The 72,089-nt window shown below is 41.9% G+C and overlaps 1 long non-coding RNA gene and 2 pseudogenes across 4 annotated transcripts in view; all 3 read left to right on the top strand.

The window, feature by feature from the left end:
- The window catches only part of LOC146274052 (uncharacterized), a 7,981-nt gene extending 5,342 nt beyond the window's left edge, over window positions 1–2,639 (top strand). Inside the window, exons 3-4 of one of the 3 annotated variants that reach the window (XR_014766738.1) lie at window positions 1–1,569; window positions 1,736–2,639. The exon at window positions 1–1,569 is cut by the window's left edge and continues 181 nt beyond it. This is a non-coding gene — a long non-coding RNA (uncharacterized LOC146274052). The other 2 variants (XR_014766737.1, XR_014766736.1) reach the window with 2 other exon arrangements.
- A 14,519-nt stretch (window positions 2,640–17,158) lies between these two features.
- Window positions 17,159–23,567, top strand: LOC146274051 (uncharacterized; annotated as a pseudogene). The gene is made up of 10 exons (XR_014766735.1): window positions 17,159–17,324; window positions 17,447–17,506; window positions 17,986–18,046; window positions 18,178–18,245; window positions 18,420–18,515; window positions 18,646–19,847; window positions 20,018–20,389; window positions 20,520–21,197; window positions 21,308–21,386; window positions 21,519–23,567. The product of XR_014766735.1 is annotated as an uncharacterized LOC146274051 (transcript).
- Window positions 23,568–36,826: 13,259 nt separating this feature from the next.
- LOC146274050 (uncharacterized) lies at window positions 36,827–39,944 on the top strand (annotated as a pseudogene).
- Window positions 39,945–72,089: the final 32,145 nt, after the last annotated feature.

Raw genomic sequence — 72,089 nt, 5'->3', positions numbered from 1 at the left:
CCATCTATGCCTCCTCAGAATTACCGCCTACAGCCATCAAGTTGCATGTTTGTCTGTACTGAACCACAACATCTACACCAGTGGTTCTCAACCGGGGGTACGCGTATCCCTGGGGGTACGTGAAGGCAGTCCAGGGGGTACGTGAGATTTTTAAAGATTAGCATCCATTCGAAAATCCTTAAAAAATAGTTATTAGAATGTTCCAAAAAAGTTCTGTTGATTTGTATGGGCCATGTAAGGGATAATGCCCGACGAGGTGTCCAATATCATCTGATAACGGACGATGCGGAGGCGTGAACCGTCCGACGCGCAGCGGAGGAGTCCGTTATCAGATGATATTGGACACCTCGAAGGGCATTATCCCGCTTATACCATGGTCACTTGCCAACAATTTTTTTTTTTACAAACATTAATTTATGTTTTAAGGCGTTTTGCAATAGAAATCTAACGTTTTTCAACGTTAGCCAACTCTGATATTTATAGTCCGCTCAGCTCATAGAACCAACACCGGCTTTCCTTTGGCTGAGCTATTAGCCCAAAAGCTAACGTTATGCTAGCAGGATTCAAAGCCAATAACATTGTGTACGGTTGACAAACGGTAAATATAATTTTACAGTATGTTTGACAATAAGATTTGCTAGCTAACCAGCCATGTCACTGTCCCAAAATCAATATAAAGATTTTCACGAACAAAGTACACAGTCTTGGCCACTGTCGCCGACCGCAGCCTGTAGCCAGATGAATAGCAAATTGATTTGAGATGATCGCGTCAAAGTTGACATTATCATCTAACAGTAAATATATTTTGACAATAAGTTTAACATCCACAGTACAGCCAGCTATCCAGCCGTGTCATTGTTCCCAAATCAATATGAATATTTTCACAAACAGAGTATTGCTGTGACATAAAGTATCAGTAGGGGGCGGTGTAGCCTACACTTGAAGCTTTTTCATTAATTTCTAATGTTTTGTCCGCCAAAAGTTTATGCCAATGCATGACTATACTTGCCAGAGTAGATGTAGGCTTGTAATGCAACAATTTAGCTGTCGGGTCGTTTTCATAAGTAATGTTTTTATTGCAAAGAAACATGTTATAATTAAACAATAATTGCGCTCCAAAGATTTGCGCCAATGGAAATCATCGGTTATAAATAGAAAAAAAGAAAAAGAACGGCCATTTTGCACCAGATCAGCATGGTGCACAGCAGGTAAACCTTTTTGCTAGCAACAGGCCGATTTTTTATTTATTTAAAATTGAATTCGACGTTACCATTTATCGTGTAATTTGATAGTGATATTGGCAATTCAGGTAAAGGGGCCTTGGAAGGAGGCTGTTTAGGGGGCTGGCCATGATAGGCACTGCTCTTCGGCGTATTGGAAGACAAGATGTGGCTCCAATCTCTTCTCTCCTGCACCGACGGAGCCCAGTAAGCCCGCAGGCTGCTCTCGCATCGGTGGCCTGTCACAGACATTATCTGGCGGCTCTCCAGGCCAGCATCCGAGAGCCGACCTACAGCGGTGCTGCGAAGGCTGTGATTGGTGTAGACCCTTGAAAGACCCACCTGAAAGGTAGAGGGATAAGGATATTTAGCCTATCAACCTATATTTTGGGGATGGAGCGAGAAGAAAATGTGGTCACACAATTAGACTGCCATGTCTTTATTAGACGCGACAGACATTAGGCTATAGGCTAGGTTAAGAGTAAGCAAATAACCTCTTCGCTGATCTTTTTCAGCATGTTGCCTAGATAGTGGACACCCATCGGCTCCCGGCTGTACCATATTTGAGGTCATCATGCCACGTTTAGGGTGGAGGTAGAACGATTTGGCATCAGATGGACATTTGGCAATGTATGCTTTAAAACTTTTGACCGGACACAGCGGATCTCCGGGCCTGGCAAACATAAAACCTCTCAGGTTTTCTTTGTCTGGGTCATTCGGGTCTTTGTGGTTTTTTGTTTCAGGATTGTATGCCAGGCTGACATATTCGACCCCATCGTCGTCTCTCTGGACGATGAAAGATGCCACTGACAGCTCCCGGTTTCCCTCCCTGCCACGCCGAGCTAAACATAGTTGCACATCAAACCAGACTTTTCGGACCAAGCCACGGGGTGTATCGGGAGACAGTGCTGGGGAATTTTTCATCTTCTCAAGGTCGGACTCAGAAATGCGGGGATGGTGGAAGCTTGTATCTTTACCTCTTTTCCTGTAACTCTTAACTATAGATTGAAACACGGCATTACTGCTCTTGAATCTTGTATCAGTCATGATATTGAAAGCAGTTATATAACGGTTAATACCTGCCCTTAAACACCTTAGGCTGGCAACGCTGTACTCCCCCCCTCCCTTGGCCTTGGTGGACTGGACAGAGGCGTAAAATCCCCGCAGGGTCTCATTCAGCAAGTCGGCGGTGTAGTTTTCAAAGTTGGTGTTCATTTGTCTTTGTGAAAGGAAGTCCCTTAGTGTATTAATTGCGCATTTCGCTGCTTTTTTTGTGTTAATCTCGTCTTTGTCTTCTTCTATTTGATTTAATTCTCCCGGTGTTATCTCCTTGTGCCGTTTCTTCCGTTTCTCTTCATTTTCTCTTTCTTGGGCTGCGTCCCAGTTCTCAAAGTTTTCATATTTTCCAAATAAATTAAACGAAATGTTGAAGTCACTCATTTTTGTAATGTAGGCCAGAGTTTTAGTCGAGTCGATATGTTAGTAGAGTAGCTAATTGTCAATACATTGTAAACGAAGGCTTGTAAACGGAAATTGTTGCTATGGTTACTTGTTTTAGACACAGGGTCTTGATACTATGTTGCCAGCGGAATAATTTAGAACGGTGAAAAGACAGTTTTTTCTGCAATGACGCAGTAGGTGTCCGTTATCACCCTATAATGTACACCCCTGCAGCCAATCAGAATCGAGTATTCACCCAGACCATGGTATAAATGTAGGTTAAATGTTTGCGTTCACAGGTCTGTAATTTCTTGATATTCATCGCTGCTTAAAGTTTATGACCGCTGTCATTGGCAAGGGGTTTTGTGCTTCTAATTCACATCTTTCATATCATTCTGCAAGAAGTCCGGTCATTTAACGTAACGCAAAGTCATTGAAACTTGAAGTCAGAAGGTGGGTTGCTACGCACAAAGTTTTACCTATTGAAAAACGGCTTTGTATATTTTACACAAAGCTCCAAAAATATGTTGCGCTCAAATAAAGGCAAAAAAAATTGGATTGCGCGCTACGCGTGCTTGCATTAACTATTGATCTTCCGAACTAGCCTCACATCTAACTCAGAATGTGCATGCATTAGCAGGGCAGCTGTGGTGGCGTATACGGGGGCCAGTTCTGGTGGGCAGGTCTGGATCAAAGTCCAGGGCCTATTTATACTCCCATGTATACGTACACCACCTCCGTGGATGCGGGGGTCACGAGTCACTGGCACCATTATTTTAGGGGTTGTCGGCTGAAATGTTTGAGAACCCCTGCTCTAGGTGGCACTGTTATCTCCTCTGGATAAAGTTTTTCGTGACGTTAACATTAATTTGCTAAATGCAGGGATGCAAACAGCGCGCTTTTCGGCGCCTCCCGCTTTTTTCACGTCAGTTTGGGTGACTTGCGTGAATCGTGCAGATCCGAAGAGTTTTTTTTTAAGGGGGGGGTAGTCTGATAATTGCACCAACAGTTCTGGATTGCCTCCATCAAACAATTAAATAGGAAATAAACATTTGCATAAGCAATTGCTGCGTATCTGTTACTGTCTACGGTGGGTAGCCTACTCAATAAACTGACTCTGGACCGCAATACCTCGACGCATTTCATTGGTGCGTGATTTTGTGCTATAGCCTATATCTTTTTCCTACTAGATGTGCTTTATATCTTCCGTGTCCAATCGAAAGCTCCAATCAGGAGCTATAATAACTGTAATCACCATGACAACTCACTCACTCAATGTTGGCCGCAACAACAACCTTTGTGGGTAACGCAGGTTGTGTGTGTCATTCGCAACAACGCAGGCTAATCGATTTGCTAATGGTAGCTAGCCTACCTGTTTCTTCCTTTGCAAAAATCATGGCGTGACAAAACCCAGCGAAAAGTTGATTCCGAAAATTTCAGACAGAATTGACTGACACGTACGCATTTGTGTTGCCGGTGGGGAGCACAAAACCGATGTGTTTAATCTGCATTGAGACGGTTGCCCTTGTCAAAAGTGGTAGAGCTAACGTAAAATGTCACTATGACACAAAGCATAGACACTTTGAACAAAATTACCCCCAGAACTCTGGTCTATGGGAGAAAGATTCCCAGGGCCACGGGCACTGTGCCCTCTCAAACCGAAGTCAATTTTGAATGCGAGTCATTGGGAGAGGTAAGGGTCAGAAAAATAAACCATGGTCCGTTCCGGACCCTGGACTAAATGGAAATTTGGTGAGTGGACCTTTTGAGTTTCTAACTGAGTACCCCTGTTTTAGGGGAAACCGAGCTCCCCTTGCAGTCTTAAAGAAATCTACTGTCATGGATTTTATTAGGAAGGTGACCAAGGCATACACAGCTTGTGGCAAGTAGAACAAACTACCTCTCAAAAGTAAAAGTAAGACCCTACAGGCCTTGTCATCCATTGATCTTTTGGTGAGGGGCCATTCCCAGGCTGTTACTCAGCTGAAGGAGTTGGCCAGGATCTTTTTTTTATTTTTATCATTGGTTCCCAATGGGAGTGATGGCTGCGACCTAGTACATTACATTTAAGCATATAGCAGACGCTTTTATCCAAAGTGACTTCCAAGAGAGAGCTTTACAAAAGTGCATAGGTCACTAATCATAACAATAAGATAGCCCAAACATTGCGAGCAGCCAAAACATGAAGCATACATTGTGAAAACCAAATAAGTGCCAAAGGGAAGGACCATAACAGCATGCAGTTAAACAAGTTACAATTAAACAACATGAAACTCAAAAAGTGCAAGTGTACTTGTAGAAAAACAATCAACAATACAATAATTTAAATCTGTTACAACTAACCAACAAGAGCAACAAGTCTCTCAATAAGAGTCATTGTGATCCTTGAGGAAACCAACATCAAGTCCAGCCAAGCATTCCTAAGTGCCGTTGTACTCCCGGAACAAGTGTGTCTTAAGCCTTTTTTTTAAGGTGGGGAGACAGTCAGTGTCCCTGATGGAGGTGGGGAGTGGATTCCACCATTGGGGGGCCAGACAGGAGAAGAGCTTGGGGGCGTTCTTGAGCGGTGCGACCACCAGACAGTTGTTAGAAGAAGGCCGTAGGTGGCGGGTGGGGGTGTAAGGCTGGAGGAGAGATTTTATGTAGTCGGGTGCAGTCCGGTTCACCGCTCGGGGTTGAGACGAAACAAACGGGAACACATGCGCGAGGACTAACTGCTGTGGTCATTTATTAAATAATACTAATGTAACATACCAAAAGGTGACGTATGTAAGTCAGTAAATCAGTGGTGTACATACAATGAACTTTATTGTCCCGCTCAGGGAAATTTGTTTTGGACTCTGCTGTGCGTCATGAATGCCTTGACAGTCACAATGACAACAAACAATACATCCTCAGCCATAACACAGGGTTCCCGCGGGGTCTTAAAGTCTTAAATTCTGAACTTTAGATGTCACCATCTTCCAGAAATGAGTCACCAGCTCACAGTACCAGTCCATGAATGTTCTCACCAACAGTGCACAGATCACTGTGACGGCGTCCTTCTCCTCAGCCGTTAAGTGGCTACACCTGAGGTCTCTTCCCCTTTAAGTGGACGGCCAGAGAGAGAGAGAAGATCCTTCCTTTTGTCTGCAGCACGCTCTTGTTTTGAGTTGTGGCAACCTTTAGACTTTTGTTAATACACACACGTTAAAATGAGATTTCTTAGCAATGCTGCTTGAAGCTGAAGTCTATGTAATAATTTGTTATAGTGCCTTTATTACGGTGATCTTTTAGCATGTATTATTATGAGGTGTATGTATGTGTGATGTTATGGGATATGTGCATTAATGTAACAGTTGATAATGTTATGCAGGGTTCTTGCAGGTTTCAGTAAGTCAAATTTAAGACCATAAAGATTGATATTTAAGACCTACACAATGCATTACCCCAAAAATATTTAAATCAAAAGACATTCTGAAAAAAACATGTAATTTCAATGAATGGAATTAATTTTTTTAAAAAGCATACATTTAATTTACAGATAAAGCAATCACATTAGTAACCGAACTGAATATTTTTGGGGCAAAGTTTGCAGCGAGCCTCGTACCTGGAGCTGGGTACTGCTTGTAACCAACAGCGGAAATCGCTGTGATCTAGCCATAGGTGCGTTCGACTTCATGCAGTGCCGGTTTCGTCTGCAGCCGGCTGTGGCGCTGCATGAAGTCGGTGCATGTTGAACGTAACTCATGTCTCGTTGAAAGTAAACTTTCCCATTTTCCACAGGTAGGAAACGCAGACGTATTTTGCATGCAGGTATTGCAGTTATTTATGGGATTTGTAGTTTTATCACCGTGTACTTACCAACACCAATAGGCTATCCTCCAGAAAGAAAAACAGAACAGCGTTCTGCAGGTTTTGTTTGTAGCAAAGACTCGCTTTGTAGGCTACGACTCAATACTTTTTTGTTACCATGTAATAACTTTCTGCAGCCTGCCTGCCTCAAAATTAACGAGGGTAAAACTTTTTTATGACCTGACTAAATGAAATTTAAGACCTCGGAGGAAAATATGGACGTTTTTCAGACGTTTTAAGGCCTTACATCAACACTATCAGAATTGTTAGGGAGGGACTTACCTTGCACCCCCACTGCCAGACTGGTAAATATTTTTCATTTTCCAAAATCTGAAATATTTACATTACCTGGGTTGACTGCTGCTAAGAAGATCCTAGCTCAACACTGGTTCCCACCACATACTGACTCGAGTACAATGGCTGAACACATCTGTAGATATAATTTCTGTTGCCAGAATGCATGGCGCCTGCGAATTAACGATAGTAACATGGTCTGGAATATATATAAAACTAAGTTATTTCTTTCTAAGAATATTATTATTACTAGTTTTCTTGTGACTATAATTGTCATGGAAGTTTTTTTTCTGATCAGTTTGTACTTAGCTTAACTTTTATATTTTATTTCACTATATGCAACCTGACATCAAACTATATATGTCTGTATTGTTAGGGACGGGTGAGGGCGGTTGTGTTATGCGTTGTGTGTTTTGTTTTTTGTGTTGAAAACTATAAAAGACCAATAAATATTTGATTTAAAAAAAAGTCAGCATGTAGCATTAGGAAATAAAAGTCCCATGAAATAAATAAAAGTCATCTTTACACGTCATTTTGAAATGAGTAAATGTATTTTAATTGATGAAGGTAAATGGATTCAGCTATATAATTGGGGTGTGCTTGCCTTCGACGAGCACAAACCATTGTTATCTCACATATATATGATTTATTATAGTTTATTTTCGCGCCCCCAAGGCTCAGTCAATATTTGGACTATATAAACAAAGTATGTCAAAAGGTTCGTTATGGTCACGATTGAGTTGGTTCTATTGGGATTTATGTTCCGTTGCACGGTTTAGGTTTTAATTACTTTTTTGTGGCAAAAGCGAAGCTAACGGTGGCTAACTTGCTTCTGGGAGATAGCTAGGCTAAATGCTTTACTGCAAGGGAGCTGAACCGCCACAAGCAAAGAGGCCAGGGTGATGCCTATTTACTCATTTTACTTGCTGATATGAAACACAATTGTGAAGTGTAATGTACAATATTAGCTGATAAGGAAGTAGTTACATCTACTTTCGGAAACACTAGTCTACTATTTCACTGAAGCATTAGCCTCATGACATTTGCCTCTGTTGCCCGGGCAACACATACTACAGCGGTCTATGATCCATCTGTTTTCAATCGTTAAAATAGACATTCCTCACAAACACATTTTCGTTGTAGGATTTATTATGACATTATATTACAATTAAACGATTTGTTGGTGAAATTATCATTACCTGTGGTTTCAAACCAGTGTAGCTCACTGCAACGCTGTACTGAAACCTAGTGTAGTAGCTTAAAAAAAAACATCTCCACGGCTGTTTACAGTACTATAGGAAGTCAAAGGGCGGCACATATTTGGCACTACCCTTACTTAAATATAAAGTATTTCAATAGGTGAAACTATCTGACTAGTGACTACTAACCTTCCATTGCCACAGCCTAAAAGTTGTCAATCTGTTCATGAAAATAATTCATTTTTTTTTATGACCTGACTAAATGAAATTTAAGACCTCGGAGGAAAATATGGACGTTTTTCAGACGTTTTAAGGCCTTACATCAACACTATCAGAATTGTTAGGGAGGGACTTACCTTGCACCCCCACTGCCAGACTGGTAAATATTTTTCATTTTCCAAAATCTGAAATATTTACATTACCTGGGTTGACTGCTGCTAAGAAGATCCTAGCTCAACACTGGTTCCCACCACATACTGACTCGAGTACAATGGCTGAACACATCTGTAGATATAATTTATGTTGCCAGAATGCATGGCGCCTGCGAATTAACGATAGTAACATGGTCTGGAATATATATAAAACTAAGTTATTTCTTTCTAAGAATATTATTATTACTAGTTTTCTTGTGACTATAATTGTCATGGAAGTTTTTTTTCTGATCAGTTTGTACTTAGCTTAACTTTTATATTTTATTTCACTATATGCAACCTGACATCAAACTATATATGTCTGTATTGTTAGGGACGGGTGAGGGCGGTTGTGTTATGCGTTGTGTGTTTTGTTTTTTGTGTTGAAAACTATAAAAGACCAATAAATATTTGATTTTAAAAAAAGTCAAAAAAAAAAATATGTAGCATTAGGAAATAAAAGTCCCATGAAATAAATAAAAGTCATCTTTACACGTCATTTTGAAATGAGTAAATGTATTTTAATTGATGAAGGTAAATGGATTCAGCTATATAATTGGGGTGTGCTTGCCTTCGACGAGCACAAACCATTGTTATCTCACATATATATGATTTATTATAGTTTATTTTCGCGCCCCCAAGGCTCAGTCAATATTTGGACTATATAAACAAAGTATGTCAAAAGGTTCGTTATGGTCACGATTGAGTTGGTTCTATTGGGATTTATGTTCCGTTGCACGGTTTAGGTTTTAATTACTTTTTTGTGGCAAAAGCGAAGCTAACGGTGGCTAACTTGCTTCTGGGAGATAGCTAGGCTAAATGCTTTACTGCAAGGGAGCTGAACCGCCACAAGCAAAGAGGCCAGGGTGATGCCTATTTACTCATTTTACTTGCTGATATGAAACACAATTGTGAAGTGTAATGTACAATATTAGCTGATAAGGAAGTAGTTACATCTACTTTCGGAAACAGTAGTCTACTATTTCACTGAAGCATTAGCCTCATGACATTTGCCTCTGTTGCCCGGGCAACACATACTACAGCGGTCTATGATCCATCTGTTTTCAATCGTTAAAATAGACATTCCTCACAAACACATTTTCGTTGTAGGATTTATTATGACATTATATTACAATTAAACGATTTGTTGGTGAAATTATCATTACCTGTGGTTTCAAACCAGTGTAGCTCACTGCAACGCTGTACTGAAACCTAGTGTAGTAGCTTAAAAAAAAACATCTCCACGGCTGTTTACAGTACTATAGGAAGTCAAAGGGCGGCACATATTTGGCACTACCCTTACTTAAATATAAAGTATTTCAATAGGTGAAACTATCTGACTAGTGACTACTAACCTTCCATTGCCACAGCCTAAAAGTTGTCAATCTGTTCATGAAAATAATTCATTTCAGCCTAGACCGTATAACGGAAGTAACGTTAAATCGAATTCAACTAACGCAATCGCTACCAAGACAGTCTAGTACTTGTAGCCTACAATTTACTAGGTCAGCTTCTCCACACAGCAGGGCGATATCGCATTTTTCCTTGTTACTGACAATGATCGCTACCACTGACATGTTTATAAATGAGTGATTTTCCCTTAAATAAATGTTACGCTTATTTAAAACCTGAAATCTACAAAACGGATTGTGGGAAGGTGATAGTGGAAGATGAATTGTTGAATTTTATTGTGGTTAAAATGAACACATTAAGCCACGATGAAATTGTTTTACTGACAACAAACAACTTTTCATCTGAGTGGATTGAGGAGTCCAAGCGGCTGTTGTTTGACTTATGCCCGAATACAACGCAACGCTGTGTCGCACACAAAGGCTCACAGAAGGACACGAGTAATATCAAGGCCTGCATGAAGTTACTTAATGAGTGCGGTGAAGATATTCCACGTTTTGTTTCACATTACTTGGATGAACTGCCACCTGTCGGGTTCGGCAATATGGACGTCTCGGCTCTGCTTAGCCGAGTGGAGCAGCTGAGCCAACAAGTCTCTGGCCTGAGAAAGGCATTGGATACTCAGGCTGATGTGAGTGAGAACTTGGGGACAATTGTTACGGCCATGGATCGCCGAGTGGCAGCGGTGGAGACGCACCGTACATTGTACTACGACCCTGGGGCTGCTGGCACCGTGCGGGGGCCGCGCCCTGAGGAGTCAACAACGTCTCCATCTGTTAAGTCGCGTCTCCTGGGACTGAATAGGCCTACCGGCGAGATCGCCAGCACCTCACGGGTAGACTGGAAGGGGCTGGTGGGCTCCACTCAACAGCAGGAGCTACTGGATGTGGAAGTCACATCGCCACGATCACAGCCACAGTCCCCACAGTGGAGCGCTGCTGTGAAAAAAGGTCGCAAAAAGTTGGGGTCCCTTAAAGCAAATGTGCCACCGAAACCCCGCAACAAGCCAGCTCACTTTAAACGTGAGCAAAGGAATGATGGAATAATTGGAACTGGCACTGAGAGCAGCATTGAACATGAACATCTGTGTCGTATCTTACAATGCGCGTGGACTGCGTGTTGGCCACAGTGAAACTGATAAATCACGCCGTGTTGTTGTGGACAAACTGATGGAGAGATGTGACATTTTGTGTGTTCAGGAGACGTTCCTGGCTAAACAAGACCTGGGAGGACTAAATTCTATACATAGGGATTTTCATGGGGCAGGTGAATCAACAACTGACTTGAGCGCTAAAGTCGTCCGGGGGAGGATCCCAGGGGGCGTGGCCACCATGTGGAATAAAAAATATGACCAGTTGGTTAATGTTGTACGACTGGGAGTTGACTGGGCTATTGGAATTGAGCTGTGTTGTAATGATAAGAAAATAATGATTTTAAATGTCTATACGCCATATGAGTGCATGAAAAATGAGGATGAGTACCTCAGTAGATTGGCATTTATCATGTCTTTTATTCAGGACAATCCTTCTACCTGTATATATGTTATTGGTGACATGAATGCTGATGTAACTGATGCCAACTCTTTATTTGGTAAACATTTGGCTCAGTTTAGTTCAGACAGTGGATTGATTTTATCAAGTAAATTACTATTGCCAAGTGATAGTTATACCTATATCAGCGAGGCCTGGCACTCTACTTCGTGGCTAGATCACTGCCTTTGTACAGTGGATGCCCATGACTCCATTGACATTATGAAGATTGACTATGATTTGGCTACTACGGACCATATACCCTTTCACATGGTCTTGAACACTGGCAATTTACCTGTGTTGTTGCCTGTGGATAAAGGCATTGATGTAAGAAAAATAGATTGGACGAAACTGTCTAGCACAGATCTCAATAAATATGTTAGTGATACTGATGCTTTGCTGTGTAATATTCATGTACCAAGAGATGCCTTATGGTGTCGGGATATGAACTGTAAAGATGATCAACATTGTAAAGAGTTATGTTCTTTGTATGAAGCAATTGTGGAGTCTCTTAAAATTTCGAGCAGGCCACTATATAAACATAGGACGAAAGTGTTCAATGCTAAGCCAGGTTGGAAGGACCATGTAGAAGAGCTCCATGCAGAGGCCCGAAATGCTTTTAAAGAATGGGCTGAGTCAGGTAAAAGCAGGCATGGCCCTTTATTTGAAAATAAAAAATGCACTAATGCTAGATTTAAAAATGCACTTCGCTATATAAAAAGAAATGAAAACACTATGAGGTCAGATTCACTGGCAAGGAAGCTGCAAAAAAATAATGTTAATGACTTCTGGAAAGAAATAAAAACTATTAATAATTGCAAAAAATCTCTTCCATCTAATATAGATGGTGTGAGTGGTCCTGATGAAATTTCACAGTTATGGCGGAAACAATACTATGAACTGTTAAACTGTGTAAAAGGTAATATGTTTGTAGTGGATAGTGTAGATTTTAATGATGATGTTATTGTCACTGCTGCTGAAGTCCATGAAGCAATATTGAAGTTAAGAGATAACAAGGCCTGTGGTCAGGATGATATTACAGCTGAACATGTTAAACTTGCCAGTAAGAAACTATACCCTCTGGTGGCTCTATGTTACACAGGCCTTTTTGTTCATGGAGTGTTACCAGATTCTATGCTCTCTGTTGTGCTAGTACCAGTGATAAAAGATAAAGTGGGGAAGCTAAACAGCTCTGATAATTACAGGCCAATAGCTTTGGCCAGTGTCATGTCCAAAGTGCTGGAGACAGTTCTACTGAGTAGACTTGAGAGGTATGTCCTGTCTACTGACCACCAATTTGGTTTTAAAAGAAAGCATGGTACTGATTTATGTATTTTTGCACTAAAGGAAATTCTAGATAAATATAATAGGCAAAATTCCACAATGTTCATGTGTTTTATTGATGCTTCTAGAGCTTTTGATCGTGTTAATCATGGGAAATTGTTTTTAAAATTGTCTAAAAGTGGGGTTCCTGGTTTTTTAATTAGAATCTTGGTCTATTGGTACTCGCATCAGGCAATGAGGGTGAGATGGGGGAGTGTAACATCTGATCCCTTCCATGTTACCAATGGTGTTCGCCAGGGCGGAATTTTGTCTCCTTTTCTTTTTAATATGTATATGAATGACTTGTCTTTGATTTTAAATGCATCTGGTACAGGCAGTAGGATTGGGGACTCACTCATTAACCACCTTATGTACGCAGATGATCTGGTCATCTTTAGCCCATATAGTGCTGGTCTACAACAGCTTCTGAGAGTATGCACACAGTATGGTGATGATTTTGACATAAAATACAACGCAAAAAAGAGTAAGATCATGATTGTCAGAAGCAGAGGAGACAGACAGTCAACCTTCCCTGACTTCTATCTGTCTGGCACTGCACTTAGTGTGTGCAGTGAAATTACATACTTGGGCCATATTATGTCTAATGACCTGTTGGATGACAAAGATATCTATAGGCAGCGTCGGAAGCTGTATGCACAAGCGAACATGCTCTGCCGTAAGTTTAGTATGTGCTCTGTACCTGTGAAAATCTCACTCTTTAGAGCGTATTGTACGCCGCTGTATACTGCCCACCTGTGGTGTCGTTATAAACAAGGCAGCATTAGAAAGCTTACAGTGGCCTATAATGATAGCATGAGGCTACTGCTGAGAGCTCCAAGAAGCTCCAGTGCAAGCCAAATGTTTGTAAGTGTTGGGGTCCCTACCTGCTCTGCTGTGTTACGTGGCCTGATGTATGGATTTATGTGTAGGGCATCTGAGTCTGAAAATAACCTAATTGCAGTTTTGGCCAACCCTCTATGCAGTTCGGTCAGATTTTCTTCCAGACTGTGGAACCATTGGCGATCATGTCTGTATGCTTGGCACTGAATATTGTGAAAGGCTGTGTATTTTTTACTCTGTGTTTGTGTATTTGTTTATGTTGTTTGTATTGATATGGATCCCCCTGGGTCTGAAATAAAGAATTATATATTACGTTTTTGGGGGCATATTTTCAGTTAGCCTATGGTACTATTTGAATCGCAATTCCATCTGAGATAGCTACTGCTGGTAACGTTGTTGTTAATAAAAAATATTCAAGAGGGGGTCCTTTGTTAATGAATGAATACAACAAGAGTAGGCTAAATGCCTGAAAAAATCACGAGAAGGGAAAAACTTACAATGACGTTAAACCCTTTCCTGCTGGACCGATTTTATTTCTGAAAACTGCCAGATACTCATGACAACTTAAGCTCAAAGTACATATCATTGGTTAAGGGGTTACTGGGAGGGGAAAATAAATGGATCGTCAGCAACGGCAGCCATTGTTTTCCGAGGCGGAGCCAGAGCGGAGACCATGGGAGATTGCCTGCAGTGTTAGAATTACAGCTTCGAATTGAAATCGGAGACGATATGAGTAAAGACAAGTTTCTTAATATGTGTTGTCAATATTGTAAATTAAAAGGCTAAACTTTTTACTTACAAAGAAATTGTTTTTGGGAGTGACGTACGTTTTTTCAGGAAAGAATTACGTGTCCGGCTTGGCCGTTCGTGACAGGCAGCTCTGACGGTAGTAACACTGTTTAGCCTCGATTTGAGCAGATTTCTAAAAAACTTGGAAAAACAACATCAACTAGCCATATTATGTACACTGTAAGATAAATGTACGTGCCTTGTTTGGCCAATTGGTCGATTGTGGAAGAAACTCTAAAGTTTTTTAGTTATCGAGAGGAGTATCCAGCCATAGCGCTAGCTACTTTTGGGGAGGATCATTCCGGTTTCCCATATGTCTCCACTAGTCACTAGAATGGTCATAACCTTTAATCAAAATATTATATTTCTAATCTGTCTTCTGTTCTACATTTCCCACAGATTTGTGGATATTCCACCTACTTAAATGGGTTAAAAATTAAGTTGTCTGATGAGGTATGGTGGATGGAGAAGTTTTTGTAAAAAAAAATGGCTGCCTGAAATCACCTTGATAAAATATGATTTGCCTTAAGTAATCATATATTTATTCACATCATAAAAATCCCCTGGGTCTCCTCTTCAATATGGTATAGACAGTTAAGGTGTATTATATAATATGAAAATTCGATCAAAATATTAATATGAATATCATATTGTGGAACGTTCATGGAATGTTTAGAATTTTGGCTCAGGCAGTACAGGGTTAAGTCATAGAGATTAGGCACATTTTTTACACCGGTCTGCCATATGTATTAGTTTTGATTCAACTATGGTTGCTGATCACCATTCCTTCTTGCAGGGGAAATGAAGACAACTATTTCTTCAGTCAAAGTATTTTGAGTTGTAAATGAGCAGAAAAAAACATGCTTTTAAATATATGTAATCTCTATAAATAAGTAGGCTATACATTTTTATATAAAATATACAGAAATATCAGCTGTAAAATGTAATTTAAATACGGACCCCTGCAACCAACGCAAGCAAGCACACCCTACCCTTACCTACGTTAGACCTTGGCAGAAAATAGGTGCTGACTTGTTAACCTTTGACCAACATGAGTATCTACTCTTAGAGGATTACCACTCCAAATTCATTGAAGCTGAGATCAGATACAAGAAGTACCACAGTTATTACCCATCTGAAGTCACAATTCGCCAGACATGGAATTCCTGAAACAGTAATTTCAGACAATGGGCCACAGTTTGGCTCATGTAAATTTCAAGCTTTCGTGAACCTAACCCAGTACAGCAGCTGTTATAAGCTAGACAGAAGAAGCAGAAGGAATGTTTAGGCCAAAGATCCAGACCCCAGTCCCACTGAGCTCTCAAGTCTACCTGTGAAAACTGCAAGTGGACAAGTAGTCTCAAAACCAAGAAGGCTTATTGAGGAGTAGTTCAATAATTTTCCTTAAGTTTAAACAATGTCACAGCTCAAAGGACAAGGTTATGAAAGCCTGACAGAGAGTCTGATAACTCTCCGTTGGGCTGTGAGTATGGGGCGTGTTTCAACCGAACTCGTAAAATAAATGCCTCTTCGCTCAATTGGATAGTTCAATCAGGAGAGACCAGGTATGAGAAGAGTGATGTTTATTGCAGAATGGTAAATGTACAATAATGTTTTGGAGCTTAGACCCCGTGGGGAATCATAGCTCAGAGGGTGCCTGCCCGACATCCCCCACGGAGACAGGAACTGGGTGGCGACGGGGAGGGAGAGACTGGAGCCTTAATCCAGCCCCTTGGACCACTCGGCCACATTACTCGATTGTCAGCACTTGGCCACCCGAGCTCCTCCCGAAGCTGATCGATCGTCCAGGCGCTCATGAGACTTTTCTAATGCTCGCAAGCGGTTGAATGTCACAAGATAAAACACATCTTTCTCGAGGCTCTGCATTGGCCAGGAATCGAACCCGGGTCAACCCACCGCGCGGCAGTCTGCTATGAAGTCTTAACTTTCTTAACTTTTCCCATTCCTTCTCTATGGCTATCCTTAACCATATCGAATACTACCATGTGTGGCCACTATGGGTATTTGGGGGGCGCCGTTTTGCGGTTTTCTTACGCGATAGAGAGAAGCGTCTCAGATCAGAATATTTTTTGAGAGAACAGTACACGCCGATCTGCACTGAGGTAAGATATCCATCTGGATAGATCTAAAGATAGCTAGCTAAATCATGAATGAACATGTTATTTTACTAATCTCTGCTTTGTGAAAACTCAACATTGAGCACGCTATGACTCTGTCTAACAGTATGAATGAATGAAACTATGTACAGTAGCCACTAATGCAATGTTACGTTGGTACTACTATAACTTCCCAAAGTTATTCAGTAACGTTAGTTACTAACAATATACCGACAATGGTTTGCCAGCATGTTATGTAAAATTAACAGTGAACCGTGAATAAAAGTCATGTTAGAAGAGAGCTGTTCGCAGCTAATGCACATTTCAAGACAAAGGACATTGAGGGGGATGGGTGGGGGATGGGGAGGATGGGGGAGTTGAGATGAGGCACATTCACCTCAAGTAAGCACACTCACCGAATAGATACAGATCTACTGTAGGGCAGTGTTGTTTGAAAATACTCTGGCTACCACCCCCTCTTGAAATGTAATCTGCTGTAATTATTGAATGTGTTATTTCTTTTAAATACAGATGTCTAAGCAAGTTTTTAGTTTTTATCCTGGGAGAGTGGTGGTGGTCTTTCGGAAGGGGTCACATGGTTACCTTCTACAAGATGCAACTGAGGAAGCCAAGCGTTGGAAGGACCCCTCTGTCTCTCTGAAGGACAAGTCAGCACCCATAAAGGAGGAACAGATGAAGGCATGGGCGTGCTCTTTCGTGCTCTTTCGTCCAATGCTCGTGATTATGGTTAACTTTCATTTGAAGCATGTAACAGATAGGATATAAATGTAACTATTGTACAGTGAAAGGAATACATTCTTCTGTTTCTTTCCTGTTTGCACCACAGTCATGGATGAAGATGAAGACCTGGAGCAAGCCATGCTGAACATCTCCCCCTCCAAGATGGTCAAGCAGGGCTGTAAGTGAATGTTCTTTTGTGGGCCTTGTTGTGTGTGACTGAGGACACATTTAAAGCAATATGCTTTTGAACTGCTACTTGACAGCATGTTGTACATCTTTTCATCTCTGCTTTGTCACTAGCTGCTGCCCTGTCTTCAGGTGCATCTTCATCTCCCAGGAATAAGAGAACAGCAGGCCGAGGTCTCTTTGCATATCAGTTGTTGGGACCAATACATGACTCTTGGTCAATGTTCATGCCATGTTCCTGGCCTTGTTCAGTGTTCATGCCACGTTCCTGGCCTTGTTCAATGTTTATGGTGTTCTGCCTTTCAAAACTCCAATCATGAATTTATATCCTCTCCATCGTTGATGGTAAGTGTTTTTTTTCTTATACTCTGCATGATTCCCATTATGAATTTACAGGCTCTTTGTTGAGGGTAAGCGTTATTTGTCTTATACTCTGCATGATGACTGCATGAATGTGCATGCCACTGTTTGCATTGTTTGCTTAACAGATTTTTGAACAAAATTATTTATTTAGGATCAAAGCTGTTTGATAGTTGCTGACAGATTGAATTGAGAGAAGTTCTTACATGCAAACAAAGCACACATGCAATTTGCCTCTATCAGTCAGAAATATAACTTTTACACGGTGACTAACTTTGTGTCTTATTTTTCAGGAACCATCCGCTGCTCAGTCTAAACCGCCTGGTAACAGACTGGACCCCAGCACTGCTCAAGGTAAAATGATCATGTTCCTAGGACTACATCTGAATCTCTTGCAATTTAAAAACATACTACAAACAATATGTTGTGTTTTGCATGAGCTACTATGTTAGATGTTGAGAATAACATTGTGTTTTCTGTAATAGAAAAGAGTAAACCAGCAGCACACTCTCCAGACCAGACCAGGGTGATGGACTCACCTCTTTGTTGCCAGGTTAATATTGATGTCCACATGTGCCTAACTAGATACAAGATTTAATTAAACATAACTTACTTACCTCATTTAACTCTTAGCCTGTGTTTGAAAGTCATCTCTCACTGCAGTCCCGGCAGGAGTCCCGGTAGCAAAAAGACAGGTTGTGAGCTGTATACATATTTTTGTCATTAGATCCCCCAGTTCCAGTGAAGGCTCCAGTGCCAGTTCCGCCCGAGTTGCTTGCCCTGGGCCTGTGTACAGAGTCAGCAAACACTGCTATCTCAAAAGGTATGAGTCACTATTATTTAATAACATAATTACTTGTATTTAATAATATTTTATATGTTTAAAAATCTATTTATTTAGTCTGTTGTTTACAGAATGTAGTTGCTCATCATTATCATCTGTCATCCTGCAGCCTCTCCCCGACTGGCTCCTGTGCTGTCTGCAGCCACCATGCCACCGCGCTCTGCTCCATCTCCTGCCACGTCTGCTGCTGTCGCTCTACCCTGTCCTGTTCCAGCCGCAGCTGGTGTTCTACCTACCCCAGCTCCGTCTACCATCCCACCACCACTCCATAGGAAGGACCAAGACGTCAGCCAGTGGAACTGCTCCCAAAACCAGAAGATGTGGATGAAAACGGAGATGGAATCTTTGGGACTTTGGCCAGGATCTCGACCTGTACGACATCTGATGGGTATGATCTCCTTGTGGCGTTATCCACCCCAACCAGAACTCATAGATCCAGTCTATGATATGCCATCTCCCAAGTACTTCCAGCTACATCCATTTTTCATTTGGAAACCGGAGCATGCAATTATGGAGAGAGTGAGGAACAATTACATTTTACCCTGCCTCTACGGCTGCTCCACTTCCCATGTGGTTTCGGCAGGAGTTGGGCGACCCCGGGGTCATCATTGGGACCAGCGGCCAGTACTACATCTTGGCCTCTCGGCTGAACTGCAAAACATGCAAGAGGTACTGGTTTGCTGACAAACCCCAGTGGATGGAAATGCTGCCACAACTCTTCTGAAACATCCTGCCAGCATTTCCCACCCACAAAAAAGCCATCTGCAAAACAGTAATGGATGAGCTACGTCGCACAGGGAGGTCGGCCACAGACATGGCAAATCAGCTGAATGAGGCTCTGCACCTACGGTACGAGAGGGCACACCTTGCCTATCTGTTGACTGTGCAGAATGTGCAAGATGGTGACTCCGGCCTGTATGGGCAGAAGACCATCACAGGCACCATGCGGAAGGACAACACCCCTGATCCCTTTGGTGCCTACGACTCGACCGATGGCTGGTGTGGGGTAGCCACCAGTCCCCGCTACCTCGTAGACTGCCTCGTGCATGAGTACCACCGTAAGGAAAAGACCCTCACTCTTGTCCTGCAAGGCACTTTTGGGCAGGTCATTCGAGCTGACCACACTCGGAAGGTGGTGCTCTCATCCGGAACCATGTCCTCGTACTCCGTGATGAACGAGAACTGGATGATCCTGTCCTGGGCGATGCTTCAGTCAGAGAGTGACCGGTCGCTGGAACCCATGTACGAGGGGCTGTCTCATCGCTACGACTCAGCTGGACTGCCGAAGGCAAAGTACCAGTGGGTGGACAGGTAAAAGCCAGATCACAGCTTTTGTATTCAATTCTACACAGGACAAAAACATTTAGCAAAATATAATATACTATATAGTTACAGGAGATTAACTGTATGCAAGTGACATAGAAACTCAAAGCCTATCATTAATTAAATTGTTTCTTCTCTCTCTCTCACTGTGTGAGCAGGGACTGCTGTGCTGATTTCCGGATCCCAAAACTTGACCCCCAGGAGCACCTTCACTGGGATTCATGGAAAACCACGGAAGCTGTGGTGACGGAGGCAACATCTGGGATCCTGACCAACTCATGTGCCTCCCGGGGAAAGTACAGCAGCGACATCACTGTCAAACTGGACCTTTTCCATTGCATGCGGCGGTTCTCCAGGGAGTGCGTGTCAGAGCACCATACACTCCACAGCACTTTCTGCCGGTTCCTCAGTGCCGCATTCTGTGTGGTGGACCAGACCGACCTGCAGAGGCTGACGGAGGCATACGCCTTCTGTGGGATCAGGCCTGCCAATCCCACAAAGCAGCATATCCGGAACACTGCCGGACCAAAGTACTTTTGAATGTTCACAACATTAATAATGCTTGTTATGTTATAACATAAATAAGAAAAATACGTAATTTCATTTCTGTATTCCGTTAATGCATATGAAATAATCTGTAATACTTTTTTCAATTGTAAGGTACCACAACCTATAGAGCTGCTGGAGAGAGTGGAGAGCGTCCTCAAGCAGTTCTTCCTAGAGACAGATCCCAATGGTGTCTACCTCTTCAAGCCGTCCATGCTGAAGCTGTGGAGACTCCAGAGGGTGCACATCCTGAGAGGCTGCCTGAGTGATCCAGAGGAGGAGGACGGGATCCTTTACAGACACGGAGGAACAGTGCAGCTCAACCACGTCAAGGGTGAAGGAGCAGCTGTGCCAGTGTGGATCCCTGTGAGAGGCACCTCCCAACAGGAGGGCTTCCATTCGCATCAGGCACGGTGGATCACAGGCAACTGTGTTTCCTCCGAGCTCTTCCAGGCACAAGGCATGATGGGCATGGCACGGTGGAACTTTCAGAGATTGGTGGATCTGAAGTTACCTGACGTGAAGCTACCTGCAGTCTTTGACCCAGTGCTCATCATGCAGCTGAACGTGGCATCGGAGAGGGTGACCGGCCATGCCAAATACCCTGCACTGCAGTTGAGCCACAGAGACACAGGGGAGAGATTTGGCCTGCAGTATGTGGAGCCAGGCTGTCGCCCCGTGCCTCTGGACTGGTTCAAGAACAGGTCCCAGGGGGCTGATGAAGAGGGAGCTGAGGAAGAGGAGGCTGACCAGGTGGTCGCCGACCAGCCCTTCATCACGCCAGAAGACAATGTAAGTTGCATTGATAGCAATTTGTAATGTACCCTTTCAAACTTACACAGGTTATATCTGCAGACGAAGCACACATTTTAATTGAAATGCATGAACTTCCACTGTTGCAGGATGACATCTTTGGTGAGGCTTCTGGAGTCTTGCCCCAGACCACACTCCAGCCAACCCACCAATCAACCTCCACTCAAGGTAATTTTGCAAATATTCCTCATTTTACACATCTGCAAGTCAAATGTGAATGAGATGCAACACTCAAGTTGCACTGATGCTTGATAGAGCAAGATTTTATATTTATTATGTGTTATTTCTACTTGTCTTCAGGTCTGCCAACGACACCTGCACTGCCCATCACAGCAAACCCACGTGCCGCTCGCACAATGTCCATCAAGGCAGGCGGGCTTCTGTACGTCTTGGACCATTCCCGGTGGACAGAGGCCATGAAGGAGGTCATCGACGGCCTCATAGGAATCCACCAAGGGTCGAAGGATTTCCTGCAGAGGGTGGACAGTGACTACGCTGGCTTGGTGCAGGCTGATTCCCGTGATCCCAATAGCCTGTTGCATCCAACAACAAAGCAACACATTTCACAGTATGTGAAGCATTGGGCAAAGCGGACCAACGCCAGCACGTCCCTGAACACCAGCCCAGAGAAACTCCTCGAGACGCAGCAGCTGTGGCAGCACCTGACGGCAGAGAGTGAGACCAAGAGCGTGCCGGTGGTGACCATACCACCCGCTGCGGTCAATCCACTTGGGAGAGATCCCCAGGAGGCCCCTCTGACCAAGGCTGCTATCGAGGATATGGTGAGGGACATCGTCCAGAAGCAGACGGCACTGCAACAACAACAACAGCAGCAGCTGGGCAAAAAGAAGACGAGGAACTGTCTTGCTTGTGGCCAGCCGAAGTCGCGATACCAGGGAGACGGTTCCTCCATCCACCTCTTCTACCAGTCTGGGGAGGTCAAGTAATTTTACTGCTCCACTATGCAGCAGAAGGCCTGAATGACCCCAGAATGCCGTTTGAGGACTTTGCGGACACACCTTTCTTTGCAAAAGAGCTTGAGGCAACCAAGCTCAGGTCAGCAGAGGCACAGAGGTTGGCTGATCTGCGGGGGAAACGGAGGGCAGCAGAACAGCAGCCCACCGGTCGGCTCTGCAAGTTCTGCCGCAAGCCCGTCAAGCAGGGGCCAGAAAGCCCCCATGTGTACCATTCGTTCCGGGGTGTGGCGGGCAGGTACATTTACTGTCCTACCAGGGTGCTGTCCCTGTACAAGGCAGATGGAATGAATGCTGAAATGACCTGGGGGGAGTTTCAACAGTCAGCCTTCTACAAGGTAGAGAAGAAAAGGTGGGCTGAGAAGAAATTGAAAAACAGTGTACAGAAATTGTTGTAAATAGTTAAAATAAATAATATGACCGTTTTGCATTTAATGTGTTTTTTCTGTACAATGTTCCAATAAATGGCCAAAATAAGATTGTGTGTTCATCTCAATTATTTGTATCACAATTACAAATACAAACAGTGACAATAGTGCCTACTCACAATACAAAATCTTCTTAATACACAATATACAAGGGTAAATACAATTATGATGTAATGGTAATGTACAACACTGTATTTGTAGATGTAGATTAGTCATCTCAGTGTGGCATTTACATTGTTTTGATATATAGCAGATAACCAGTGCCACTAAATTGTATTATTTAAAGAAATACAATAAATAATTTGTAATAAACATTGTCGTGACCGAGTTTCGATATGGGGACCCCATTTTTTCCTTTACAGGTACAGGAGTCTGCCCTGTCCACATTTGTTGACTATAAATATCATTACACTCAGGAAATATTGAAAACCACGGACATCTGGGCACTTAAACCACTCTCCCTGGTATTATAAGTAAACACAACAACTATTACTGTAAAACTAAATATTAAGGATTTATAAATTAATTTAACACAATCAATTATCTTTGATAGAACGTGCCTTTTCTTATCCACTTTGTTGTTTCTCCTCAGTTCAATCTGGTGACCTTCATCCAGTTGCATAGCGATTGTCTCTGCCTAGCATGTTTAGCTTGACTGTGTTCTCCATGTGTACCTTTGTGCACTTGTTTTGTTTTCTCAGATAAATGTTTAATGTCCTTAACTCCTGTAACAGTCCATGTTGTATCTGTTACAAATGTTATAAAAAGCAAGCACGGGAAGCCAAATAAGACTGACATGACTGCATTCAGCTAGCCAGGCCTTTCTGTTGTAGCTTACCAATCGTGGGAGAAACCTCTGTGATTTACCTGTACCCTCAGCATTAGTACTGTAGCTAAAAGTCTTGGAAAGTTGAGGCTATTTTTCGCTAGGTTCCTACGAACATGTCTTAATCTGCCAAACCAGTGGGTTTCCCTTCGTTCTTTTGGTGAGCAGTCTCGTGAGCCCTTCTCATGGAGCCGAGCAGCTTAATACTTATTTAGCATTAGCGTTGTTAGCTACTGTATCCCTGCCTGTGTTTGCGCCATGCTGTTATAATCAGCAAGTGTCATGGTGTAGGAGGACTGTTCAAAAAGCGCCTCATCATACATTTAAGTCATTTAGGTTAGACTTACATTGTACAGTACTTAATGTCACATTAAATAATGTATTTAAACTCAAGTTTGTGTGGTGCGTCGCTGTATATCAGTTGTAAAAATGTCAGTAAAAAATAACGGACCCATCTGCAACCGACGCAAGCACACCCCGAAATTTCCTAACCTATTTTCCAATCCTATTTTCTAACCTTAACAATGGTACCCGCTCTACATTAATGATTACATCGCAGGTCAATATAAGGTGTACCCCTAATTTTCTGCTTGCGCTCCCAAAAAATTTAGTCAGGGGCTACTATTATCATGAATTGACAACCATCTGTTCTATTGCTATGGAGGATCAAAAGTGCCACAATGAAATAAATGAATACACCATTAAATAAATACACCATTAAATAATTACTTAAATGTGTCATTAATTTATTAAAATAGACATTAAATACATAAATGTGTTCTTAAATATATCATGAATTAATTAAATACCGATTCATTTAATGTTTTTATATATAATTATTTCCCTATTTAAGTATTTCATGCTACATTTCACAACGAGTTGTGTTGCAGTGCTTCATTGATTTTGTTATCTGTCAAACTCGCCCATCAAAGTCAGTGGGGTGGGGACTCAGTAACCCTTTAACAAATTATATGTGCTTTGAGCTTAAGTGGACGGCACCAGGCACTCTACTTCAGATCAGAGTAATGGATCAGACTGGTGTATTTATTTATTTAATGGTGTATTTATTTAATTAATTGTGGCACTTTTAGTCCTCCATACTATTGCAGGGAACGTGCAACATTCCAGTGTTGAAGCTCTCTCGCTTACTTGCTCCAGACTGCGACCAAATGGTCGCATAGTGCGACCAGTTTGAGACAGTGCGAGCATTTTTTACAAGCACTCGCGCATGACCTACAAATTTGGAATTTATCGGATGTGCACAACGTCAGCACACGTTAGCAATAGATACGACATTCTAGTAAGACAGCGATATCAGCGACCCCTCAGCATTAGTACCGTAGCTAAAAGTCTAGGAAAGTTGAGGCTATTTTCAGCTAGGTACCTATAAACCTATCTAAAAGTCGTGGAAGGTTTAGGCTTTTTTTCGCTAGGTTCCTACGAAACATGTCTAATCTGCCACAAAAGTGGATTCCCCTTCGTTCTTTTGGTGAGCAGTTTAACAAGCCCTTCTTACCCGGCGTCATGTTGCCGAGCAGCTAAATACTTATTTAGCACTAGCGTTCCTACTGTATCCCGTCTGTTCGCGCTGTTATACTCAGCAAGTAGCTATTGTGTCGAGATGTCGGGGGAGGACTGATCGACAAGTGCATCATACATTTAAGTCATTTAGCTAAGACTTGCATGTACAGTGCGTAATGTCACATTAAATGTATTTAAACTCAAGCTTATGTGGTAGGTCGTTGTATATCAGTTGTAAAAGTGTCGGGGCGGGGGGAGAACCGAAGCAAGCACACCCTACAAATTAGCAATTCTAGGATCAGACCTTTCGGGGTGCTCAGCCCCCAAGGAGAATCTGACGTAAATACAATCCCTTCCAAATGTGCTAAACCCCCTGCTAATTTAAATCCCTAAATTCACTGGATAACAATTAATACATTTATATATTATTATGCAAAATATTGAAAGAATGAAAAAACTAAGGATGTTCCTTTCTTCATGAACTACCAGCATCAAATGATGATAAGCAATATTAAAAAATATATATTATTATTTTTAGGGTTGCTGAGATGAAACTTAGAGGTAATTGAGCACCTTTAAAAAGGGTCTAAAATTCGCCACTGACTTGTACCCTCTCTAGTTACATTAATAATTACATTGCAGGTTAATATAAGGTTTTCCCCCTAAATTTTCCTCTTGCGCTCTTAACATTTTCAGTCAGGGGCTACTGTGGTCCTAGTAAAAGTAAAAGTTAGTCTGGAGCCCTGATATCTGTAGTGTCTCACTCACTCTCACATACTTCACTCACTTTCTCACTTCACACACTCACTCGGAGAGGGGGCATACTAAAGTATTCAAACCTTACTTCTGATAAAGCAGCATCACTGGCAGATTTGTCTTGATAAGCATATCAGCATTTTTGGAATCAACCTGTTCCTCTTCTCATCTAAAATATGTGATGAAAAGTCGTTCGCTATGTACGCTTGTACTAGCCTGACGTTGTCATACTCATAATTCTAGTCAGAATATGAGTCTGATAACTCTCCGTTGGGCTGTGAGTATGGGGCAAACAAATACCTCATTGCTCAATTGGATAGACCTACAACCAATCAGAGCTACATAATTTTGTTTGTCGAAAACAAATTCAACCCAAGGGTTCCATGGTGATGTGGTTGATTACGTTACTGTCCATCATCATTTAAAGCCCGCCCTAACAATTTCATTGGTCCGAAAAGCTCCTGTTCGGACGTAGTTTTCCCCCAAATAAGCCACCTCAGACCCAACTTCCCGACCCAATTTTTTTGTGGGCGGGTATAAGTTGGGCTGGCAGTCAGACTACACTTGTACAAGGTGCGGAGAGGAAGACTCGTGCTGCTTGTGCGAGAGCAGGAAAGCGGTCTGTATTGGCCTTCCAAAAAAGCAGTGACAATCCGTGACTGTTTTTGTTCGAATGCGTGTGTTTTCTTTATTGTTGTGTGCTTGTCTTCCCTTCAAGGGGCAATTGACTGCAAAACCGATTTTACCTTGTCATAGTTGAATAACGACAGTTCGGTGGGTAAACTGAACATACCGTGAATATCAAAGTCCATTGACACTAGGGATGGAGATTTGAACTGATTTCACTATTCGAATAGTATCCGAAATTATTTTTGAATATCCGGATAATCTATTTTGTTAATGTGGTTCCGTTATGTAATTAGCCTGACGTGACGCAAAGCATACAGTAAACACATGAACCACCACACATTCTGGCAATAATTGGGACTGTTAAACTATTAGATTAAATAAGGGTTGAATAAAGAAAACAAATGAAAGATCAATTCATTACTAGACGAAAAGACAATGAACTTGAAAAAACGCTGCGTCTTCAGACTTAGGCTCTTAATTTGGCGGAAAAGCGATTAGCCTATTATTATGTGAAATAAAAAGTAGGCTACATTGGACTACATTAAACACATTGGGTAGGCTATCTACCATAAAAACGAAAGACACACAGAGAAATATTGCATATTAACTTGGATATTAACTTGGAAACGGAATCCTATAGGATATGGTGCGCCACCACACAATGCAAACATAAACAGCCGATTACGCTAGCTCTACATGGCTACTGGTAAGAAAATAAATAAGCCACAACTGCATTAGCCATACGCATTTTTATTCAGGAGAATTAACATGTAAACATGCTCAGGGGAGAGGCGATTACGGAGTCGATTTACGAGCAGGCCGGCGTAGAAAAGACTGCAGGAACTGAGGTTGCTGCGAGGTACTGCTTAGCCAGGACACTATGCTTCTTGTAGCGCCAAATGAAATGAAAGGAGTCTCGCAGCAGAACACGGGCGTAGCCTACCTTTTTTGATGGTTTTCATCATTTTCTAACGTCACAACTATTAGAATTCACAACACGACGCGACGGTTTTTCAATAAAACATTATTTTAAATCAAACTACGCTCATAAGTATTCGAAAAAAGTATTCGAATACTAACTTACTTTAGGATATCCGGATATTCGATTAACCACGCCCATCCCTAATCGACACCTCTTTCCTATTCAAATCTCAAAAAGAAAAAAATTGTCTGTAAAACGCTAGGTTTTCAACAAAGCTACCGGTCCTACGTAGGACCGGTGATCGCCCTCTTATTGGCTCTGGTCTGTATCTTTGTCACGCCCCAGAACTTACATCCAGACCAGCCTGAGGTAGCGTCTATCTCCGATTCTAGTTTTGCTGCGCGCTGCTCTGTGTAGGCTACTTATAAGGAATTACAAAGAAGAACGTTTTGAATTATAACAAGGATATTGAAAATGGACCACGGTCGTAAATGCTGTGTTCAGGCTGTACAGGGAAGGCTAACACTCACAGTCTTCCCAAGGAGCCAAACATTCAACAGGCATGGCTGCTGTTGTCTATGAGAAGATCCCCGCGAAGTTCGACACTCAATAATTCATTTGCTCTGAACATTTCACCCAAGACAGTTTTGACAACCTTGGACAATTTCAAGCAGGATTTGCTAGGAAGCTGAACCTGGAAAGAGGTGCTGTTCCTACCGTATGCTCATTGCAACCGCAAGCTATAAGGACAGTATGATGTTGTTCTAACAGTTATTAGCAATGCTAACGTTTCCTGTATATAGCATACCAGGTAGAATGCTAAATACGTTTCTACACACATCAAATGACTCTAGCTAGACTAGCTGTAGTCAGCATTAAAAGGGAAGCTTCCGAAAAATAGATAGAAAACGAACAGCAGTCTGGCATATTGCTAACGCCTGTCTAGATAATCAATTTGAAAGAACTGGAGAAAGGCAGGTTCTAGATACAGGATACGTTAGCATTGCTAGTAACTGTTACTAGTAACACCTCGACTGTAGGCATGTAAACAAGTTTAGCTTGCTAGTTAACGCAATAGCATAGGTAGAATGTGTGATAATTTAGCCTAGTTTATTGGCAATGGGGCTAACGTTGATTCATGTTCCTGACTGTGTTTCATTCAAATAAATAACCTGTGTAATGAAAATCTACAATTCACGATGCATGTTTGTCCAGATCTTTGTCATGTTATTTTACAGCAAGATATCTAGAGCTAGCCTAGCTAGCTAACTGAAGCCGAGTAGAATCACGATATGGTTTGGTTGCTAAGCTGTAGCCTAACGTTCTACCCACCTAAGTCAATCCAGTTAGCTTCAACAACAGAAGTGGAAACAAGTAAGGTTATCATTTCAAATGATATATAGTCAATCTGTTGAAAACATTGTGTGCAATAGATTTATTTGCACGTTTTTATTTCAAGTCTCCAACTTCGGTGTTTCAGCGAGTGCTGCTGTTGGCCGTGTGTGTTTTTGCTCCCAGCTTCACTCGTTGATAACCAACCAATCAGCGCGCAGCTTATCTAAATATTAATGAGCATACCATAAAAGGAGAAAAGTTAGTGTTTTTTCCCGGAAACATTTTAGAGGATCTGTCAGAGGGCATAGAACAGCATCAGGGCAATTTTCAACCCAACCAATGTTACATACCCTATTCAGAGACCTTAAGGAACAGTTTGAAATACCCAAAAAACCCAGTCAATTGCCCCTGTCAGTTTCCCCTCGTTTTCGTTGCCCATCAGTGATTGGCTACCGCCTCCATTTCCCCGTCACCGGTGCACCTCCGCCCATCCATCTCTGTCCAGGATTGGCTGCCGTCACCACTCCCCCGCCGCCAACGCACTACACTCCACCAATCACCTGTCTATCCATCCACATTTACACCTGGTCCTGTGTACTGTTCAGAGAGTCTCTAGCCCTGTGTGTTTTGCTTGTTGGCGTCGTGTTTGTGCATTTGCCGTTGCCGATACTAACGAGACTAGTGTTCAGTGTTATACGTTGTTTTACCACCTGTTTGTTTGTCTAGTTATCGCCGGTACTATATCTGTATCGTGCTTTTCGTTGTATTATTATTGGTTCAGTCGTACAGGGGCTTTGGAACAGATAAGCTGCCCATAGGCATACACCCCATTACGTAGCTAACCCCTGTTCAACACCCTAGGTAAGGAGCGGGTGCCACCCATGTCTGTTTCTTTTCCACCCATGTGTGATTACTTTTCTTTGGCACCGCACATAATTCCACTGTACCCTGTCGTCTGTGTCTTTCCCTTTTTGTGTTATGAATAAATGTTTGTTTGCTTGTACCTCAGTGTGTCCTCGTGTATAGGCTCATTGGGCAGTGTTACGGCCTTCCCCCTAGACAAGATCCGTAACACTTAGGAAGGCTGCCACAATTATATAATGAAAAGTAGAGATAGCAGCCAAATGGTTTAAAATAACATGACACAGTGGGTTGGTTTTTTCGCCCTGTCCTCTACAGTTTTTTGAGTCACCAGCTGCCACTGGTGTGTGTGTGTGTGTGGTTAGCAGTTGAAGGAAGTGTGTTGGTGGAGGGTTAAAGGTTGTATCAATAATGAATCAGTGACTCAAGGCTGAGCTCTCCTGGTAAGTAAAAATCATAATCACGCCCCCACACCCCCGCCAGCGTGATGCTACAAACATACTTTTCCCCCACACCAACGTACAGACGGAGGAAGTACATTCTACCTTTGTAACTGGTGTCTACACACACTAGCAAAAGTTTCACATGAAAACATTAAAATGTATTTTTACACCACAGAGGATGACAGCTTTCATTCACATGTCTTGTGTATATATAATATATATAATACAAGTGGTCTTAGCCATGCCCTGTGTTCCCTGGTGATCCCTGTCGGTCTCCCTGAGTGTGTGTGGGGGGTGCGTGTCTCTTTCCCAGCTCTACTCTGGTTCTCAGCTTCCCCAACCAGACATGAAAATCCCTCACGATTCTGCGAAATTCGCCGTTTTGAAACCAAAACAGGTGACCTACGTGAATCGTGTCAGATTCGATGAGAAATCTTTTTTTTTTTGGGGGGGGGGTATTCATATTCTGTGAACTGCGAACAGGTGCGCGTGTCAGAAGGGAGCGCAAGTGCATGGAAATATTAACGCGAAGGGCCTTGCAACACCAGTGCAAACCACCATCAGAAGCTGAAAGCACCTGGCCTCGGTGAATGATGGTTTCAATCATTTTATATTTTCTGGTATATGTAAGTTAAGTTACCCAGGAGCTCTGTTGACAGACTTAGCTAACGTTAGCTACAGCTTGATGAATTGAGTCATTGAACACAGCAGGAGACAACGCAACGTTAGCCAGCTAGCTAAAGCTCCGGTGGAAAATTCCAAATGAACGTATGTGCCACCTACACACAACAGTGACTCTGACAGATCGAAAGCTAATTTGAGACAATATAAAGATGGAAAACCAGGCTAAGAAACGTAATTACCTTCACTAGACAACGTTTTACAAATTGGACAAACGGCTATGTTTGTTTGTTTCAAGCTCCAAAAACTATTTTTCGCTCAAATCAGCCCAGAAAGTTCGCGCGCTCGCATTAACCATGGAAGTCCCTAACAAGCATCACATCAGGCACAGAATTTGCATGCATTAGCAGGGCGCTCGCTGTGGTGGCGTATACGGGACCGGTTCTGGTGGGCCGGTCTGGATCAAGAAGCCTATTTTTACTCCCAGTCCGTCCCTGCCGTTCTATCAATAAGCAAATCTGCCAACCTGTATGCAATTTGTGTAGCGGATACGCATTTTGACTTCAAAGTACGCTGGTACTTGTATTGGCTGTCAATCATGATGGAAGAGTAGACAAGTTAAGTTACAGCATGTCCACCATCTCTTGTGGGGGTTATACATTAAGCCATTTGTGGTGCCCTTACCACATTGTGCCTCATATACTGTAAATGTTATACCCAGTGACAGGCTGGCATCAAATGGCTTGCATAATACTTAGTAAGGAGGCCATAATAATTTGACTCATGGCTTAAGTTACGTTTCTCCAGCTCTCCCCAGGTTGGCAAAAAAAGTATCTCAAAAAATGCATCAGATTGATTCTTTTAAAATATGGAATATTTAAATTGTTCTTATAGGGGAGCATGCACCCGGACCCCCTTAGAGGGGTAATATCCTTCTCACCTTTTTCACCCCTGACCCATTTTCATGCCTGACGACACACCTGCTCCTCATTGCCATCAGCTCACCTGCCTTCCATACACTCAACAGCTGTCATTCCTAGTCCTCTCCAGAGTTTTCTGTGTAGTAGTAAACAACTCCAGACCACAGTATTGTGTGTACTGCGTGTATTTACAGTGTTCCAGGTAGTTTCCAGTTTCTCTCCTGCCTGTCTATCTCGGTGTTGTCTTCTCTGCCTCATGATCGTCACGCCAAACTGCCTGCCGTCTTCCACCACTACAGGGTGTTTATTCAATGCCACTCTGCTTCACCTCACCTTTCACTTTGCCTGCAACCATCCTTATCTGCTCAACCTACCACCATCCTCATCTCCTCAACCTGCAACCATCCTCATCTCAACCTGCAAACCATCCTGCAATAAATCCTCTTTAATTATTGAATCTCCTGCATTTGGGTCCACCTGAGTGCAAACATATCCACACATTCTCTCTCGCTTGCTCTCTTGGTTGCATGCTGGGAGTGAGTGTGTGTGGCGTCTGGAGAGTGGCTGTGAGCGCAGCTGGATACACAGCTGTTTGGTTGGTGTTGCAGATTTTTCACACTGTATTGCTCAACAAACGCTAGTTTGGTTTCTGGGGGGGGGGGGCTGAATTGTCAGCCAGCATTTTTATGCTCTGTTAAGGAGTGCGTGCTAGCAGTGGCTGATGTAGTGGGGTACATGATCTACCTCTTGCCTAGCAAACAGGCTAGTAGAGCAGGGGATTGTGCTGAATGAAACCCAAATGCAAGTGTTCCCCCATACAAACCTGGCTAAGAGGGTCACTGTTTCCAATGTGCCTCCCTTTCTTAGAGACACTGTTTTTGAACGAAAGCTACCCCGACATGGTCAGCTTATCTCAACAATCAAGAAACTATCCATGGATGGAAAGTCAGCATTAATGAGACACGCTGTATTGCAAAGAAGACAAGTTAACATTATACAAAAAAAGGAATACAAAGAGCTAAACATTGCCTTACGATTTAAGATTGAAGGCTTTGATTGTGATTTTTACTGAAAAGATTAAATGATTTGGCAGTGGGAAATGAAGCCCCGGGACAGAGGCGTTGTCAGACATAAATCTCTACTGGGGCACAGGTCCCTATTTTTTTTCTTCCAAGCGTGCTCTGCACAATACATTACTTGGCTATAGAAACTCCCCTTGCTTAACCCACTATACAACAGTTCAGGGATGCAGGTTTGATACCAGCTTTGGTGGCAGGGAGAGGTTTAGACAATGTTGGAATACTCGGCTGTTCGTTTGAGGTTTTATATTCATAAAAATATTATAAAAGTAATCATTTTTCTAAATTGTATAGGTAGTTTTTACCCGGTCCCTAACGCGACACTGCAAAATAGCGTCTTCCTAAAGTGAGACGAATGTTGAATATAAAACTAACTTCACCAAGGTCTTTGGCAGGGACATCAATAGTTAATGCCAGCGTGCATTCATGTTTGTATTCATTTGAACGCAAATACTGTTTTATGAGCTTCATGTAATATTGTTTTTATGTTTTAGTCAAAATAAGATAATCGGTAGGTCTATCATTTTGAAACTTTCTTTAGTTTTGTAATGTTTTCTTAGCCTACCTTAATTCTTGTGTCTGAGTCCAACACCTGGACTTCTGTGTGTGTGCTGCAGTGGCTATTTGGCAAGCTCAGAAGGTGACATGGAATTCTGCAGGCATCGGTTTGTGTTTTTGGTTAAACTGCTTTGATTTCACAAGCGTTGATACGTTTATTTTTTCCAGGATTATCAATCTAAATGAATGCATTGACTAATAAAGTAAATTGTTAACTCAAACTTTTGATTTTACTGGGGCACACGCTACCTTCCAACCACAAAAAGCTCCAATCATCAAATGGGCGTCCAACGCGAGCACTAGCTCACATGGATAAGCACCAACTCCTGATTGGTTGCATGTAGCATGCTAGCTTGCACATATGGTTGCACATGGTCATACGCAATAACACACGGCAGGCTGTTTCAGATGGCTCTGTGGTGGCTGTCCCCAGAGGATCCATGCCCGTAACAAAAGCTTGTACTTCACTGTAGAAACATGCAGATGCACACAGAGACATGCGATCACTTTGCTAACACACGCATGCACATACATGAATTGGTTTGCGGTGACACAGCACCATCAAGAACTGGTTCTGTTCGTCGAACAGTCTTTAACTTCAATAAGTTAAGACTTACCAAGGAGAGGGATGTGAGGGGACATTAAGTACAATAGAATGTAACATGTTTTACAATATTTTTTACAATGTTCAATATTTTATAATAAATGTCACTGCAGTGATAGGCTTCAATGTACTGTAATAGATGGATGTGGTTTGTATGTGTGTGTTGTGAAGTGTAATTTATAGAGGATCTGGGGCAATCATAACAGCTAGTGACGTGAAACGGAGGTCTTAGCCTGCATGGTGCAGGTCTTGGCATGCAATCCCACACTCTGTGTGTTATAATCCTAGAACCATGTGTATTGGCTCACATACACAATCATCACAGATGTGACTTTGGCCTTGGGTGTGGTAGGGGATATGTGAGTTTGAAGCGTGCACTAAAGATTGTGGATGCCCTGTATTCTAGTGGGCGTGTATGTGTACATGTGTGTACATGTGTGTTTTTTATGTTTCTGGAGTTATGTGCACTGAACAACTAATATTACTCATGATAAAAACAATAGGGACTGTGTTGTAGATTGTGTTGAGGTGTACAGGTCGTCATTCCTCTGGGATGGTCTGTGGACTGTCTCAGCAACACAATGGGAAGTCACGCTAAGCATGACAGAAATACAATGAAACACATTCTCATTAGGATACAACACGCAGTTATCTGGTGGCATGTGAGTGTGCTGGAGCGTTGATAAGTGAGAGGACCCACCACTCCCCCTGCCACACAGACACACACATTAACAGATGCCAATTACCATACAAAGGAGCTAAGTTTTTTGCATTTATTTACTGTGCCAGATGTCCTCCACAACTGTGGTTCAACAAAAGAGATGCATCCACACTACCTAAGTACACTACAGCATGGAGCGTAGGGTAAAGAGTAGAGCATGAGCAGAGAAAAGAGTTAACATTTACATTTAGTCATTTAGCAGACACTTATCCAGAGCGACTTACAGTAAGTATAGGGACATTCCCCTGAGGCAAGTAGGGTGAAGTGCCTTGGCCAAGGACACAATGTCATTTTGCACGACCAGGAATCGAACCAGTAAACTTCCGATTAATAGCCCGATTCCCTAACCGCTCAGCCATCTGGCCCCCAAGTTGAGGTCCACTTATGTTAAATCAGTTACAACTGTTGGTTATGTCTCCCTAAAAGGTCCAAATGTATCCATAAAGTACTAATATGTATATTTTCTAGGGTAGGGGAGAGCGGGGTATGTTGTCACACTTTTCACACTGTCTAGCACAGTTCTCAACCGGGGGTACGCGTACCCCTGGGGCTACGTGAAGGCAGTCCAGGGGGTACGTGAGATTTTTTAAGATTAGCATCCATTCAAAAATCCTTTAAAATAGTTATTATACAGCTCTTCAGAATGTTCCAAAAGGTTCTGTCGATTTGTATGGGCCATATATGTAGGTTAAATGTCTGCGTTCGCAGGTCTGTAATTTCTTGATATTCATCGCTGCGAAAAGTTTATGACCGCTGTCATTGGCAAGGGGTTTTGTGCTTCTAATTCACATCTTTCATATCATTCCGCAAGTAGTCCGGTCATTTAACGTAACGTCATTGAAAGGAACGGAAAGTCATTGAAACTTGAAGTCAAGAGGTGGGTTGCTACGCACAAAGTTTTACCAATTGAAAAACGGCTTTGTTTATTTTACACAAAGCTCAAAAAATATGTTGCACACAAATAAAGGCACAAAAGGCTGTGACTTCACATTCAGAATACAGGTGTGGGGACAATTTGTACCAGTGCAAATCTCAATTTACAAGTTCAGCTCTAATTAGTTAACTGTGTGACTTCAAATTCAGATCACGTGTTTGAATATTTTTTACAAACACAATATTTTTTACACATGCACGTTCTCACATTGTATTCTACAAGCTCTTTCATTTTACAGGGTGTCTACAGGTATAAACAAGTTAAATTTAAGACTTAAGACCTTTGAATACCACTTCTAAATAAAATTTAAGACCAAACTTACAATGGAAATACAAATCAAAAGTGGAAATATACAGTAATCTTTCTAAATAAACACACTGATGTCTGTTCAAAATGAACAGTATAGTAAAATGACAATTGAGTTTAAGAACATTGACTAAATGTGTGTAATTGCTCAGAGGTCAGATGGCTCTGGATTTCCTATCGTAACTAGCGTTGTAGCATTGACATCGTTGCTAGCGGTGGAATGGTGGACCAGAAACTAGCAATTGCAGGCTGCTGGCGTGCTTTTACGTAGTCTCTGTGCTGTTGCTGTGCATGTGCGATTCCATCGCTCTGATCCCCATTGTCCCAAGTTTGAAATTCTTCCGCCACGCAGTTTACTTAATAAGTATTTCCAGCCACCAACCTTTCCCAAGAATACTCGTTCTTTTCAAGCCATTTGTAGTTGAACTTTAATTTCCCATGTTTCTAAGTTGAGTGGCTATCAACCATTGCTGTATTACCTGTATTGCCGATGCTTTACGTCATCAAAATCTGTGCAGTAGGCTACGCTCTGACCTTACCATAGACAGTGCAGCGCATATAGCCTACGAAAAAATATCCGACCTGGCTGAATAGATTGCCTGCATTATCGCAGTGACACGACACAAAAAATTAAGACCCATCCAATCTGAATTTAAGACAATTTAATACTTTTTAAGGCCTTATATTTAGGAAAAATTATTTAAGACTTTTAAAGACTTTAAGGACCCGCGGCCATTCTGTTTTACACTATATTTACCTTCATAGGAATTGGACGGAGAAGAGCCTGGGGAGACGGGGTCCGGGACCGATATGATGGAGCTGAAGCACCACCTTCCTAAAAACTGGGGGCTCAGTCAGTGGCAATCGTAGAAGGAGAGAAATCCATGGCTGTGTACAAGTGAGAGTGGTCTTGGGTGAAGAAAAGACTGGGGTGCAACTTTCGGATGCATGGGTTAATGGGACCGTCAGTAGCCACTACAAAATCAATTACGTAAGAAGATTAACCTGCACCGTGACAGCCTTGCTCATAAAAAAGCAATGGAAATAGCAGAATTCAAACCAAAGTTCTAGAGCTTAGTTTGGCTGCCATCAACATTACATCAAGCTCATTTAGGGTGGCGTACACTGTAGCCAAAGACAGATTGCCATACGCCAAAATTTTGCAGATCATGAACTTAATGGTGCGAAGGTGGGCCCTGCATTCTAAACAAGACTTGCCTCAACTGCAAGGTGTGCATTGCCTGGCACATCAATTAGAATGAGCTGTTAATGACTCTTTGAAGGTTTTGGCAGGGTGCAATCATTTGAAATGTTGATTTCAAAGCTTCATTGTCTGTACCACCAATCCACAAAAAACGCAAGGGAGCTTGAGAAAGCTGCTGTAGAGCTCAACATGCAGATTCAAAAATCTGCAAATTCTTCACCTTAAGGTGTGTGGCAAACAGTTTCCGGACTGTTAAAGCTGTGGTGAAGGATTTTCCTGTGTTGGCACAGCACTTTAAAATAGCCAGCAAAGATAGCTTGCGTAACGGTGTGGAGAGGGCCAAGTATGGTGGCCTACTCCAGCATCTGATATACCCTGGTTTCCTTTCCGACTGGGCAGTAATGAAAAATGTGCTACGTGAACTGCAGGGGTTCTCCTTGAGATTACAGATAAGGGAAACGTCTCTGGTGGATGCCAGCAGACATGTTCACCATACCATCGAGGTACTGTCTGCCATGAAAGAAAATGCAGGTAAAACGGAATCCAAGATTAACGCAGGCATAACAAGTGGTCAATTCAAAGGCGTCGTGCTCAGGAAAACGCACCTAAGATCAACAAGCCCCATTTTATCAGTCCATCCTTGATAATCTTAGAAAATGTCTTCTTGACAGTGAACTTATTGCCATGCTCAAGCCTTTAGATCAGCACTTCTGGCCTGCAGAAAGGTCAGACCTAATGCTATTTGGAGAGCGCAAAGTGGAGAGATTTGCAAAACTCCTCGGTGAATCCTCTACCAAGGTATCGAGGAATTCAGAGATTGGAAGCTTCAAGGTTCTCAGGGGAAGACTCTTAATAAACTTAGCGTCTCATGCCGCACTGTACTCCCGACCTCAGCCGAGTGTGAGAGGGGTTTCTTGGCTTGCAATGACACAGATGATAAAACTGAGCCTCACTGTCCTGTTGTTCATAGACTTGAATGGACCTCCTGTTGAGAAATTGAACCCCGTGCAGTTTCCCACACAGACTAATTTGTGGCAGTGCGCCACAGAATCAACACCGGCCGCCACATATGCGTCCCTCCCTGCGTCTTTCGGTCACTCACGCGTCTATCTCACTTACAGACACAACGTCAGCAGTCAGCACACGTTAGCAACGACGCATAGATACGCAGTTCTAGACAAACAGCGATATCAGCGAGCCCTCAGCATTAATACCATAGCTATAAGTCTAGGAAAGTTTTGGTTACTTTTCGCTAGGTACCTATGAACATGTCTTAATCTGCTAGACAAGTGGGTTCCTCTTTGTTCTTTTGGTGACCAATCTCACGTTCCCTACTTAACAGCCTCATGGAGCCGACCAGCTAAATAGTTATTTAGCACTAGCGTTGCTACCTGATAGCTGGCAGCTCTGTTTTTCTCCTAGATTCAGACCTAGCCCCGGTAAATTGTAGAGCTTGCTAACTACGACACTAGTGCAGCAAGTACTACACCCCGCAATTTCCCCAGAAATATTTTCAGGCTTCAACCAGTGCTGCTCAAGCAGAAAGACAGGGTCAGGGAGAGAAAGAGTAGGAGAGGAGGACAGCATCGAACATGCTGCTGTGAGAGAGCAAGCTGAAGCAACAGGTAAGGTGGACAAACAGATGTAGAAACAGGCAGGTAATAAAGCAGCTCTCTTATTTCTATTCTTCCGTTTCTGGCAGATAGGATGTGGGGAACTGGGGAAACTATTGCTAATCTGCTAGGTCCAAACCAGACTGAGAGGAACAGGTAATATATTTAAAGCATAACAATTTGCCCCTCCGTGGAACCTTTGAGAGCCCTCAGTCGACAAATAATCATAAAGATTTCTCTGCAGGCCTTTTCCTAAAGCTGTTTGAGTACACACACAAAGGATGCAGCATCTGTCAATTATGATTTGCTTTGTCAGAGACTCTGTTCCTCAGGAACATCTAATTGGTTTGATGGACCTGACTTGAATGCTGAGTATATCACAACCCAGATGTTGAAACACCTTTCTGGTTGTGGTTATAGTACTGACCACATAATTAGTCAGTGCTATGACGGTGCCTCTGTAATGAGTGGTGTGAGAGGGGGAGTGCAAGCTGTGTTGCAAAAAAAGATAGCCACGGATGTACCCTACATTCACTGTTACAACCATCAGCTGCACCTGGCTGTGGTTCATGCGATGCAAGCCGAGTCACGTGCTTGAACCTTCTTAGAGTTGTTGGTAACCACTAGCATACCCCAGAATGCAAAATATACCTCTCATAATCTACAAAATGAGATCATTGAAACCTTAGCCAATTTAGTGTTGCTTTAAATCAAAACCCAATATGAACATGCTGACACAAAAGTGTAGTATTTAATAAGGATCTAGGTTTTCCATTAAAAGTAATGGACACAGAACAGGATCACTGCATTCTTTTTTTTCAGCGCCATTACATAGCAAATCATTACAATGCACCCTTTGTAAAGAGAAATCAGGTGACCAGTGACACTGATGTCCTTAAGTGTGTGATCAGCAGTCAATACTGGATGTTCTTTCAGAGGTCTCAGATGACACAGCATCTGGAATGGACATTTGCACCAAAGCATCAGGGCTACTAGTACAGCTGAGGAGACACCATTCTTAGTTTAAGTTATTGGTGCCTTGAAGCCAGCAAATACCATTCTGCAGTCTCATTCCGTTGACCTCTGCAGTGCTAGGGATGTTATCAGTGCCTCTTTGCAGGCATTGAAAGATTTGCATGCAGACAGTACATGGGATCAAACAAATTAAACAGATCCAACCCCTGAAAGAGACAGAGAACAAAGAGCAAGCAACTTGGTGATGGTGTTGTTCTGTCCATTATGTGTCAGGGTGATCACTCTGAGATGCCTACTCAATCTCTGAAAAGAGCTTTGCTTAACATTCTTGACACAGCTGTTGCTGAAATTAAAAACCGTTTTTCAAAGCGAAACCTTGACCTGATAAAGGCAGTGAATTGCCTTCTTCCTCAATCGAGATCTTTCCTGGATTTGACCTTTCTGAGCCCTCTGCAGCAGCTTGCAGGTGCAAAATGTGATGCTCTGAAGAATTAAATTCTTGTGGCCAGGCATATGTTTTAGTGGAGCCCCTGCAGCATTAGCTGCTTGTTCAGTGTTTCAAATTTAACAACGTCGCAGAATTTAGCGACTTTTTGCCTTCCCTTAGACAAAAAATAGACTTTAGTGTTTTTTGCGATTTTACAAAGAGCCACTAGCGACTTCTGGTGTGATTTGGCAACACTGTGCTTGTTAGTGTCTGACACACAAGTGCCACAAACAGCACAGACACAAAACAATATGACAAACATGAGGAAAAGGCTAAAGACACATGGGTAGATTAATTAACACTATGTACCAAAATAAACAATAAAATAAATAAAAAGAAAAAAGCAGATTACTGAATTTTCTTAATAAAAATGAGGGCGAGGGCAAGAGCTGGTCAGCAGCAAGGGCGTAGGTTTGGTCTCAGACTTGGTCATGGCCAACTGTATCATCTAAAAAATGCACTCTCCAGAAAAAGAGACTGTGATGATGAGACTGTAATGCTGAACAACATTTTTCTTATCATAAACCTCACCTGAAGCCCTGATGCTGTTTCCTCAGCCTGCTCTACATCTTTCCTGCATACAAAATGGTTCATTCATGTTGTAGCTTATCCTGTGGCTAGCAAGTTTAACCCTCCTACCATATTGTATACAGTGTTTTTTGGACATTAATAATGAAATAAAGATTCATAATATTAGATTATATTTTAATGCGAGCGCGCGTTGCGCACGACCGAATTTTGTTGTCTGATTTCGGCGAAAAATAGTTTTTGGAGCATGAAACAAACAGACGTTTCTCCAATTGGTAAAACGTTGTCTAGTGAAGGTAATTACGTTTCTTAGCCTGGTTTTCCATCTTTATATTGTCTCAAATTAGCTTTCGATCTGTCAGTGTCACTGTTGTGTGTAAGCGGCACTAAGGGCTGCATAGGTTCATTTGGATTTTTCCAACGGAGCTTTAGCTAGCTGGCTAACGTTGCGTTCTCTCCTCCTGTGTTCAATGACTCAATTCATCAAGCTGTAGCTAACGTTAGCTAAGTCTATGTCAACAGAGCTCCTGGGCAACTTAACTTAGATATACCAGAAAATATAAAAATGATTGAAACCATCATTCACTAAATTCAGTCAGGTAAATCGCCGAGGCCAGGAGTGCTTTCAGCTTCTGATGGTCGTCTGCACTGGTGATGCAAAGCCCTTCGTGTTAATATTTCCATGCACTCGCGCTCTCTTCTAACACGCGCACCTGTTCGCAGTTCACTGAATATGAATACCGGCCAGGGAGGCTGTGATTGGAAAACGGGACTGGAGTTGTCCCGGACAAATCGGGACGGTTGGCAACCCTAGTAGTATATAATATCACAAGTTAATACTTTTTCCACAGTAGAATCTGCATTTGAAAGCCTGGTCACTACCACTGCTAGTATGGCTAGTTGTTTAGCCTGACTTACACTACTTTTTGAAAAAGCTTCGTATGTCCCCTTTGTTCTTCTTGGGTGGAGGAATATCTGATCTACAAAGCACAAAAAGTGACAAACATGTACATGCTGAAGGGCAAAGGGAATATTAAAATGTGTTACTCTGGCCTTCTATGTATATATTGTTGGCAGACAGTCCTGGTAAGTTAGCTGTACAGTTGTCGCTGACACATCCGCTAGCTTGTCTGCGAGAGCCAGTGCAAGCAAAGTATGTGCTTCTTCCCGTGCGTGTCGCGTGTCAGATAACCCTACCCCTTCGGGTTTTCAGCCAATCAAAGTATGGCGTTTCTTGTATTGTCGCGTCCTGGCCGTCGGAATCAATCCAAATAGCAGCACAATTGGCTATATAATATTGGTGGGGACAATTTTGTCATTTTCAAATGTTGGTGGGGAAGTACCTAGCGTCCCCCCCTAAATCTATGGTCAGCAGGTACAGCAGTCAACTATGGATTGTTGCAGCTTTAGTTTGAACATGTTGAGAGAGGTGAGAGATGTTAGTTTGAGTGTGTTTTGAAGTGAGTTCCAGTCATTTGCAGAGGCAAAATGAAAGGTGTTATGACCAAACACAGTACGGACTTTCGGAATGATGAGCCTAATGAAGTCACTCTATCTGAAATGGCAATTGCTGTAAGAGATGTGTAGAAGATTTAAGAGGTAACGAGGGGTCATTCCCAAAATGGATTTGTAGACCACGAGCAGCCAGTGTTGCAGCCGCCTGGTGTGAAGGGAGGGCCGGTCCACCTGTCTGTAAAGATCTTAGTGTGTTGGGTGGTGAAGGGGACATCTGTGGCAAAACGGATTGCTGAGAGGTGGAGTGTGTCCAGTTTACTGAGGGTGGTCTTTGATGCCATTTTATAAATTATATCGCCGTAGTCTAATACATTTGTTCTAGTGCTGTCAGTTTAACCCGTTATTAACGGCGTTAACGCAAACCCAAATTAACGGCGTAATTCTTTTTCTTCGTGCGATTAACGCTCTTTTTGGCCTAACAAACTTTAGTTTTTTCACATGCTGTTGCAACAACTACCGACGTTAGAAAAACTACAACACCACACCGGATCTAGCTAGACCGGAAACAAAACAACAGGTCTACACACACACTTGTTTGGCTTGCGAGTCGGCTAAAGAATAGTATCAGAGCCCGTTAACGGATATTAGACATTCTCTGGTAGTAGGCTAACGTTAAGTTTTGAGTGGATGGCGAGCACGAGACGCCGAAATGGATGCAAATAAGATTCTGAATGGAAAGTTTACTTTTAAAAAGTTGCCAAATGGTTCCATTGACAAGACCAAAGTGATCTGTGTGTTTTGTGGTTGTAAACTGAGCTATCATCGCAGCACGTCCAGTCTGAAATACCACTTGATGGCCAAGCACACAGCTGATGCGAATTCTCCGCCCCCTCGTCAAAGGCAGGCGTTTGCAATGTTGTTTTCAATAAACCAATATCATGAAGCAATCCAAACTACTTTTCCAAAAGGAAATCAAGGGACATTTAGAATAGATAAAAATGTGCGATTAATTGTGATTAATCGCAAGTTAACTATGACATTAATGTGTTAATCGCAATTAAATATTTTAATCGTTTGCCAGCACTAATTTTTTCCCAAAGACTGGGACGTGACTCCCAGGTGGATCACAAGAGATTTTTTGGGGGTTGCCTCGTCACAATCTGCATCTCCGCCAGTGGCGATTTCTTAATCAAATGAATGGTCAAATATTTTTAATGCTTTAGTACACGTTCATATCGAGGACGAGTTCGTTCAGAATCAGCTACAAATATTAGCAGGTCGACTGACTGATTTCCTTTTTATACATTCCCGTAGCGTCACAGTGCATTTCCCTGTTGAAGCTCAGCTTCCATGGACTTCAATGGGGCTGCTTTGAACAGTTTAATCGGTGCTTCGAAACTATACAGTAATTTGATAAATGCTGAGATTATGTCCTGCCCATGGACGTGTAAACGGGTGTGAACCCGTGAAACTCACTCCTCAGGTATGTAATGGGCTACCCGCGTCAAAGAATAGCTAGCTTTTCTTTGGTGTAGCTGTTAGTGGGCACGCTTGGCAAGTCAGAGGTCATGCGTTAGAGCCCAGCGAGTGGTGAGCGACGCCTTGTAGTAACGGAGCGTGGCCACGTCCGTTACATACCCGTCACAGACACTCAGCGTCTCTGGGGGTGAATGTAGGAGTGGGCTGGCCTGGACGCTGGGCTTACGCGTGTTGATTGGAGGGTCTGTCGAAAGATTGCAACTCCTTTTGATTGACAGTAATTTTGTACTCTAAAAAGTCACCAAAGCTATTCAAGCTCAGTCCCATCGTGGATTCTGTAAGTGTAGTCGAAAGATAAACTGCTGCACCCTATTTCTTAGTAGGCTATTTGCTTGGTGAAGTTGCTAGCAAATTTTCATCATACATTTCATACAATTATAGCTACACCACATGCCTTGTTTCAGTTTAACCGAAATTCCCACATTTTCATTGAGTTTAATATTGTTTAGTTGATTGTTCATTCATTCATATACAGTAGGCAAGGCTAGTGTCGTAGGGGTGAACTAGCCAGTGAACAAAATTAATGTAAAATATTTACATGATTTAGGCCGAAAATGAGCTTCCCCTATTTGAAAGACCAGCAGCCATCTGCGCTCATTCAAACTCATATTGTTGCGCTTATTGAGAACTTTGATCACTATTTTCCAACAGAGAGGTAGTATTCTGAATGATAAAAGGTGGATGCAAAATCCCTTTGAATTTGAGAGTCCTGGGGCCTCATGTATAAACGTTGCGTACTTCCTTTAAAAGTTTTACATCGGACCATTACTTCTTAATTTCTGCCGTAGTCCGGTTCACTGAACCCACAGCATTTATGGCCCTATAATAATAATAATAATTTTATTTGTAACGCACTTTCCATTTAGCTAAATCTCAAAGTGATACAGGTTAAAAACAAGAAAGGGCGCAAATAGTGACAATTTTCCACTCCGTCAACTTTCTTTTGTTGCTAATACCTGATGACAGGCCGCCGAACAGGACACATTTTATCGCCTCCACACTCAGTTGTCAGAACCTCGATCTCACAGTCACCGTGTTTCTTCAAATAAACGCAGCAGAGTTTAACGTTCATTTTTGGTGCTGCGTTTATTTGAGGGCGCCGTTTATTCGAAGAAATAAGGTAATTCAGACAAAGAAATGACCTCAGGAGTGCATTTACAGTCCATCTGCATATTCTTTTATTTGAGGAGGCAAGGCGGGGTCAGAGGCTCGTTCACGTGCGGTCAATCTCACGTTGATTGTGATTTATAAAGGAAAGGTTTGCAGGACCTGGCGTATGACCGGTTTTTATACATGTGTATATTTCTGCACGTAGGTTCCTTTCAAGTTTTGGCCGTACGCCATCTTCTGGTATGAAAGCTGCGCAATTCTTTATACATAAGGCCACTGGGCTTTGCTTGAGTTGACGCTTAGTCCTGCAGAAGAAACCAAGTTGTTGCAGCTCAGCTGTTATCGCACTGACGCTATTGATCTGTGACCTTATCATTCTGGATAAGCATTTTGTCAGAATATCCTGTCCTCAGTAGGGCCAGTACTTCTATGCTTATTCCTTTCACTACCACGTACATGTGCGAATTGGGATTTTCTGTGCTCACAAAAATGAAGACAAAGCACAGAAACAGACTGAATGCTGCGCTTGATATGCGTGTTGCGCTCTCCTCCTGCACCACGGACTGAAACGCACTACAAAAACGCAGACAGGCTCACCTATCCCATTAGCAATGTTGAAATGGTACAACCTATTTTGTATAATTTGTAATCTTCTTGTAATTATTACATAATTAGTTCCAATATTTCTGGTTCAATTGAATGTTGAAAATAGGAAGAAATGTGCGATGTGTTTTTTTTTTCTAGCCTACATTTAATGTCCAATTGGGCACTTATTGTATACTTTCTTTAAATATTGCTGGTTCAATTGTTCAGCTCGAAGTGATTACTTAGTCTGAGATAGCTTATTAACAATGGCAGTAGGCCTACAAGTTCTGAAATAACAATAAAATATCCTCATTATTGTTCAATAAGTCAAATCTACCTTAATTTCATGATTAATTATTCGTGATTTACGAATAATGTCTATTGGCTTGGGTCACTGAGGCTTGTGACTTTTAAAATATGGGTCCCCAAGAAAAAAGCTTGGGAAACACTGGTCTAATAGAGGAAGGATGGTCATTTTCTGAAGGGTGACTTTGGCAGACTGTGTGAATAAGGACTTGTTTTTAGTGATGGGAAGTTTGGTTCATTTTACTGATTCGGTTCTTTGAATCTTGTTTAGTAAAATAAACAAATCTTTTTTTGAGTCAGTCGTTCATTTCAACGGGGGGGGGGGGGGGGGGGGCTATACGTCCACTGCAAACACATATGATATTCTCATGTAGGTTAGTGCATGACATATGCACCAGCAGATACTATTTCAAAAGAAATTCCTGCATTAAAATAATGTATCATGAGTTTGTATGATTTGGTCATGTAATATCACACTAGCATTTAACTATCACGTCAAACAATTACCCTGTACTAAACTGTAAGTGTAAAGTGAAAATAACAAAACCAGTCAGTATGATGACGAATATCGTTCACGTCTTACTAAAACAGCGGCCACGTGAAAGGGAATAAGGAAACTGTATCCTCTACTAAAAAATACAATGTGGGTCACGTGAAAAAAGGATCCAAAGACTCGAGAGGATCGAAAGACAGAGTCGGGAACTGAACCAATCACTCGTTGAGAGGACTCGTTACTCCCTAATCCTTACAAGAATTCGTTCAAAATGAACAAATCGTTCACAAACGACACATCATTACTTGTTTCAATACAGGAAACCCAGTCTAGCTTTGACTTTAGCTAGAAGGTTATTGATATGTATATTAAATGAGAGTGATGAGTCCAACAAGAAGCCAAGGTGTTTGTAGGAGCTGACAAACTCCAACTCTGAGCCACCAGCACTGTAGATCTTGGGAGGGCTGGGGATGATGAGGTTTTTCCAGTCCAACAGCATACATTTGGGGTTGAGGAACAAATGGAGTTTGTGGAAAAACTGTTGGATGGAGGTGAGGCTTTGTTGAAGAGTGGATACAGCAGAGTGGAGTGAAGGATCAGCTGAATATATGATGGTATCATCAGGGCCGGATTAAGACATTTTGAGGCCTGGGGCTAATTACCAGAATGAGGCCCCGACGCACATTATGACATACACACAAACCCACGCCAGGTGCACTGACACATCAGTGCTTTAAAGTCCACAGAGCCACTGTATAAATATGATCAGTTTAAACATGTGACTCACCATCAACACATCAGTGATATTAAAAGGCCCGTTGTTGCTCATTCTCAATGCAAACTCATAAATGAGCTCTTCAAAGTCCAGTTGTAGTATGTCATGCTCTATTGACTTGGGATGCACCGAATCCAGGATTTGGTTTCGGCCGAATATTGGGCTTTTTGACGGGAGTCGGTTTCGGCCAAACCTTTGATTCCACCGAATCCGAACCCTACGCTTGCACTTAACGCGCTATGCTGGTTGAAATAGTGACGCCGCCGTTGTCGAATATTTACTATTGTGTTAACATTTTAAATGCGTTAAGAACACGTTCATCTCAAAGACGAGTTTGTTCAGAATCAGCTACGTAGCAGGTCGACTGACTGATTTCCTTCTCATACAGTCCAGTAGCGTCACAGAGCATTTTCCTGTTGAAGCCCAGCTTCAATGGTCTGCTTTGAACAGTTTTTTACAGTGCTTTGAAACTGTACGGTCATTGGATAAATGCTGCGATTAAGTCCCGCCCACGGACGCTCAGCGTCTGGAGGAGTGGGCTGGCCTGGACGCTGGGCTTCTGCTTGATGATTGGAGGGTCTATCGAAAGACTGCATCTCCTTTTGATGGACAGCCATTTAGTACTATAAAAAGTCGCCGAAGCTATTCGAGCTCAGTCCTATCGCGGATTTTGCCCCCACTCGTGCTTTCTTTGACCGGACATTTTCACACATTATTTTTGTTTTCACTCTGAATGTTTCTAATGTTATGCGCGGTGCCGTTGACCCACTCGGCATCTGGCAACCTGAGGCCCCCCTGATCGCGAGGCCCAGGGCTGCAGCCCCTAAAGCCCATTGCCTTAATCCGGCCCTGGGTATCATCAGCGTACAGATGAATCCTGGAATTTCCTGCAGCTTTGGCTACATCACTAATATGTATGGAGAACAAAATAGTTCCTATGATGGAACCTTGAGGCACACCTTTAGAAGTGGTAAGAGGTTCAGACATCATGTTTTCGGTCTTCACCCACTGGACACGATCAGCCAAGTAGCTAGCAAACCAGTAACAACATCTACTGGACAAGCCAATGCAGGTAAGTCTGTGCAGGAGAATGTTATGGTTGACCTAGTGAAAAGTCTTGGCTATATCTATAAACGGAGCTACACAAGTCTGTTTGTTGTCCGTAAAGGCATAAAGGGCTCTTCATAACAGCACCCTTTTCTATTGGAATGAATGGCACAGGAACAGTCAAGTTTAGACCATCGTAAAGGCCTCTTAAGGGTGCCTTATACTGCATCATGTTTTCTCCACTAGAAGGGCACACTATCATTTATTGCATGAAGGGGCATCCTATTGGACCTATTATATTAGGGAAGCCTGAAGGAGAGAATAAGTAATATAGAGGCTTGTCAACCTATAGGCTACTTTAAACAATGACTGTCACATACCTGCAATTGAATAAGAAGACTCCTTGATTCTTTGTGTTTCAAGATTACCTGGAACACAGATGAAAATGTTCAGGTTCCGCTTTGGAGAAAGGTATTCTTTTTATTTCCTGGCATACAGTTGCCTTTGCGAAACCTTTTTTTGTCCCACATGCAAAGAAACACAGAGATGCAGACATACTGAACAGTGGTCAAGGCTTGGCTACAGTGAGTTTGCTTCCTTATTTGTGGTTCCAGCAGACTACATAGTCTAGGCCTACCTACATAAACTGCAGTCTACTAACCTCCTTTCTATTACTTTCTACTAAGGAGGGTAGGCTACTATTGTGTTTATTAGCATCCTTAAGAGTTGCTCAACGGTTTTTCTTAGTTTTTTACTTGGCATAGAAAAAACATTCGGACATGTTGGACCCATACCTCTTCCACCGGTACTGGTCAGGGAAGCACAGTGGAACATCACAAACCTCACCAAAGAGAAGCAGTTCCAGCCATCACATTGGGGGTGAGTCAATTAAATGTTTGACCAAATATAGCAGGCACATTTTTAAGTTGATAATTCTGTACGGCCCCCGAATGATTTTATAAATATCCAAATGGCCCTTTGCAGAAAAAAGCTTCCCCACCCCTGCTTTATAGAATATAAGGTTACTGTGTTGAAAAAAGAAGACAGCAACATAATTGCTGCAGTAAAGGCTTCATTTGCAACAGGACAGTACTGCAAGAAATATGCAATATAGCTTCCATTTACAGTATTACCCTAGCTCTGGCCCTTCTCTGAGCGCCACCACACATTCTAACTCCTCTCCCTTGTCCCTCTCCCCTCCCTTGTCCTGGTACTTGTCTTCCTATCCCTTGTCCTGGTATTTGTCTCCCTCTCCTTTGTCCCTCTCCCTTGTCCTGGAACTTGTCTTCCTCTCCCTTGCCCTTGTCTCACTCCTCTCCCTTGTACTGGTACTTGTCTCCCTCTCCCTTCTGCAGACATTACCAGGGGCAGACTGGCCATCGGGGATACGGGGAGAATCCCCGGTGGGCCGTCGGGGTTGGGATGGTCCAAGTTACCAGCCTACTGCCATCACTAACCGGCCCTCCCTCTGACATCGCCAGCACCTCCAACTATTTCCCATATTACAAAGCTTGAACACGTATTAAAAAAAAATCTTAAACCTTGATGTTACACAATCTCTGACTGCGCTTTATACTCCTCGCAATCTGTATTTAACACTCATGGTGCGTATTTTTCTAAACATTTCTTAAGTGTCTTCTGAAATGTGTTCTAACGGACTTCGGAAGTTAACCATAATTTTTTTTACAAATGATGTAATTTCTTTGTAATCATCCAAAATAATGTTAAGTGTATGGGTATCTTTCCCAATGACTGGTTGATACGTGCGATGCATTGAGTGGGCCGCGCGCCGTGTACTGAGTGAGCCGGTCAGTGACAAAAACTCCTGGGCCACTTTTTTTCCCCCAGTCCGCCCCTGGGCATTACTGTATTCTTACTTTTTTTTGTGTTGTTCTATATTGTTCTTTTTCCACACAAGATCAGCCCAAAGAAGTCCTCTTTCCTGTCTATGCCATATGGTCATGCAATTGAAACAACCTCAACACCTGAGTGTTTCCTAGTTGGGAATCAGCTCTGATGTACAGTATTTGCATAACTTCAGCTGTTTCTCAGTAGCAATGGAATAAAATACAGGGGATATATTTGTGTTTCAATTCACAATATAAACAGCTGTTCACTTTGACTTTAGCCAATAATTTAGGTTTTGAACATTATGTTATCTGTTTTGCTGACAGTGTGAAAGCATTGGTAAATTGGGCAGTAAAAATAGATAGTGAAAATAGCAACAAGAAATGTATTAATCGTACAGCCTACACAGACAAATGTTGTGCTAACTGTGTTAAAAGTTTAGGAAACTTGTTAAAGGTATTGAAAAAACGGTCATAGCAATTCTTTAAAGCTGTAACATGACCTTTGAATGCAAATTGTAGTATTTAAAACTTTTTATGAAGAATACAGTTTAGTTTAAAATAGAGGACCTTTTTGACCTGTATATTTCAAATACTTGCTTTAAATCAATACATTGTTTGGTGATGTGTACTATGTGTGTCAGAGTGTGTGTATTCCTTCAATCATTCATGCTAATGAATGTTAATGTAGCTCTCAGCCTCCTTGCCCCCTGGGCAGTGGTAATTACAGGGTGATGCTCTGTGTCAGGGGTCCCCAGCAGAGCCCCAGCCAGGGGGAGGCACATCCAGCTGGCCCAAGGTTGGGCTTCCCTCCCTGGGTCTCCTTCAGCTGTCAGCAGAGTGAGGCGGAGTGGGGGGCGGGCTTGAGAATGATGGGCGGCCCCACTAGGTGGCAAGAGCACATTTGTCTTCCACAGACGTTTTGAGATGGACCCCCACCCCCGTATGACCTTTCTCCTCAAACTGGCATGGCCAGATATACAGTATACATGTTTTCTCATCCCCCCATCTCATCTTCTTGCGATTCTTTCTTCTGTTGCCTAGTTTTGCTGTATCTCTCTGAGTATTCCCTTCCTTTTCTTCCCTTTGTACTCTTCATCTTCAACCGGTCCTTTATCTATCCTGTCTTTTTCCAATTCTATTATCCCTTCTTTTCATCTCTTTCCTAGCCCTCAATCTATCATTCCATCCCTCAGCCCCTTTAACACACACAGTGGCCAGAGGCAGGTCTCTAATATGGAAATAAAACAGATTAGGTCCACGTCAGAGAGATGGGGGGGGGGGAAGGTTCTAATACTGGTTAGCTAACTTCAACCTTGGTCAAACGTCATCTGCCACACATACACCACGGTCATGCATATGGTCAAATACGCTCAGATTGACAGACATACACCTATGCATGCACACATACGCCTATTCATTGACACACACACAGTGATCAACACACACTCTCCTCCACAAGTGCACACACCGAGGAGAGAACTCACCTGTCGAGTTTGACAGCTTGAGCTTCCATACGCCGTACTCTCCCAAAAATCTGTCACACTCCCTCTCACACACACATACTGCCTCTCGCACACACTGCTTCTCTCACACACACACACACTGCCTCTCTCTCACACACACACACACACTGCCTCTCACACTGCCACAAGAAATGAAGCATAGCGCAAGTTCAGTCAGGCAAGACCGATCCCTGCACTCGGGCAACTTCGACAATGTTTCACTACTAACTCCCACCACTAAGAACGCTCTTCTTTCCCTCTTTCCTATGTTAGGTTGTCATATGGTTCAGTTCGATCATCGCTCCCGTTTATCAATTAACGCTAACAAAGAATCACACGATCGTGCCTTTAAATAAGATTCTCTCCCCGGGTAGTTTGTCCATGCTATCAAGTGAGCGACCTTCCACCTCCCCGTCGCCACCCGGTTCGCGTCTCCGTCTTTGACTCGTTGGTCGTCGGCTACCGCCACCAGTGTCTGGACTCCGTGGGGGATTCTTCTCGGATGGCGGGCAGGCGCCCTCTGATCTATCATTCCCTGTGGGGTCTAAGCTCCAAACATTATACTACGATTATCATTCTGTAATAAACATCACTGTACTCGTACCAGGTCTCTCCTGATTGAAATGTCTGTGACTGCCAACAAAAGTTTTGCCATCAAGTACTAAGTCATGTTTTGCAGAGGAGTCAAATACTTATTTCACTCATTAAAATGCAGATCAATTTACAACATTAAACATTTAAATGGGTTTTTCTGTATTTTGTTGTTCTTCTGTCTCTCACTGTTCAAATAAACCTACCATTAAAATTATAGACTGATAATTTCTTTGTCAGTGGGCAAACGTACAAAATCAGCAGGGGATCAAATAACTTTTTCCCTCACTGTATGTCCAGGAGGTACATTTGATCATGTGAACCGTGGTCAAAAACTTTCTACCTCCATGAGGAAAATAATTATTCTATGGGGTTAAGGAATGGAGAGTAGGGTGGGAGGAAAAGTGACTCCATCCTGGGATGGGCTGCAAAGCATTTTGGTGTGGTGAAATGCCACATTGTCCCATACAATGACAAATGAGGCGCTCTGTGTTGTGTGGGCCAATTTGTGGTTTATCTAACAGCAATCCATCAGAGGATACTGTGATATTGGCACCCTTCTGGCCAGGGACCTCCATTGTAGCCCTTTTCCCAATGATATTCCTTCCTCATCGCTGTGTTTTGGCCAAACCAGTCTTATCCACAAAAATGGATATACAGGGTGTTTGCTTAAATCTTCATGACTCTCTAAACACCTACAACAGAATAGTTAGGTTATGATGGTAGCCCACATTGTACCTAAAAACATGCCTTTGTGTGCCACTGGCTTGTTTTGTTTTATACACCAAACCAAAACTAAATGTATTATAGTATAAAGTCATCTTGGTCATACTGGTTTCCAAGTTGCTTGACTTGATCAGAGTTCCTCTCAAAGAGGACTGTGTAAAATACTTCATCCTGACTTTTCTGGCAACTGTTTATTCAGAATTCAAAAAATAGTTGTTATGCAGAATGCACATTTTACCTCTTATTTCTCTGGAAAGTTCTCACAATCGATGCCACTGCTGAGCGTTGCTAATTTGGCTGCACTCTCAGACCAGCCTCTCTCATTGATAGACCATAATTTACATGATAGACATGATCAATTATAGTAGCTCTAATGTCATCTGAGACTACGGCTCTTTACATTGTGTCAAAGTAAAAGAGTTAAATTTAACACTTTTGCTGAGTATATTTGGTTGTAATCAGAATTGGTGTTAAAAGAACATTATTTTTATTTGCCTTTGTATTGGGTAAACACAACGATGGTTCGTTATGAACCTTTTGGTCATGTGACCCGAAGGCAGCACAAGGGTTAAACAAATCAGAAAAATAATCGGAGCAGCTGGCTAAAAGCAGAATTCCCATATCTCTTGAAAGCTGCCCTGCACGACTTTTTAGATATAGAATTGACTGTAAAACTGTAAAATTATGAACTTTGTGACATATGTCACATGACGTGAAGACATGGTTGCCGCTCGACTATGCGGTCTGTACCAGGCGACATTCTCACTCAAATTTCAAGACTTTCGTGACCCAAATCAAAATTCTGATGCAGCAGATCAATGGGTAATCGCTTTCTCTCTTAAAGGCTGTCCTCTTCGACCTTTTTGGTCTTTTTAAATCTTACTATTTGTATTATCCGTGTGGTCCTTTTGCCATTTAAAATGCTTCCCCGGTTTTCTGCAGCCACATTGCGTGCGCATCCCGAATGTTTACAAACAAATAATTGGTCTATAGGGTGTCAGAATGGTATATGTTTATACTTTTCATCCAACCACAATCAAATTCACTCTATCCGGATGGTGGGATTTATCTGGATAGGTTATTTTTTGGTGAGTGTTTTTTTGAACGATGAGAAGCCGGAATGAAAACAAGCCAAATTTAATCTGGAGCACAAGGCTATTTTTAAAATGTAAGTAGTGGAAAGGACAGATAATTGCGTAAAAATGTAAGGAGTAGAAGTAGAAAGTCGTCAGAAACATTATAACTTCAGTAAAGTATGGATACCCAAAATTTATAATTTAAGTACATTCACATGTATTTATTTAGCAGACGCTTTAATCCAAAGCAATTTCCAAGAGAGAGCTTTACAAAGTGCATAGGTCACTGATAATAACAACAATATAGCCCCAAAGCATTGCGGGTAGCCAAAATATGAATTAGTTAGTCCTTTCCTATCTCCCTTTCTGCATTGTCTCAACATAAGTGGCTGAATGGCTACATCAACAAAATGTTCAATACGGCCAGACTTTGAAAACCTTATACTACGAAATATCTACATCACATTCATTAGTAATCCTGGATTCAACTGGAACCCTTCAGCACCAGTGCAGACTGTGTTTGGAAAGAGTGCTATTTGCATTCCCCTCACGAGTCTGCCTTAATGTGTCCCATTCTGTGCAAATTGAAGAAGTAGTGGGTGTTTTTTAAACCTGAGGTCAGGTGATGATGTAATATTTGTATGAGATTTTATGGTAAATTTGAGACATTTCTGAACTCCACATAGATTCATTCTCTATTATACTCCTAAACGTGTTCTCTTCAGGCAAATGTTGCATACATGTACTAGTTGTGTACCACAAAAACAACAAAAACAAAACATAGACTGACTTTGAACAACACACCTTGGTGTTGATGTTCCTGACCACCAGATAATTCTTGAGAGGATTTATAGCAACACTTTACATGAAGTTTATCATGATGGTCTAGCAGTACACAGGATTACCCAAGTCAAAGTTACTATGGGGGGAAGTTGGGCTTTCCAGGGGTAAGTATATGTTCGCATTGATCTTGTTCTGAGGACACTATCTTCAACTGCCCCTTACCTCTACTCACCCCTTATACCTCTCCCCCCTACTGTGCCTCTTGTAACAACATACACCGCTCACACTTAATATAATTGTATTATATAGCAATTCCAATGTACCCATAATGCTGTAACTATAGGAAATGCTTTGTAGTTACATGGTTGTTAATGTAAGCTGATTTTGTGGAAGAAAAGGGATTTCCGGGGGTACTGTGGTGGATCATTGGGAAAAACGCATACCTTACCGGCTTTGGCCCTAACGCAACAGCCTGGATTCAATTTCCAGCTCAGCCCATTTCTGTCTTCCCCTCTTTCTTTTCCCCTCCCATTCATTTCCTGTCTTTGTATAACCACATATGTCCAATTAAGCCATTAAAGGCCAAAAATGTATGTTTAAAACAATCAATGTGATTTCCTATGTGCTTATGTTTATCACAATTAGTTGATAAGCTATTATCTTATCATCTGTTAATATATTCTTATTATCCATTCATACACAACCCAAATTCCGAAAAAGTCATTTTTGTTAGGGTTAGAAAATAAAATTAAAACTCAATGACTTTCAAATCACATTAGACAATATTTTATTCACAATAGAACATAGATAACATAACAAATGTTTAAACAGGGAAAGTTCTATGCATAAAATTTGATTCCTGCTACAGGTCTTAAAATAGTTGGGACGGGGGGTGTTGGTGTTTGGTCCCGTTCTTGCCTTATATAGGTTTCCAGCTGCTGAAGTGGTCGTCTTTGCTCTAAAACCTTTATATACCTTTCAGCATTCATAGTGCCTTCCAAAACACGCAAGCTACCCATACCGTCTGCACTTATGCCCTCCCGTACCATCAGAGGTGCTGGCTTTTGAACTGAACGCTGATAACACGATGGAAGGTCTCCCTCCTCTTTTGCCCGGAGGACATGGGGTCCGTGATTTCCAACAAGAACGTCAAATTTGGACTCATTGGACCATAGAACACTGTTCCACTTTGAAATAGTCAATTTTAAATGAGCCTTGGCCCACTGGACACGACGGTGCTTCTGGACCATGTTCACATATGGCTTCCTGTTTGCATGATAGAGGTTTAGCTGGCATCTGCAGATGGCACGGCGGATTGTGTTTACCAATAGTGGTTTCTACAAGTATTCCTGGGCCCATTTAGTAATGTCATTGACACAATCATGCCGATGAGTGATGCAGGGGGCTGTCTGCAGTCTGAGGGCCCAACGACCACAGGCATCCAATAAAGGTCTTCGGCCTTGTCCCTTACGCACAGTGATTTCTCCAGTGGTTTCTCTGAATCTTTTGATGATGTTATGCACTGTAGATGATGAGATTTGAGATTTGCAAAGCCTTCGCAATTTGACGTTGACAAACATTGTAAAGTATTCCACAATCTTTTTACTACATCCCTTTTATAGCTTATCATGTTACATACTTGATATCAATTACCTTAATTAGTTGCTAGATGTTCTCAAAGCTGAATCTTTTCCAAATGTCTTGCTTTTTCAGCCATTTGTTGCCCCTATGCCAACTTTTTTGAGATCTGTAGCAGGCATCAAATTTTAAATGAGCTCATTTAGTGGATGAAAGTGTAACATTTCTCCGTTTAAACATTAGTTATGTTATCTATGTTATATTGTGAATACAATCTTGGCTCATGTGATTTGAAAGTCTTTTACTTTTCATTTTATTCAAATTTTAAAAACGTCCCAACTTTTCCGGAATTCGTAATGTAGTATCCGCCTGCCTCTATTAACAAACAGCTATTGGGCCCTATCTTGCACCCAGCGCAATTGACTTAGTCAACGATGCAAGTGTCATTCCTAGTTTGCACTCGACGCAAAGGCGACTTTTCCCTCCACAGACACACATCGAAATGACTTTGCGCTCCCGTGGGCGGTTCAGCGAAAAAGGAGGAGTGTTCCGGCGCAAACGTTCCCTAGTGCTATCTTTCAGTTTCCGAAAAACAATTCCGCTATTGACCAGGAAAAACGTGGTCTAAAGTCAATGGCGCATTATTCAGATGCTATTTTAAGGGCGCAAGCTTGGTCCGTGCGCACTGCTGGCGAGGCCAGGGTCTTATTTCTGCGAAGCTACGTCACATTATTTTTATTTATGGTGTGTTACATTTCTTCAATGATTATAAAAAGATTTTCATAAGAAATTTCTATGTATGTGAACTTTATTTGTAACAACTACGGCAATTTCCTCCCATGACTGTTTAACCAAAGCTAATTTGGTTAGGTTTCTTCTACCATGCCCATCAGAATCAGAATTCAGTTTATTCGCAATGAAGCTTATGTTACACAAATACGCGACTTACTGTGGCAGGAAGGTGCAAACAATAAACGGGTATAATTTAAGTACAAAAGTACATTAGTTAAACTCATTCTAAGATCTAAACAATTAAAAAAATAAAATATATGTATAAAAAGAATAATAATTTGAAATTTAGCTGCAAGCAGCGATGCGGGTTCCTCAAAATGCAAAATGGCAAAATATTATAAACATGTACACTGCAGAAGATTGAGACTTGGACAACAAGAGAGCAAATGAATTCATGTTTGGCAAAAAAAAGGTTCCAGACGCTCAGTCAGTGCACATTTACCTAAAGTCATGTGGGAAACTGGGCTAGGGTAGCGTTCATATTCAGGTCCTTGCAAGAATAACCTGTAACGGTTTAGCAGCCGACTCTCTGGTCCCATTAAACTACACAACATACACAATCAGGGTGACCAACAAGATTATATTAACCAACCAACAATAACATTGCAAACATCGAATTGAACGAACACAACAAATTAAATCCCTCGCAAGGCTGTTGTAACCAAACTATTATCCACAAGTCTTTGCGTTTTTGGACATGCCGCACTGCATGCTGGGTACCCAAGGGATCTGACGCTGATTATCTAGCAGTGCTCCGACTGCGTGATATGAGTATTCGTTTTTTGTCAGCTTTGGGACAAAGGTTAAGATGTTAAGAAACGGTTGACATTCCAAGGTTAAATTGCATGAAATTGTGCATGGTATTTCAGAATGATGTCTGCCAGTTTAACTAAACAAGTAATCAAAATTATTCCAGGCCAAAAGACTGTGCTTGGATTTAAACCTGCGACATTATGCTTTGCAGTACAACGTTTCAATCCATTGAGCTACCTGCAAGGCTGAGAAATTCTGGTCAGTTTCTGTATCAAAAAAGGAAGCCGTTTCTCCTGCATCATGGATCGTTCGATTTGGCCCAAGTTTAAACAGCTGTAATTCAATGATCTTTTGACATATCAAGGTGAAATTGCGCATGATACTTCAGAACAAGGTCATCCTGTTTAACTAAACAGATATTCAAATTTAAGACGGGCTAAACGACTGTGGCTGAATTCGATCCTACGACCCTATGCTTTGTTGGTCGCCATCCTAGCCCAGTTAGCTAATCTCAATGTTATTTCAATGAGTTATTTCACGTTCAGTTATTGTCTAAAAAAGTTAGCTGTTTCTCCTGTGGTAAGCGAAAGTTGAAACGGCTCTAATTCAATCATATTTTGACATACCAAGGTGAAATTGTGTACGGTACGTCAGAGTGATGTCACCTTAAAGCCTATTAGGTTTAAAAACCATCATTGAAAATGACATTTGAATTAGTGACACAAACATATTGAGTTAATGTGGAAATGTATATAAATACACCCCTTTTAGCCATTTTGTACTTGATTCAATTGCCATAAGTAACATTTTTCAATATGTCAATGATACATATATGTACCAAATTCCAAGTCAATTAGACCTTTGGTTCAAGAGAAGAGGAATTTTGAATGTTTTCCCAAATTATCACTGTACAGGAAAATCTATCATGGCGGACCTTATGGGTCCTTGAGGCTTTTTTGTTCCTCGTGAAAAATGAGGCATGCACACTAAGTTTCAGAAGAATTGGAGCAATGGGGTGGATATGCAACCACTCTGAAAAGTGGACATTTGGGCGTCGCCTGTGGCGCCCCCTATGGTCTGATGTGGGCCAGTCTGTGTTTGTGCCATTGTGGCATGTTGTATCAATATTTGTATCAAGCCAAATTTCAAAACTTTTTACCAATGTGTTCATGAGATAAATTACAAGAATAATAATAATAATACCAACAATTACAATAGGGTCCTCCTGATGGAGGAACCCTAATAATAAAACAAACGAAAACAATAGGTTTCCTCCTTACGGAGGAACCCTAATGAACAGCATGAGCGGGCAATTTAGTGCAATGAGAAAACTGCTCTGCCTTTCCCATACAATGTCATTTCTCTATCTTTTACGGATCTGACAGAACGTTGGTCTCCTCCTGTGAACCGCTCCTGGCGTGCGCCTGGCAAATTCGCCGTTATAATAGCAATTCGCCATAAAACAAGCACTGCTCTTAAAGGGAATGTGAGATGATGCTCTGATAAGTTTATTGCACGTTACGCCCAAACCACACCCATTAGTAATGTAGATACTTCAGACCAACCCTTTTTAGATTTGCGATAGGCGCAAAGTCATTTATCCCGCCGGCAAAATAACAACCAAGCTGAAGTCATGCCCACAAAGGTACTTGTGCTTTGCGTTTTGATACTTGCGTTTCAGATCGTCAAAATAGGGGGGGATTGACTGTATGTCATCTTTGTTTTCTTTATTCACAATACACACCGTCCTCTGACCTTCATGCCTCAGAGAGATTTTACTAGTACCATTGAGTCTGAACTGGTCATTTTACATTTAGCAGACGCTCTTATCCAGAGTGACTTACAGTAAGTACAGGGACATTCCACCTGAGGCAAGTAGGGTGAAGTGCCATGCCCAAGGACACAACGTCATTAGGCACAGCCGGGAATCGAACCAGCGACCTTCCGATTCCTAGCCCGATTCCCCAACCGCTCAGCCACCTGACTCCCATTTTATGTCAAGGTGTTTGTTCACTCTTTCTCCAATCTCCAGATTGCTTAACTGAATGGCCGCACCGTTCCTGAAGACACAAACATAATTTTCTTCATCAGTATCTTCCAGAGACTTGAATGGGCTATGACAGAAGTAGTGACAGAAGTTTAAGGACAATGGTAATTGGTCACACACAGAAGCACAAACAAACAAAAGGTGTCACAGCAACCATTCAAATAAGGACAGAACATCTAGGTAAACCACAAATCAATCAAACAAACATGAGGTAACAACTGTCCTACGTTTAAGCTCTGTAGCTAGACAACACTGGTATGACCCAGTAGGGATAAGTTGCACAAGGGTCTATCATAAAATACATTTATCGTTGTTAATTCTTGTCCAAATTTCTGTCCTCCAGGTCAAGGAGGAAAACTTGTTTTACGAAAGGTAATTGGCTGGAACATGATATTTGGAACATAATTGGCTGGAAGGTCGACATTTCCATTGGTACTGAGCCATCTGTGTTGCTTACAAACTCTCAAAAAGATCTCATTAGTTTACACAACATGTTTATAGGGGCCAAAACTGTATTGTTTTACTGAAAAAATTGTTGCTATGGTACTTTTTTTTAAAGGGAGGTATGTTAAGCTGACAATGACTAGGTTAAGTAAACAGTGGCTACACCACTTTTCTTTTAAGCCTATAACAGTATATAATGTCATTTTATTTCTAAACATAGTTATCACCCTTAAATGTTTTTATTTACACAATACCTTGTCAATAGTTCTTGGATCATGAATTATTATCCTACAAGTCCTTGTTCTATCACCTGGCTGTAGGGTATTTATATGTATGTGTATGTTTATAGCTGTGCTGTATTCATTGTGGAGTTGCATGTCTTTTCTCAAAGGCAGGCCTTTGAAAAGATGCCCCATTATATGAGTGAACCCACAAATCAGGTGCTTTTCCACTGAAAAATATATTCTTGAGGGAATTTACTTTTCCTTAAATAGTGTAATCTTGCTTCAAATACAAGTGTTTCACCATAGACCATGCTTGCATTTGCCATTCACCTGATTAAACCTCATCACTCTTCCCAACAATCTCCGCAATCTGCCACAATGCATAATTTTTTAATTAGCTTCCCTGGATATGGACATGAATGTTTTGTACAAGACAGGAAAGCCATCAAAAGCTGCAATCCGTTTCTCCTCCATGTCAGCTAGGAGAACCAAAATGATAATAAGGGTTTAGTACCTGATGATGTAGGCAGCAGTGTAGGTAAGAGTCAGGGTTTAGTACCTAATCCTGCCCAGATGTTGCTGTGTATTAAGCTATGCTAATGTTTCAATGGATTGAAAGAGAAACATCCGTATGCATGTTGTGTATATGAGGACAGCAGCATGTGTATACTTGTATGTATGAGTGTGTATGTACAGTATGTGTGTGTTTGCGTGTGTGGGTGAGAAGGGAGCTAGTGATTGGCTTTACAACCAGCGAAAAGAGAGAGAGAAGAGGTGACACCACAGATATAGACACCATGGCAACAACATTAAGCACTGCCATTACATAAACTAGATCAATAGCTTAGAGAAAGATGCCCTGCCTACAGATTAAAGTGCTGCCATCCCAAAGGAGAAGACTTAAAGAGGACTATAAAGAAGAAATAAACATCTGGTATGAAACAAAGTTGTACATCTGAGTTTGTGCAAGATACAAGCACAAATGTATGTTCAGTCTCATTTGACAAGGGCCAGAGTAATGTCCATCTTGGATAGGAGAACTGTAAGTGTCTTGCCAATAATGCCAATAAGCAGCTGCTGTGATCAATTCTATGTTAGGAAACACTGCTTGGTTGTCGTCTGTTAAATTGTATCTCAAATGATATATATATTATACTAGTACTTCATATTGAATGTGAGCGGTTGACACTCAACCACACTGTATGCCAAATGACAGCACAAGAATAGATGTTAGGAAATGACCATTTGAAGATATTGGTACGTTTATGTTTGCATGGTTAGGCCCACTCAGACACAACCAAACCAGTATGCCCTGATTTCTGGGGGAAAAGTTTTTGACTTTGTTGAACTGAAGCAGTTTCTGATCTACATTAATCAAGAGAAGCAACCAGTAAAAAACGGTATGTTTGGGTTTGCAAGTGTCCGCTTTTCCAGAAAGGATGTTCCTTCTGTGGAGGTCTACATTGGCCACCGGAAACCAATCAGTTTCAGCTTCAAAGCACTTCATAAGTGTTTACTAATTATGGCCAATCATCCTTTACAAATGACTGGCTTCATTCATTCTGTGTACCTCTTTTTGATTTGCTTTGAATGCTTTCCCCCCCCTCCTCAGCAGGCAACTTAGTTCATTACACCTGCCTCCCTTAAACCACATATATCACCCAGCCACAACTAGCAGCAATGAAAACTCTCTTAACATCTCAGAATGATTCATACAATTCACAGAGGAATCCCTATAAATAGTTTTTTCCCCCATGTTATTTGCATGTAAACTTTAGCCTGGCAGATGCATCTTGGTCTGTGTCTTGAGCTTGTAAACCAGACGCCATTAGGTGGCGCCCCACGGAAGAACAGAGAAACTCATTTAAAATAGCCCCATTTGTTCAAAGAGGAAGAGAGAAAGAGAGGGAGAGAGTGAGGGAGGGAGAGAGATGGATGGAAAGGATATTCGCCTCCAACTGAGAATTTATCAAAGTTGCGTGGGCTAACGAGTTCGGAGAGCTTGGCGAAAAAATATTTTTCTTTGGCTTGGGGGGATCCACTGGATTGGTATGCAGTTCAATGCATCTTAAACCTATCCCTTTGGTATTGGTTTGCTTATTTTTTTTATCATAAATGAACAACTCTTTGATCAATTTAGCATTAATTAAGGCTGATATCAGACCTTTATGGCTTAGAATTGGGTCACAGAAGTTAAAGACAAATGTAAAACTTTATGATCACTGCACCAAAACATATTATGTCAGTCTTTACTGGAGATTGCAGTATTCAATGAGAAATGGACCGCAATGCTTGACCTTTCTTTGAACTCAGATAGTCCTTCTGAGAGTCATAGTTGTATGGATGAGGCTGTAGATGCTTGCAGATCTATGATCTATCTATACACAGTGTGTGTGTGTATGTGTGTGTGTGTGTGTGTGTGTGTGTGTGTGTGTGTGTGTGTGTGTGTGTGTGAGAATATATGACTGTATGTTTGTGTGTGGAGTAATGCCTGTATGTTTGTGTGAGTGTATATAGGTGCGGACACGAGTGTTACTGTGTGTGTGTGTGCGTTTGTGTACAGGTACAATAGGATCTTATGTTTGAGTGTGTGTGTGTGTGCAGGTACGAGTGTGACTGTGTGTACGTGTGTGCAGCCATACCTTCTTGTGTATGTGACAAATGTGTATAAGTGTGCTTTCTCAAAGCTCCATATCCTTGTCATTGTGTAGGGAGGCTCTCTGTTCCTTGTCTGGATCAAGGCCTCCCTGCCTCCCTCCCAACTTGCTGTCAGCTCAAAGCCTACAGCTCCACTCCACACTTCCAGCCTCACCCATGGAAATACCTTCAGTTTGTGAGTGTGTGTGTAGTGAGTGTGTGTGTAGTAAGTGTGTGTGTGTGTAGTGATGGAAAAATGTAATACAGTACATGCCACAGGAAGTAGCCTTACAAACATGTTTTCCACAAGTTTGTACTCAAAACTAAAAAACATTTTTTGTGGGAGGGGCATAGGCCGTAAATAGTACAGTAAATTACATACTGCCTAGGAAGTTTGTGCAGTTGTTTGTAATGATAACAATAACAACACAGTAAACTTGTATAGTGCTTATCTAAACATTTACATTACATTTACATTTATTCATTTAGCAGACGCTATTATCCAAAGCGACTTCCAAGAGAGAGCTTTACAAAGTGCATAGGTCACTGATAATAACAACAAGATAGCCCCAAAGCATTGTGGGTAGCCAAAACAAGAAGTACACATTGTGAACAACCAAAAAATAAGTGCTAAAGGGAAGAAACCATAAGAGCATGTAGCTAAGCAAGTTACAATTAAACAACATGAATCTCTAAGTGCAACTGTACCTGTAGGAAAGCAATATAAATAGGATTAACTAAAATTGAATACAACAGTTTAAATCAGCTACCACTAACCAAGAAGAGCAACAGTCTAAGCAAGAGTCATTGTGATCCTACACTCACTCAAAGAAGCTTCATTGAGGGAATACACAGGTTTTAACAACTTTATTGTTGTCATGCATTGCGGATAGCGTTTTGTTGTCTGTGTGACTGGGAACCTAATGCTAGTACCTGGAGCTGTGATCAATGTGTTTTAGGTCTATCTATTCCTCTGTGCAGGCTCACCCTGCTAATGGAGCTCTGCCTCCCGGGACACCAACAACCTCCCATCATGAACATGTTTCCCAGAATAATGTTTCTGACCTCTTATGCACTCCAGAGAACCTGTGTGGTGTGTTTGGATATGTGACTGCCCTGAGTTATGTGTTAATATCTTAGCACAATGTATTAACAGATTGAAGGCTCAGCAAGTGATTTGACCAGTCACACAAACACACACACACAATGTAGTCTGATTCAACACAAGGGGATATGAGTGTCACAATTCACCACAGGATACAAATAGTTGGATCACTGTAAACAAAAATGTATAAACAGTACATATAAACCCCATGCAATCAATACATTAATATTAAGTTTTGCATGGTGGGTATGGTTAGTATGGTGGTTAGCTTTGTGGGTAGAGTAAGCGGTTAGAGTTAGTTTGTACAAAACATTTGTGATGTGTTTGTGTATCTACTGTCGGTATTCCACTTTACAACTTTCTAGGAGACACACACACACACACACACCTTTCTGTACCAAAGGCACTACAAAGAGCAGGTGGCCTGACCTTTTAGACTTTAAAGTAAGAGAATCGGAAAATAGGCATTTCATGACCCTCTCTTTCCATCTCACACACTCTCTCTCTGTCTCTCTCTCCTTCCTCTGCATTTGCCCTGTAGTTGTCCACATTGGAAATCTATGCCGTGGGGGCCTCCCCTCTGGCATTGCCTCCCATTGATTACCTGTCAGCAGGGCAGACACAGGCAGGCAGGGGAAGGGGGGAGGATGCACAGAGAGAGGATGGAGGGTGGGGATGGAAAGGGGAGGAGGGGAAGGAAGGGGGAGAGAAATAAGAGGAAGGGAGAGGCTGTGGGAGGAAGAAGGGGGAGGACGCATCAGAGAGGAGTGGAGAGAGAGGGAGATGAGAAGTGAGAGACGGAGGATGGGGAAAACATGATTGAGGAATCGAGGGCGGGGGTGTGCTGTTGGGAGGGAGGCAGTGGGGAGATAGGTGGGAGAGGGGAAGGTATGGAGGAAGAGTCAGATTAGGGATAATGGATGAGGCCAATAGAATAGACTACAAAGAGGTTGGGAGGAAGAGAGGATATGTTTGAGGGAGAGATAAAGAAGAAAGATAATGGAATGAGAAAATGTTAAATAGCAATGAGGTTAGAGAACAGGGAGGGTGAGAGGGAAAAGAGAGACAGGGTTGTCACAGACACGCACATACACACCGCTGTCCTCTAAAACCTTTATAAATGGAATATGTCATTGCTATCATTTACAAGGTCAAAACACACACTAGACTCCTTCTTTGTTCATAAGTTAGAGTTACAAAACCTATTCACCAACAGCCCCCATGCACTGGGGAAGAACCATGACTCAGAATACCTTGCCGGTGTGTGTGCGTCCGTCCCCCCCACCCACAATCCCACACTTTATCTAGCTCTCTCTGTACTGCATAGACAGGTCAGTGTAGAGTAGTAGGCATTACATTGAGGGGACGAAAGCGGACTGAAAGTTTGTAAGGTGTGTGTGCGTGTATGTGACAGGGAGGCTCGGTGCCAGCGTGTGTTTACGTGTGAGTGTGTGTTTACGTGTGAGTGTGTGTTGTTAGCAGCAAAGGCTTAGCGGTGTGTCGACCTGTGGAAAGTAAATAGTCAATTAAAAAGCTGTCTCATTTAGACCCATTTCACACAGGAGTGGAGAGAGAGAAGGAGAGAGGGGAAGGACCAGAGAGAAAGACACTCAGCTAGGGAGGAATGGAGCGATAAAGAGAGAGAAATAAGTGGAGGAAAAGAAAAGGAAGGATAAAGAAAGGGAGGGAGGAGAGGAATAGGAAGAGAGGGGAAACAGATAAAGGGAACAATAGAAAGAAAGAGAAGGAGGGAACGAGAGACCAGAGGAGAGTTAGAGAGGGGTGAAAGCAGCCAGGAGAACATGAGTGGAAGAGAGAGAGCCAGGGAAAGAGGGAGGGATATAGGGAAATCTGGGGATGGAGAGATGAGAAGGTTAAGAAAAAAACAAAGAGATAGAAAGATGTTAAGTGAAAAAGTTATGGTTGAGAAATCAGCAAATAGACTGCAGAACGGTGCTGTCAAAGAGGGAGGGAAAGAGGAGAGAAATCAGGAGAGAGACAACAGCTTGGAATAGCATGGTGGGTAATTCTCACCCTAATCAAATGGCTATTTGATGATTAACGTGGTCAGTTATTCTCTCAATACCAAAGGCCCATTGCAGGAATAGCGGAGATTATGTTTATTTTAGTTTCATTGGCCAAGTTGAATGGTTATGAAGTTTCAACACTGTACTGTAGCTCAAAATAGCTACATGAATACATTAGTATTTCAGCAGCACTTTCTTTCAGCCTGCCAGCCATTATCTACTCCACTTACCATGAATTGTCTTGCTTGCTTTTTAAGATTAACAAAGAGAATTGCCATTGTCTGCTCCACTTACCAACTCCTCCTCAGTTTCCATAATGGAAATCCTGCAAATTTGTCAAACTGATACATGTTAAATGGCAAGTTGTCAGCCCTTGGGAATCCCTGAAGGGGCAGTGGTCTGCTAACCTGTTAAAAAGCTGCACCTATATCACTTCAAATATACTGGGTATAGTGGTGGATGGAGGTTGTTCTGTGTCACTCACCACACCGGTAATACCGCGCAAATGGACAAGCATCTTTTGGTGGGAAAATAATTATGAAAACTGATAAAACTACGGTAAACATTATGTTAAGCTTAAGGTACTGTATGCTCAATAATGATTGCAATATTCTCTGTGCCATATAGTGTGTTCTCTGACAAATTATTGTGTTCGGATAAAACGCCAAACATGATCTGTCATTATATACTTTTATGTAATGGGTCTTGACTAATGCTTGACCTGAATCACATGATCCAAAAGATTAACATTAAACATCCTTCATTTTGCACCAACTCCCGCATGTGTGTTAGTGACCTGCACTACAATAAGCATTGGGCCTGCAGCAGCAGTATGTAATGTATTCATGGTTTCCAGCTTGACCATCATATTCCAGCTCAGTTAAATTTTGACTCAGTCATCCATCAGTGTGATTGAAATTCCACATCCCCTCGACATCTGGAATCAATTCTATGTGAGGATTTTCGATTCTGGAATTGGAAGGATATCTGTGTCCCAAGTTCATATTTATAAATGCTTACGGCTTTAAGTCTTGGACTGTTTAGGGATTCAGTGGCTCATTTGCTGTGCAATAACAAAATACAAACTCCGAGCGGAAACAGTTTTTCCGTTTATCTCCTGCATTGGCCAGACTTATTACTTAGGCCAGACAGTATCTGACTGGAGGGGAGTTTTGTTATCGATAGCCAGCTTCACAATGTTCTGAGAATATTTATGAGGGGAAGTTGCATTAGTGTTTAGATATATTTTGTCACTACTGAATAATTCAGCCACAGGGCAAGGAGTGCATCTGTGACTAGAATAATGGAAGGAGTAGGGAACAAATGTATTTCCTTAAAATTTAGTTTGGTGTTGCTATGCGACCTCTCTCTAGTCCGCTTTTTTTCATGGAAAGCGGACTTTTATTCCATTTATATTTTAGATCAATATTAATTGTAACTTCTTGCTTGTGTGGGGTTGGGATGGTTTGAACTCAGGAAAGGGTTTCACTACTGGAGAGGGGTAGGGATTTGGGGTCAGAATTAATTCGAACTGTGGCCTGACAGACCCTGGTGCCTGGCCTGCGGCCTATACCCTGTGCGGAGAGCGTGAATTGCAGACCTTGGTTTTAACGTGTGCACATGACAGCGGTGCAATGAAATATTCTAGTCCTCGATTGAGTGCAGTGAACTCCTTAGTCTAGTCCTTGGGTGGGTGTGGCAGTTTGCAGTGCGATATGAGAGTTTAAATGTGGACGTGCACTTTGTGGGCAGCAGGTGGCTACGGGTAGCCTGGCTATGCCCTCCTACATACTTCCGCTCAATTTGGATTTTGCTTCTGTACTAGGTCTGGGAGTTTAACTTTGAAGCCGGTTTTCAGAAACACATTTTTTGTAGGTCCAATCAGCGAACAGAGAGAGTGGCTGAGAACGATGACGTTAATGTCGTGCACTAGTTTGAGTAGTTCAGTAATGGCGGCGGAGAAAGATGCGAGCGAAACTATTCTGCGGTTGTGGCAACACTGCCGAATATCCATAGGTTAAAGCCGGAGCAAGAACATTCCTTGCTGAGTTTTGTTGGTGGCCATGATGTTGTGGCCCTCCTCCCCACGGGGTTCGGGAAAAGTTTGATTTTCCAGCTACGGCAGCTAGCTCCGTTACAGTAGTGGTGAAGGAGTTGGCTAAGGCGAACGCTTGCAATTGGTTATGGCAAATCAGTGGCTCTGGGCAGATCCAAAAGTTTTAAACTTCAACAGAGGACCCGCCTTCAAGGAAGTTAACGTTTGTCAATGGAGCGATCACAGACCCTCTGTACAAATGAAATGTACGAGGGTCTGGTTAGGACCAGGCTAGGCTACGGGGTGCTCGGGCTTCTTTTGGGCTATCAACGTTATTAGCTACGTATAACATTTGGCTAGCTATTCACTAGCTAGAAGGTCAGGACACTGCCCTGTCAGGGACAGGGTCATGCTAGTAAATAAACTAATAAACATAGGTTTACATCTCAGTGCCTATCCAGATTAGTTAAATTAACTGAAGGTAAAATAATGTAGCTAATCTAACCCTGCGGTGCATCAACAATGCTGGTCTTGATTTAGGATACGATTTATTGTTATCCTGAATCGTGAATGACCCTGAGATGAAGCTTCTCCCTCTTGTATTGAGATCTGTAAATTCTCGCCTCCAATTTAAGTAGGGCTGCCGCGATTCGTCGACGTCATCGACGACGACGACATTGACGCCATCAATATTTTAAATCGACGCATCTTTTAAAACAAATGTTTTATTATAAAAAATACAAAAAACGCTTCAATTCATTATAACAAGTGTTCTTCTTCAATATCACATCGTAATTGGTGCCTGCATGACGTCAGTCGTTGCTCAAGTCATTGGTCGGCTCCAGTCAACGCTCAAATATCATGGCAGATGCAGAGTCCGACTTGGTTCCGAAACCCGAGTCCTCAAATACCCGAGGCTTCAAAAGTATGGGAATACTACGACTTAACGCTATCACCAAACAATAAGGTGGTTTGTACACTGTGCAAAGTTTCAATGGCTTACCACAGCAGCACTTGCGCTATGCACAAGCACCTGAAAAGAAAACATACAGGCGCAAAAAAGGCAAAACCACCGTTGTCTGGTGTTGTCTAATCATGTTTAAAAGGGATAGCCTTTTTAATCTATGTTGTCATTGTAGCTGCTAAATTCACGCATTATTAAAGCTATAAAGTTGTCTGCCTGTTACCTTAGAGTTTTCATTGAATAAATGTTTAGGTAGGTTAGAATCGGGGTTTATTCTACGTTGGTCGATAAAATGGCTCTATAGGTTAGCTCTTGCTATTTAGCTAACTTGTTAACCGTAACCATGACGCTTTGCTAGGACAATGGAGGCGTATGAAGTGATTTAAAGACGTTAGCCCTACTCAGGCTCTAGAGTGTGGTAAATGTAGACTACCTGGTTCTTAGATAATTGGCGAATATCGCTATCTAATCATTACCGAACTGGCATAAGCACCAGCCCAGAACCAGCACCTTGGAATTTTTGGTTTAAAAGGGGTGTGTGTTCGTGTATGTTGGGATATGTTATGTACCTTATCTAAATATTTTAATTAACGTTGGAATTGATAGTTTAAACCTACAGTTTTGTTTGAAAATAATAACAATAAAAAAATTGTAAAAAAAATCGAAAATGAATCGTTTAATCGACTAATCGATAAAATAGTCTACAGATTAATCGAAAGAAAAATAGTCGTTAGTGGCAGCCCTAAATTTAAGTTTGTCATCCACCATATCTACTTAAAAATGTTAAATGTATCCCTCCATTCATTGCATAATGAAGTCCCTTTTGACGGTTAAAAATCTTGTCAGCTGTGATAGCTTGTCCGAGTTAGCAACAGTAACTAAGGGGGGCGAGGCTTAGCCATAGGTCAATTCAATGGAGAACTGCCGAGAAGTCCCGCTGCTAAAATATTAAATAATTAGGTGGATTTGTACAAGATGTGCTATGTTAGTGTGCTACAACAAGTCAACAATACACCCTTTCACTGGATGGCTTGAAAATGACTTTTATGTGTTTATATAATTTGTTTGCCGGTCAGATCGCTGCCCTGCGCTCTGACAAACTGCAGTTGACGCTGGGCATCTCTATTACCCTTAAATTAGTACCAGAGCCTGTTTAAAACATTCTCTTTTAGCACCGTTATAAAGTGGAAAGTATCTAAACCGGAAATGTGAATACGCGGATGGCCGTGCCCATTGTGACTTCCGGAATAAGGTCAATAGGATTAAGATTAAGTCTTTAATGTGACACATTACTTACATGCAAGTCTTAAATTGGCTAAATATCATGGCGTTCTTTTCCCAGACAAGCTGTCAATAAAAATCCACCTGTTAAGTTTGTCTTATACTGATATTTTTGTTTAAAGTAATCTAATCACAATATCTGATTGTCCAACTCAATGTGCAACTCCTTAGATTGGCTTTTCAAGACTGCCCACCTCAGCAAACCAGACATAGCAGAGGTCTCACACACAGGTAAACACAATAGGACATATTTCAAAGCATGTAAATGTATGACTGCAGTTCTAAGACCATTATGTTCCTTTATAATATTTTTTTAATTACATCTATTAAAGGAGTGGTGTTATTGGTTGGTTGGAAGAGAAGAAGGCCAAATGAAGCTTGTGAAGATGCAGCACTCAGGAGGTAATTTAGAAAGTAAATTCTAATCAGATATAAACAACTTGTTGGTTGCCCAACATTAGGACAAGTAGTCCTCTCAAGAGCACCTGTTGCACCTGGTTAGAAACACATCGCATTTAATGCAATTTTACACAATGCATTACAAATGTACACCCATCTTTGCTATATTGAAAGGGGACATCTAATATTGCAATTGTCTAATTGTGTAGGACCGGTGCAGGAATAAAAGATGTACTAGGTTAATAATATCAGCCAACAGGGCCTGACATAAAAAATGTTGCTTACCAGCCACTGTTTTCCAAAGTTACTTGCCAGCAATTTCACTAGCCACAATTTTGTTGTTGGGAAATTAAGTTTTATTTGATTAAGTTGGCTACGGTTTGCTACAATTTCCTTGAAGAACTAGATTTACAATCCTTTCAAATGTAAATGACCATTGTAAACACCCAAAATCAAGACAACATAAAATGTGTCGCCAAATCTTCAGGTCAGCCAGTGTGTAAAGCTCCTTTTGTATGAAAATATGCAAACTATATGAACTAAACAGAATTTCTTTTTGTCCAGTTATATATTTATAAACAACACAATTATTTTAGTCTCTTTATTTTCGGTTTCACTTTCATCACCAGTTTTTCTCTTTTGTCTGCCCTTCGGATTTCCTTCAACTGTTATGTAGCCTACCGCCACATCCTTGCCTTACACTGAGCAGGGTCCTCAAGTTTGATCAAAAGCCCCATGAGACGAGTTTTCGCACATCTATGTTGCTTAGCAATGAACATAGGGGGAAACGATGCGTGCTGGTTGAAATGTGTTCGTCTCACGGTCAATGTGTGAGGCTTGAGAACCCTGCAATGAGTTGATAATTTTGTTTTGAGAAGACTACAATAAAAATCTTATAGTGAGAGATAGAATTCCGCCTCCCAAAGTGGCTAGTAAAGCCTAATTTATAATTACGTGGTCGACACTTTTGAAATGGTCGTTGACGAAAAAAAAAAGTGTCGCTCAGGCTGTTGCATGTATACTTCGGCAAACAGTCGCCTGTGCTCAAGGTTTTCATGACATCAACAGAATCATTTTACCGTTACATTCATAGCCATTGTTAACGCTTTGTAGCCTAGGTGATCAATTGGAGAAACTGACAATTTAAAATGTTTACTATGTGACGACATCAGCGCCAGTAGAAATTTGTCCTGGTAGGAGACTCTTCCAAGTGACGGTTAAAAGTGTCGACCGTGACGTCATTTCCGTCAGCGACCTTTTCAAAAGTGTCTGCGACCTAAGTATAAATTGGGCTTAAGAGTGACTGCTTTACCCGCCACAAATTCTACCCGGATTTGGCGGGTGGGCGGGTGCCAATGTCATGCCCTGTCAGCGTATATCATATTGTAGGCTACATTACATTTCATAATGTAGTTTTTTTATGACAATGTTAAATAGGTTGGGTTGCGTCGGTTACAGATGGTTTGTTGGTACCTAATTACTAACGTGTGCTGACGTTGTG

The sequence above is a fragment of the Hypomesus nipponensis genome, chromosome 9 (genome assembly GCF_054491055.1).
Source record: "Hypomesus nipponensis isolate SF chromosome 9, ASM5449105v1, whole genome shotgun sequence".
NCBI classification, from domain to species: domain Eukaryota; kingdom Metazoa; phylum Chordata; class Actinopteri; order Osmeriformes; family Osmeridae; genus Hypomesus; species Hypomesus nipponensis.
Note: the sequence above shows the minus strand (reverse complement) of the source record. Positions and strands in the feature narration are given on the sequence as shown.